The sequence below is a fragment of the Alosa pseudoharengus genome, unplaced genomic scaffold (assembly GCF_046254945.1).
Source record: "Alosa pseudoharengus isolate Yale_2024_CS ecotype anadromous, Long Island Sound unplaced genomic scaffold, YU_APseudo_1.1 YU_APseudo_1.1_scf_12, whole genome shotgun sequence".
In the NCBI taxonomy this organism is placed as follows: Eukaryota; Metazoa; Chordata; class Actinopteri; order Clupeiformes; family Clupeidae; genus Alosa; species Alosa pseudoharengus.
This window is the reverse complement of record NW_027468587.1, coordinates 2394767-2461326: the sequence shown is the minus strand read 5'-3', so window position 1 is coordinate 2461326 and position 66560 is coordinate 2394767. Positions and strand designations below refer to the sequence as shown.

General features: G+C 42.7%; 3 protein-coding genes across 4 annotated transcripts; 2 read left to right on the top strand and 1 right to left on the bottom strand.

Annotated features, from left to right (window-relative positions):
• The first annotated feature begins 18357 nt into the window (after positions 1–18357).
• On the top strand, positions 18358–19522 carry LOC143118255 (prostate-associated microseminoprotein-like). The gene is made up of 3 exons (XM_076279346.1): positions 18358–18470; positions 18777–18885; positions 19127–19522. Exons 1-3 carry the CDS (start codon positions 18407–18409, stop codon positions 19293–19295), a joined length of 342 nt encoding a protein of 113 aa, XP_076135461.1. The 5' UTR covers positions 18358–18406; the 3' UTR covers positions 19296–19522.
• A 635-nt stretch (positions 19523–20157) lies between these two features.
• LOC143118672 (C-Jun-amino-terminal kinase-interacting protein 4) lies at positions 20158–48365 on the top strand. 2 transcript variants are annotated; one of them, XM_076279724.1, is made up of 27 exons: positions 20158–20267; positions 21250–21638; positions 22190–22384; positions 24452–24572; positions 24885–24955; positions 25126–25193; positions 25372–25444; positions 25605–25780; positions 27770–28176; positions 29502–29559; positions 31332–31484; positions 33631–33673; positions 33955–34079; positions 35785–35841; positions 36460–36600; positions 38552–38678; positions 39106–39192; positions 40195–40242; positions 41586–41727; positions 42134–42176; positions 42632–42712; positions 42872–43088; positions 43387–43558; positions 43763–43876; positions 46399–46494; positions 46635–46727; positions 46869–48365. In XM_076279724.1, the coding sequence occupies exons 2-27, from the start codon at positions 21540–21542 to the stop codon at positions 46976–46978; spliced, it is 3117 nt and encodes a 1038-aa protein (XP_076135839.1). In that variant the 5' UTR covers positions 20158–20267; positions 21250–21539; the 3' UTR covers positions 46979–48365. The 2 variants fall into 2 exon arrangements, with proteins under 2 accessions (XP_076135839.1, XP_076135840.1); XM_076279725.1 differs by lacking the exon at positions 20158–20267 and adding an exon at positions 20565–20942.
• Positions 48366–48577: 212 nt separating this feature from the next.
• Positions 48578–50405, bottom strand: tmem238a (transmembrane protein 238a). Its single transcript, XM_076279726.1, has 2 exons — positions 50053–50405; positions 48578–49105 (listed from the first exon to the last, which is right to left on the bottom strand). The coding sequence occupies exons 1-2, from the start codon at positions 50164–50166 to the stop codon at positions 48776–48778; spliced, it is 444 nt and encodes a 147-aa protein (XP_076135841.1). The 5' UTR covers positions 50167–50405; the 3' UTR covers positions 48578–48775.
• Positions 50406–66560: the final 16155 nt, after the last annotated feature.

Here is a 66560-nt window from a genome sequence, read left to right as displayed (position 1 = left end):
TAACTCAAACACCTAAAGTAAAATAAAAGGCCCATTATTTACAGACCATTACTGTGTATTTTTAAACATTAATTTCTGAAGAAATGCTGTTTTACTTATAAATGGTGCACTGTCACTTTAAGAGCATTGATCTTTACGTTGTCATAATGCCCTTTTGCCAGCTCTTGTTTACAAGCCTTATTTGTTTGTTACATTGATAGCACAATATTAACTATAATATGCACAATGTTAAGTTGTTTTAAGCTACCTTCATTGCTTTGGAAATGGAAGTATGCAATGACATGTTGCTTCACATTTCGTTTTGCGAATACAAGTGAATTATGAGCCTGGTATCCACCTAGCTATCTGAATGGAATGCGTTTCAGTCGACTCAGCATATCATGTGCTTCATGTAGCCTAAATGCTTGGAAAACGAATGATTGAAGACCCACCAATTCTAGTACTACGTGGTGATTGAGAGAACCCAAAAGGTGTCAAACTTGCATGTAACATCGTATTAGTGCATTTTGACATTGTAAACGTTATTGATGAAGAGTGAAACGCAGTTTGCAGTAAAGCTACTATTCATTGGTTACATTTGGGTGCCCAACGCAAAGTGCGTGATGCGCGTGGTGGGAGCGGTGGCACTGCCAGGCTACACAATCTTTTTCTGCATTTCTATCCCTTTATTCTCTTCAATTTAAGTTCACAGCCCAAAGCTGACATGCACAACAGCATAGTTTGTGTTTTATCAAGAATCAAAAAGATTAGCATGACACTACTTTAGATGTTTCATTAATTTACTTGTGCTTTTTTGCGAGCTGAGAGATCTTTATAGCCTTGTCTCTGACAAGCTGAAAATAATGATCGTAGGCTTATGTCCATCCCGCAAATAGAGTCCGCCTGCGAGTCTGCTGCAGCCACAGTCATATTCAACCAGTATCAGGAGATAACGTTCTTCTATTTTGCGCGGATTTTTTCTCCTCTGTTGTTCTCGCTTGGTGTTTGCGAATATGTATCAAAACAAAAGAAGCGCTTAATTTTGGGTTAAACTGCATTGTAACGCGCGTTACTGAAGTTTGTACCGAGTAAATATTACCCAATTTTTTTTTTGTAATACCTTACATTACCGCGTTACCGCAAACAGCAATATATTACAGTAATTACATTACTTTTGTAACGCATTACTCCCAACACTGATTGCCACTCTCGGAAAACTTCCGGTTTCTGAACTGGTTGCAGTTCCTCCTGTGGTTCCACATGAGGGCGCTCGTCCACGAGTGATAGATAGATAGATAGATATACTTTATTGATCCCTAGGGGAAATTCAAGGTCACAGTAGCAGACAACACACACACATTCAATAACAACAGAAATAGTAATTAAAATTATTCCACTGCTTGGTTGAATTTCCCATTGTCCTACGTAATTTAGAACGACCATTAACGATATGTTATTTGCACACCTATGAAGAAGATCCATTTTGTTGGCCGTATCACACTTGTATATTAAGTGTGAGTGCAGAAGAGTGCAGAATGCATGGAGGTCTATGGAGCTGTACCCCTCAAAATCCACTTTATATATATAATTTTTAAAGTCATTTGAATATTGTATTCGAAAGGGGAGGCAAAGAAAATACACTTGGTTGAGTATTATATTTTTTAAAGTCATTTAATTGTTCTAAAAAGCCTTTCAAACGTGTCAATGACGTCACTCATTAGCACAATGCTAGCGTGTTATGGGCAACAACGACCCAACCTGTAAGAAAACAAAAGGACATAAGTACTCGTTCATTCAACTTTTGACCTATAACCCATGTTGAAGTTATACAAACTACAATCAAATCTGAGATTTGTCAACGATAATCAGGTGAAAGAGACAAATTTAGCCGTCTAGCTCCATTGACTCCCATTCATTCTGCACTCATGGCGATCGCCCCCAGTGGAAATCTGGTGGAACTGCAACCAAAATTCGGTACAATGGGACTTAATACGGAGTGGCCAGGCTCTTCGTAGACGGGCTCTGATGTAATTTGATTCTCTTTGGAACTGAAATATCAACAACCTTCAAGTTGCAACCACTTCACAATCAGCATCAATATCAGTAGGCCTAGCACATGATTCACTATTTTGTACGTAGGCTCAGAGGACTGTTAGGGGCAGGCTATATATTATCAAGTAGGCCTATAGCAGGGTTGTCAACTTTGGGTATTTGGCTGGAGTGAGATTTTGTGAAGTCATAGTGCGTGTGCGTTAAATTTTTCCCTAAACCTAATTTTAAAAATGTCTGTCTCCTGACTTTTTTGCTACAGTATAATCCCTGATTTATGTTTTAACCTAATAGAATGGAAAAGTTTCTTCAAAATGTACAATTAAATTATTGATTGCACTTGAAAACAAGACCAGTGTTTTAACCCCGTGGCATGAAAGGATTATGAGCCACTGGGCCCCTGGACACAGACATGAAAAGGGCCCCCCTGCCCACCTGAAAAAGGTAGTAGCTCAGTAGAAAAAAATGAAAAATAACCCCTTAAATGATGACTTCTGGTGAGTTTTGTGGAAAGAAATGGACAGATTGAGACTTATGAATGTGTGTATGAGTGTACGTATGTATCAGGGATGGAAATAGGCTAAAATATTTTTTTCCACCTACCATTGTGGCTGGTGGATTCCAAAGTCTACCAGCCACTAGAGATACAGTATGAACATTTGATGAAAAATCAGGACCAAAATGATCACGGTTATTGGTATTATTGCAACTTTTTTTCTAAACCTACCATCAATGACAGAACTCATAATTGGCCTTCCCTTCATGCCCCGTAGCAACAAATCTAAAGGCAGGGGTGTAGTGGGCTTTGGACACGGGGGAACACCGTCCCCCCACTTCTTGGAGCATTGTTTTGAGCATTTTAATAAGCATTTATTAATATATTGTTACCAGTGATGACAACGCATCACGCAAACGTCTCCAATTAGGCCTCTTTGTCATAAAATTCAAGAATGACCGTCATGCTGTAGCACTCCACCATGCGTAAAGACATTGGGAAAAACTTACGATTGGTGCAGCGTGCAGCTACTTCATCCAAACAAAAACTTTTCAAATGACTGGCACTTGCCTGCCCAATGTTCTTTCTGTTATTTGTTTTTGTTTTATTGACTGTTATTTAATCATTCGCAATGACATTCATATGACGCCCCCTCAAATTGAGCTACGCTGACCACACAGCGTGTTGAATGCGTGAATCCTGCTTGTGCTATTGTTATTGCTATGGTTTACGTGTGGCAATGAATGAAGCCATGAAGCCATGCCGCGGCATGGTATGCGTCAATGAGATTAGACTACACTAGATTACATAGGCTACTCTACATTATGGCTTGTCTGTTTATTTTATGATACAACAAAAGTAAAAGCTACAGACCATATTCATAGACTTTGGTGGAAAAGTGTAGTTTGGGTGAAGACATTATATGCTACATTTTGAAGCTAATCCATATAATTTAATTGTTTTTTTGAATTCGATTTCATGTTCACGAAAGCTGGTAATTTTGGCCTTGGCCTTACGCACCGATGTATGTGGAGGTGCGTGACAGTTTTTGCAATGATGTCATTAAAATAGCGTCCCCCCACTTTAAAAATCCCCACTACACCACTGTCTAAAGGTCAACAGCTCTATAGTGTCATAAAAGTCGTGTGGCTCCTTTAAAGCCTGTGTTGCAGGTTAAACACCACTGTTGATTAATGGGTACATAAAGCACTCAATATATGTATATCATTTTAAAAAATGTCTCCAAATGGTGTTAAATGCCAGTTTTTGTTGTTTTTAGCATTAGCGGGTTTTTTTGTACGCAATTCGGTGATGACGTCACTTTGGGGACTACTTGATCTGCGCTTCATTCATTTCAATGCATTTCAATGGACATCGCGGTTACACTTTCAACATAAAGTTTGTATATTTACACTTCGAATTTCGTCACAGCATTTATATCAGAGCTACCCTATGATCTACCAATGGTAATAACGGTGCCTGATATCAATTTAGTAATTTTTCTGAATTTCGGGAGGTCTCGTTTTGGAGGGTATGTTTTACATTCATTCCTATGGAAACGGTCGCGGTTACACTTTCAACATAAAGTTTGTATATTTACACTTCGAATTTCGTCACAGCATTTATATCACAGCTACCCTATGGTCTAACAAAGATAACAATGTCTTCCGATTTTAGTTTAATGCAATTTTCTGAATTTGAGAGGCCTCGTTATGAGGCTACATAATGCACCTATTCAGTTCAATGTATTATGCTTAGGGTTATTATGCGACACTTTTTTTGTTACTGTCAGTGAACAGCACCGAATGAAAGTCAACATTTTCTTTATATCTAGTGATAGTGATCATGTCGTTAGTTCAGATAAGTAGGCTACCGGGCAAACTTAGTCAGAAGATCAGAATATGAAGCATCATGATAGCTAGCTGGGCTAACTTTTTAGTCCCACCTGTGAGGCACCTGTGGGGCATGTTAGCTAACAAACACGGGCCACATACTACGCTCTCTCTGACTATAAACTCAAGGTAAAACATAATATTGTTAGGCTACTTTTCTCTTGCCCTCGGTGGGTTAAAGGAAAGACTTGCTGAGGTGAGGTTAACAAGTGTTTACTCGCAAATTCATGTTCCCGCAGCTGGCCGTTTTGAATTGCTTTGCGAACGAAAAAGACTCTTCACTGAGTGCGATTGTGAATTTAGCTCGGCTTAATAGGTTTAATATTGTCTTGGAAAGTTATTGGGTCATTCCACGCCAACTCAGCCACCCATGTACATGACACCTCTCAGATTTTGCTGAAAAGCAGTGAAAATATGCCTTATGTTACCAAACGAGGAAATCTGAAGTTTCAGGTCAATATCTGAAACGGTTTGCCCGTGGCGTCCATTTGAATTTCGGGTGCCACGGCTGTAATTGACACATTGAAATTTCACATTTCATCTTTTGCCATTTTTGGAAGCCCATAACGTCTGTTCTAATAGTGGTAGAAGGCTGGAAACTGGTGTGGTAGTTCATTGTAGCCTGTATTACACAATTCTGGAGGCAGAATCAACATTACTTACTGTTTGGGTGAGAGGTGGGTCACCAAAGTCACCAAACTGTCACGGATTAACCCCTTATCCCCCATGAAAGAGACCCGCCATCAAACTTTTAAAGAACTAAATAACAAGAATGTTACATAGTGTAAGAATGTTACATAGTGTAAGAATGTTAAATAGTGTAAGAACTAAATAATAAGAATGTTACGTAGTGTAAGAACTAAATAATAAGAATGTTAAATAGTGTAAGAACTAAATAATAAGAATGTTAAATAGTGTAAGAGCTAAATAATAAGAATGTTAAATAGTGTAAGAACTAAATAATAAGAATGTTAAATAGTGTAAGAACTAAATAATAAGAATGTTAAAAAGTGTAAGAGTTGTTCTTGCCGCTGTCACTCTCCAAATAAAATATAATTTAAAATTTAATTGAAAAGTGTCTTTAACTATTATCCAAGAAATTGTGGAAGCAGTGGCATAATTTTGTCATGGTCCTTTTGGTCAAGTTTGAATTGGCGAGCACTGCGTCCATAGATGTCTGGCACACTGACACAACAAATAATATGTTGGAATGGCACCCAACAGGGGATCTGTCTTTGGTCTGATGGCCATCGGGGGGCGTCTTTCGGAAATATGTCACCTTTGTCAGCCCTTCTGAGTTTGCAGGTATGGTAGGCCTAGGCTACTTTGCTCTATTATAAATTAGTTTGCTTTAGGCCTTATAGGCTGTATTGTAATTATGCTATAATGTTTGAAATATATGTATCAATACTTCCCAAAAAAATCATCAGATGTCATCATTTAAAGCAGTGTTTCCCAAAGTCTGGGTCGCGACCCACGGGTGGGTCGCAGGAGATTTTATTTGGGTCGCCAGCACAATTTATGTTGTGTTATAGGCCTAACTGATACCATTTGTCATTTGATACCAGGAAAGCTAAGAGTTTTCTATTAGGATGTAGTTTGTTAACTACCACAGTAACGGTTTTGTCATAAAAGCTCATGAAACAGGCGCATGGACATGGGGGACGAACGCATCGCAGAGGGGGAGCCAGAGCATGGATATCTACCTCTCAAAATAAAACCGTTCTGTGGGGCGCCTGCCATGTACCTCGCAGTTGCAAACTAGGGACATGAATCCGCCTATTTGCACGAACATTAACAGATACCAGCTCCTCAACTTTACTGATTAAAATCTAGTGACCGTGCTGTCAACTAAAGCAGACATTCATAGACCGGACATAAGGCCATTCAATTTGCATGTAGATAGTTTCGATTGTAGATGCAATCTTTAAAATTAATAGCAACTCCTCACATTCTTATTTCTGATTTAAAATGCACAACAGTGCATCCACACTATTCCTCTCGTTTTTTACCTCGCTAACTCCAAAGTAAAGGCGCATTCTTCCGGCTATATTGCGCAAAAGCCTCTTGTTCTGATATTACGACTATAGAATATAATATAATACAACAATACAATATAACGACTTGAGTTATTTGCTGTTTACATCGGAATTGACGTACACAGTGTTATGGACCCATTTGTCTGCAACGCAACGAAGCCTACAACATTTTTTTTTTTAGAAATACAGGAACAGCTTATATGCTGACGAATGACGACTGCGCAACATGCGAGAATTTCCCCAAATTCTCGGATGCGCATTAAAACGTATCTTTTCAGTAGTCATTTCCAACTTTTCACGCTGATGGTGCTCAAAATGCAACACAACCGTGTTCAAAGCAGGATCTATCTATATAGATCCTATAGCAATGTATGGTTGGGGAAGGCATAGAAAAGTTGGAGAACCTGTGGCCTAAAACAATATTGGTGGTTGCAGGGTAGATTTGAAGTGAAATGGGTCGCGATGGTCTGTCATTTTTAAAAAGTGGGTTCCCAGAAAAAAGGGTTTTTAAAGGGTTATTTTTCAAAATGTTCTTCCGTGGGGGGGGGGGGGGGGGATGCCGCCGGACCCCCCTTTAAGGCCCTTTAGTGCCACCCCTGCATAGGATTTGCTTCAATTTTATGAAGTGTAGGTGATGTAAATATATACGATAGCCAACACTATAGTACACTAGAGTACTCTAACCATGGGGGGAGGGGGGGTGCTACGGATATTTTCCTTTTTTTTACCTTTGCCAATCACACCCCTGATACATGTTTGTGTGTTTTATTGCATGGACGGATCTGAGCTATCTTGCTTGGAGCAATGCATTTTTCGTGAAGGTAACATCAGATATATATACCGGTATATTCTTTTCATTTTGTGACAAAGAAAATGGTTTTACTCAATGAGCCCTAATTTAAGTGCAGAGTCTAAAGTCTAACTAAAGCTTGCTTAATAACTATGCAAAATCTACTTGCAAATGTAATACCATGAGAAAGATCCTAAGCACAAACATTGGTGGGTTAGGACCTAAAAGCCGTTCACACCACATGATGAAGAACTTTGCTCATAGACTGACTTTGCCCTTTGCCCATCATTTGAATTAGGGCCCAATGTGTTCTGTCCATATTTGATTTCTTGTTCAGTAATAAGGTGAGGCGAGAACATGCCTATCGCAATCCATCCAGTCTTTTGTGACTTGATTATAAATATTATTAATATCATTACATTTTTCATGGCCAGTCAATTTGCTGTTGTTGTTATTGACCCTGTACTTGCCAGAGTCAGTTCAATCTTGGAGACTCTTCTGTTCTCTTTTTTAGGAGTTGCATTCTTAAAATTCCTAAATTTCTCCTTTCATAACTTGATGACCTTTAATTGGTGGTTAGAAAGCAGGGTTAGTCTGACTTTGAATTAGATTGTGTTGCTTCACATTGGCAGCTTCAGTACCAGCTGGTTGTCTCTCTCTCTCTTGCATACACACACGGCCGCTTGTATTGACAGATCATAGGCCCTGGCCTTCCCCGTCATTCCTCATCATCCTCACTCTGTTGCTTCGGTGACCGTTGTGTGATAGTCACAGCGACCCTGTGGTAGACCAATCAGGGTGCTATTCGAAGACAAAAGCAATTGGGTGCTGATTGCCAAGAAAAGAAGACTCCACCAGTCTCTTGTTTTGTTGAAACAACTGTTACATTTTTTGAAAATACTTTGCTCTCATTTTGAGAAAAATGGTTGATGCTACATACTATGTACAGAAACAACAACACTAAATCAAACATTTTGTACCAATTTCCTTACTAAACATGTTTTCACAACATCAATAAAAAAAGGTCCCATTCTTATTGTGACTGATTTAACCGATTCCATTGACATGACAAAAACATCTAATTTAGCACCACTTAATTTACTCATTTAGGCTCTAAACATGGAAATGAAGATGATGCTGATACACCTTCCAGCTTTTGAATTGACATCATTGAGTTTTGCTTGTACAATATCAGGAAAGCATGAGCCAGAATTGTAGACATTTTTAAAGGAATAAAATAGTATAGGCCTAGCCTTTACATTTTAAGAATTATCCAGTTAGCAGACAATTTCAACCAAAGTTCCCTGGAAGAGTGGATGATTTCTCCAAATATAAATGCTCACACTTTACTGTAAGTTCTGTATGTCATATTCTGTATAATATTCCAAGGGTTTTAACTAATGTATGTCCGTGAGACTGTGTGTGGTTGTGTGGTTGTGTGTATGTATGTGAGACTGTGTTTGTGTGAGAGAGAGATTGTGTGTGTGTGTGTGTTCTGCACCTCTGCTATCCTATCCTTGTCCCCCCCCCCCCCCCACTCCAATCCCCCATTTTGTTTCTCTCCCTGCTGATGACAACGCTACCCCCAGGCTGGCAATTAGGGACTAGATCAGAGGCTCTCTCTTCCGCCCCAGCTCACCCAGAAGGTCACCCATATCGAGAGGATTATGGGTTCAGGGCAGAGAGAGAGGGAGGGAGAATGAGGTAGGGGGTTAGGAACAGAAAGTAGTAGGGCACAGAAAGTTTAGCTCCACCGCTGTTTTGCTTTCGACTATGACGGTGCGGGCGTTTATATAATGCTCGAATGTATCTGATTATGATTTCAGATATGACTGAGAAGCGTATGACAATGATGAGTAATTCAAATAGATGTCCCTGAGGTAAGAAGTGATGCTTAAAACTTATTTTAAAGGACAGACGCTTATGTGAGTTCTGCCATATCAAAGTGAAGCCAAATCGCCACATTGGAACCTGTGGGAAGAGGAATCTGCTGCTCCGTGACCCAGAGAGACCCATCTGTAAACATTTCAGTTTAAAAAAGGACTAATATTTGGAAATATCTCAGTTTCAAACCCATCATCAGAAAACACAGATTCATATTAGACAAGTTTTTTTCCCTTCCAGGTCCTGAAAGCTGCATGTCTTACTTTATTGTGACAAATATTGTGTGACACAAGAATGATTCTCTAAACCATTATGGAATTTTTGGACTGAGAGAAATGACCTTCACAATGGCTGAGGCCTGTCACGTTTTATTTTTTATATACACTACCGGTCAAAAGTTTGGGGTCACATAGACATTTCCATTCCACTCCATTATAGACAGAATACAGCTGAAATCGGTTGCATTGTTTTTTTTTAATCAGGGCAGCAGTTTTCAGATTACATTATGTGCTTGCATAATTGCAAAAGGGTTCTTGACTGTTGTAGAAAGAAATGGCGGATCTTTATTGCAATATCTTTTGCCCATTATCAGCAACCATTCAATGTTCCAAAGGCACATTCTGTTTACTAATCTGATATGATTTTAAAAGGCTAACTGAGAAAACATTGGAGAATCTTCTGTCTATAATGGATTGGAATGGAAATGTCTAAGTGAGCCCAAACTTTAGACCGGTAGTGTATTATATATACCTATATGTAATATTACCTCTTTAGACCGGTAGTGTATTATATATACCTATATGTAATATTACCTCTTTAGACCGGTAGTGTATTGTACAATATATACCTATATGTGATATTACCTCTTTAGACCAGTGTATTATATATACCTATGTAATATTACCTCTTTAGACCGGACCGGTAGTGTATTATATTCCTATATGAAATGTCTAAGTGAGCCCAAACTTTAGACCGTAATATGTAATATTTAGATGTAATATTCCCTCTTTGCAGGCAGTCTTCTAAGCCTTGTGGCCGATACCTACCAGATGCGGTAACAAGAGACTATGTTTCTGTAAGAATACAGCTTGTAAGAAGCTGATAGAGCAGTGGTCCCCAAACTACGGCCCACGGGCCGAATACGGCCCGCCAACTCATTTTGGGTGGCCCCCCAAAACATGTCCGTGGTATATAGCATCTGGCCCACACGGGAGTACGACATCATCAAACTATAACCTCCGTAATTTCCCCATTCATTCTCTATGGCGAGTCTTAACAGTACACATGTAATACTCTTTTTGTCCACTGGTGGTTGTTTTGGCGCTGTTTTGCGTTTGCCATCGAAAACGGAATGAAATGTAGGCCTACCTGCAAACAATGTAAGAGGCCTATGCTGACTGCATCAGTGCTCAAAGTATTCTAAACGTTTATCAATTATTTGTTAATAACTAACTAACTTCTATTCAAGTCATATTTCTGGGACTTTCTGGGATAATTATTTCTATTTTTTATTCACACGTTCAAATGTTCATACAGAGTTCAAAGTTCTCATCAGGTGAGTGAAAGTTAGAATGGTGGTCATTTCAGATGTGTTTGCCAGCACTTCATACAACACTCATAGTTTGATAACTTTAAAGGAGAATTCCGGTGTGATTTTGACCTAAAGTGTTTTGAAACATGATACCGAGTGTGAACGTATGTTTCATAGCCCATCTCGGCTTGTCCCCTGCACTCCGAAATCTGTCGCTAGTTAGCCGATGCTACCAACAAGGCGGTCAATGGTGGTGCCTCGGCATCGGCATAGCCATGCAAATAAATCACTGTTTTACACCATTTACGAGGCTCAATGTATCTCCACACTTCATTGGTAGACTTCCAAGGGCCCTGACATTTAAAACAAGACATTGAGAAAAAGCACTGGTAGTTTACTTACAAGACGATTTATACAGACAGTATCTTCTCGAAGTTTAGCGTTTGCAGCCATCTTGAATTTAGTCACGATAAGTCGAGCGACGAGTAAGAATGAACAGGTATGATAAGGGATCAGATTCCAAAAATAATTCTGTGGAAATGCATGGATTCCAGTTGCTGCTACTGGAAGAAACTGGAATCCATGCATTTCCACAGAATTATATTTGGAATCTGCCTGCACTTCAAAATCACACCGGAATTCTCCTTTAAATTATTTGTAGGATATTGCTTGTTCACAACTTGAGCTATGTATGCAAAGAGTCTTTTTATTAGTATTATTTCATTTGAGCTACATTTTACACTGATATGGCATGGTGGCAACATAAACACAGCTAGCAATGGTATTAAATTGCAGTAGCCTATGATTAAATGTAATGGAATATTCAACTAAGGTAGACAGCACTAAGCTATTTATGGTTGATATACTCCGAGTCTCTGGCCCTCTCTTAGAGCCAAGCATAGTGAGCTGGCCCTCGGAAGAAAAAGTTTGGGGACCACTGTGATAGAGCATGCACCCACACCTTCCTGGAATCAGTTGAATCAATAGTTTGAACTGGATGCATGGGGGGGGGGGGGGGTAGCAGCACGGGCATTCTGACTTTTGTGTGTCTGTGTGTGTGTGTGCTCAACGAGATTGCCCTTTTACCCCAAATGGGAGCTGGACCAGATGTAACTTTAAGGGTCACCTTGAGAGTTAGGAATGTGTGTGTGTTTACATGTATGTGTGTTTATGTGTGTCTGTGTGTGTCCATGTGATTGTATATGTGTGTGTGTTGGGGAATAACATGACAAAAGTACTATAACAACTATTTGTAGTTATGCAAGATATGTTGAGCATAAAAAAATAAATATTGAAGCAATATTGAAAGAAAAAGTGTGGCTGAAGCTTCAGCTTACTATACCTACCCTTATAAAAACCAATTTCATTAAGCAATCCTGTCAGAACTTTTTTTTGTATTTGCAAAGTGAAATAGACATTCCTACTTACAAACAATCCCCTTCTGTTCCTCCTTTAACCACTACATATCTCATATTTGTCCATACCCTTATGCTTTTTTAACATTCCTGTTAGACATAGGCTCTCTCTTATTTCAAACAACCTCTGTAAGAGGTTTGCAAGTACTTTTTTGTGTGCTGTATGTAGTTTTTAAATTTTAAAATTCATAGAAACTTAAAGGCGAGGCATTTAGAAACATAAAGCATTTAAATTTGCATAACATAGAGATAGATACATTATTGATCCCCAAGGGGAAATTCATAGCCGCCTCGTGCATTTTCATTGCTCAAAATGCATGTACTTGCTTTAAATACTGCTTTAATAATTAGTTGTGAATATGAACATGCAGGTGAATAGGCTGTAGGAGGACTGACCAATCACAGATTGATAAAGAAGTAACTATAAAGAAGTAATAGTTCCTAATAGTAATGAGAATAGATGAAAAGAAAAAAAATATGCTTGAAATAACTTCTGTTCAAACCAAATAAATGTGCGAGACCTCTAGCAGTGGTGCCACAGTATAGCGTTGATATGACATGGCAGTGCGTGGACTCTGACATCGATAGACGAGTTTGGTGAGTGACCGACCCTACAGTGTCCCTCAGAGGATGGCGAGTGTGAAATCAGTGCTATTGATCTGCCTAATGCGAGAGGAAGGGCTCCGGGCACCCTGATCAATACTTTCTTAATTAGCCCATAAGCGAATGCGAGCGTATGTATCTGAGTGTGTGGTATGAGCGAGCCAGTGACAGGGGTGTATATATACTCCAGCCCCAGATCAACCTCTTCACACACTTGCATTCTCAGACTCCACACATACTGACACACCATGGCACATTTACACACACACACATATACACACACATACACTCACTTACACAGACACTCTGCATACATACAAACATACATACATACAACATACAAATTCTTACAGTGTAGAGAACACAGCCTGGAGTTGTCTTACTGACTGGCGGTGTCAGGCTCTGCATATTTCATTATCACATCATCTGATTTCTAACGCAACTCTAAAGCAAGGGTGATTGAATCATGGTCACATGGAAACCCTGGAGTCAACTGTATGGAGGCCTGAACAAGCTGTAAGTATTTGCTTTACCATGTCTACATTTGCTGATTTGTGTGTCGTACCTCAACATGAGGTTGGGCTGTAGTGCTTTTCTGTTGGACTGCTGAGGAAAGTCACATCCTGGATCTTCCAAGTCCGCCAAGGTCTTCACTAATAGTTTCCTCTTCTCTCCAGCAAGTTATTATGCAATTCTCGATGGAGAGGAACAGTCCATAAGTACCATACCATGACATTACCTCTCCATATCGAGTTGTGTGAATGCTTCCTGTCTTTTCTCATGACACCTGATTCCACATTTGTTCTGATGGTCTTCCTCTTGTCTTCCAGGTCCAGAAATATACGTCTGTGTGTTGTGGTCCATCAGACTAGCTGGGTGCTGTCTGATATGTTTGATATTCGGTTGTTCTCCTACATATCAAGTCAACTAAATATCAAACATATTCCTACAGAGCCCAGTATCTATCTACAAATCGGACCAGTAAGAGTGGGGCTGAGAGAGACCAGGAGAATTTGGACTGTTAAATCCGCCAGTGAGTTCTATAGACATCTGTGAAAGTTGTTCTCTGCTGTAGAAATATGAACAGTAATCTAACCTCATGTTGAGGTCTTTTGTCTTTGTGCATATCGCTGGAAGAAGTTCACATTTATTTGATGGTCACTAAATGTACAGGAAGGGTAGTGGAGAAAGGCAAGACATCACATGATTAATTCAGCCGTCTTCAGAGGTCTGGCGAGCCAAGCAGCCTCTCCCTCTTTCACTTAATGTTTCACTGAGAGTGGCATTTTATTTAGCCATTTAGCCAAGTCATTTTGTGCACAGCTTTCATTTAGAAGGTAACCTTGTAATGTTTCAGTGGTGTACAAAAAATAATTATTTGAATTTGTTTAATGTGTAAATAAACATTAGAAACAAATTACATGTGTGGATATTTTTTATTTCTAAATAAGCAAAGATCATAGATTAAAATGAATTGTCTGAAATATTCTACTTCAATACAGCAACATACAGGTTTGCAGCATGTATTCCAATGGCTGTGTTGTATTTAGAAAAGACACAGAGACACACATACACATAGCCTGGGTTTCCCCATGCTGCCGTACACGTGCGATTTTATTCATGCTGCTAGGCAGCCTGGATTCCATGGACCAAATTTTCACCTCAACGAAGGAACCAAGAACGGAGGGGGGACAGCAAGACGATGACGACACACCAAAACGGTTATGAGCTACGTACAGACGCATTTGATAGACATTCGTAGCACCCAATAAACGGCTCTGGGCATTCGTAAACCACGTTTCAAATACGAGAAAATTAATGTGTAGTTCCCAGACCCAGAGATGAGGTCTGGCGTTAGCTAGGCTAACATACACATACACACAAACACACACGCAAACGCATGCAGACACACACACACACTTACCTTGATGCCACTTGTTTTATTCCCAAGAGGTGGAAGGTCTGATGAGGTCCTGGTAAAAGAAATAAACCGGTCTTATAAGGATTATCTGAAGTTCAATGACAATACATACTGGTATATGTCTATAGAATAGTAAACATATGAATTGCAAATGTACCATATTTATTTAGACTACATTATGCCTTTGATCTACATACAGTAATGGATTATTACGCAACACATACAGCATGACATCAGCAATGTGACCCACAGTGTCCCAGTGCTATAAATAGTAACAGCACATAGACGTTTCTAAACTAATAATAAAAAAGCCTAGATGACCTTGCTGGCCCTATCTCTCATTCTTCCCTTTGCCTCTTCTTTTGCTTTTCAGCCGTCAGGGAAAAGATTTACTCTGATTGGCTGTTTAGTTTGGCCACTTGTTGCTAAGAAGCACAGTGTGTTCACCATAATGAGATGCAATCCTAATGGTTAGCTTTTTGTCTCTGGATGACTAGATATAATAACACAGTTTTACCTGTTTCATTAGAGTTTTTTCCTCTTGCTATCTTCCACAACAACAAGAACAACAACAAGAACACAGGACTGACAATAGTGTCATTTGCAACTTATTATCAAACATTTTTTTATTAAAAGTTGCATTCTGTCTTTAATGAGCAAGAGTGAAAATGCTAAGCTTTTTTACATTTTGTTTGTCTGCACCCACCTCTACAGTATACTAGCAGCAGAATGTAGCTATACATGCTAGATGGTGGGCAGTTGTTGCATTGTGCGCAGTGAAATGTTTTTGTTTTTTGCCATTCAAAGGCAATACAAGGCGACTAAGTGGTCAATCAGTTTTGTAGGTGCGTCCAAGTTTGCCCAGTGTGCATCTTCCATATACCTAAAGGATAGGGGATATATGTACACATTTAATGTGTTTATTTTGATCTTAACACAGGGGAAGAATTTAGAGATTTATACAGGTCTGATCAAACACAGAATGCATTGGGCTATTTTAATTCTTTCTGCACTAGTCATTATGAGTATAAATTGGCATTGTCATCTCCAGATGGATACACTACCTATTGTTGCAGAGGTGGAACAGTACACACACACACACACACACACACACACACGGCCCTTTGCCTTCAGTTCTCTTCCACAAGCTTCCTCTTCCTCTAAAACAGACAAATATGCCACTGCTACATTAGTACAATGTTCATTATACCCGCATAAAAAAGCTCAAGGCAGTAAATGCTCTTTTCCTGTCTTTCCGCTCATCTTTGTCTCAGTGCACATATGATTCAGCTCTGCTGTATGCTCTGAGCTGGGACGTGACTGTGTAACAGCTGCATGCGTAACTGTTGCATAAAGGCGGAGGCACTTCATTTAGATGATTATGATGAGTGCAGTCAAGTATACAAAGTGGATTAGTTTGTGTGTGTATGTGTGTGTGTGTGTGTGTGTGTATGTGTGTGTGTGTGTGTGATGATTGAAGTTATCATATTATGCTTAAGTGGTGTCTCAATTAATGGCTGCGCTGCCTACAAAGGACTGTACATCGCGCGCCACGACCGTCAGTTAAGGAGCTCCGCAACAATGACAACTTTAATGCAATTCATCACAACGAAAATATCAAGACAGACTGGTTCTCCCCCCAACACGAACAGTGTGCTACATTGGAAACTGCCATACATAACTTTCCAAATACACCCGACATAGTTGTGATTAGTAAACACACCAAAGCCGTTACAATAATAGAAACTGGTTGCTCTTTCTATGCGCACATGGACATCTGCTATGCTTCGAAACTGTTGAAATATCAACCATGGTACCATGTTTTCAATAACTCTGGCTACTCCTGTAAAATCATTGCCCTCATTTATGGTAGTTTACTGTAGGCCATGTGCACAAGTGTGCACGAGGCCTGCAGATCTGTGGACTACGTAAGAACAAGGCCAAGAAACTGACAAGATATTGCTCTGTATCAGCAGTAATTGGCAGCCTCTACATATGGAGGCGTAGGTGCCACCTTTACCCCTAATGTGCATAATGGACTGGATATTGGCTGCTGTTGTACACCTTTCTATCAAAATTGGATTATGCCATGATATATGCTTATCTCCTATTCCAAATAAAGAATTTAAATGTGTGTGTGTATACGTATATATGTAAGTATATATACTATATATACACAGATATATACTATATATATGTGTGTGTGTGGGATGATTAAAGTTTTCATATTATGCTTAAGTGGTGTCTTAATTGGGCAAACGCCTAATCAAACATTTGGGGAATCTACACTGGGAGCTCATTCTGCAGTTAGTCACCAGTGGGCGCTATACTGTAACAGATGCAAGGATTTGAGCACTCTCAGGCTCGTAACACTAGCCAATAGGCAGTTTACATGAAATTGACAGGAAACGACACACACAAACATACACATACAAATTCTACTCTGCACGGCAGTACAAACACACAGCTGATTGGAAGATAAACTTTTGCTTTCATGTGAACAGATACACACACACACTCAAACACCACCTGTGACAATGAACACATTAGAGCACACACTCTGCAGATAGTCTGATAAGCACTGATTACGCACATTCCACATGGATAAGCTCCTGTCCAATAGATATACAGACATAAACACACACACACACACACACACACACACACACACACACACACACACACACACGCACACAAACACACACAAGCACACGCTAATGGAATACAAGTGCTTTAGTGTTAGCAGATTGGAAGATGCAATTATTACTCTGATTTTGTATTACTAATATTTCATGCACATGATGTTAGTTTCTAAAGCATTGGTTAAAAAGAAACAAATTTAAGTCACACAAATCGTTTGGTTCTCTCTGATTTTGTGGATACTTTTCACACCACAGAAAACAAGAGATTTTACATTCACATGCACACACACACGCACATGCACACACACACACACACAGAGAGAGAGAGAGAGAGAGAGAGGGGAATAAGCAGGTGCAGTAAGGCCATTCATCCATTCAATCCATTCAGCTAATAAGGCCCACATTATCACTCCCAAACACACTGTGTACACACACACACACACACAGACAAGACACCCACACACACTGTAGCTGGAGTAGTAGTCTGTGTGTCTGTGTGTGTGTGTGTGTGTGTGTGTGTGTGTCGAAGAGAGGGAGGGAGACAGAGACAGAGGGGTATAAATATGGAAGATCCTGGAGGAATTCATCACATCCCAGCACGAGAAGGGGAAAAGTAGGAGGGTGCGAGGGAAACAGACGAAGGAAAAGAGTGACCTTTTGAAGGACGGGAGAAGAAGAGTGACCTTTTGAAGGACAAGAGAAGAAGAGTGACCTTTTGAAGGACGGGAGAAGGATAAAGAGAAGAAGACGACGGCCGAAGAGAAAGACGCAAAAGAAGCAGAGGGGAAAACACAGGACAGGGGACAAAGGGGAAGAAATCACACTAAAATCATATCAATCTTCAGGTGAGACGTGCTATTTACACCTAACTTTCAGGTGAGCTGAAATTACATAAAATAACTGCATGCAAAGGGAAAAAAATCAAATCAATTAAAAAATGTGCCTCAATTTATTGCACATCCAAAAATACTCTCAGTGTAAACTCTTAATTTTTTGAGACTACGGCATTTTCTTGTCAGTCTCTCTCTCTAACCCAGAAAAACCTGACATTTCCTCTCTCTTTGTGTTGACAAGCATCCTGCATTCTGCTTTGTTGCGGTAGGTCATCATGTTTGGAGCTCACATCCATGCGGCAGAAAGGGCTCTCCTACTTGGTGCTTTTCTCATGAGTCTTCTCACTCCATGCCTCTCTGTCTACAGAGGAGGGGAGTGCTACTTCAACACCAAAGGTGCAAACCCTCACACACACTCACAGACAAGCGTGTACACATGCATCCATGCACACACAAACACATACACACACACACACACAATGCATGACTCATGTGGCTCTGCAGTACCAACTACCCTTTCTGTTGAATTCTTAGTGATGATCTTATCTAAATCAGAAGCATCTGCTTTCCTGTGTGTGTGTGTGTGTGTGTGTGTGTGTGTGTGTGTGTGTGTGTGTGTGTGTGTGTGTGTGAGAGAGAGAGAGAGAGAGAAAGAAAGATTTTACAACAGAACGGTGAATGTTATTGTATTTTTTTCTGCAGGATTGTGTGAGTACCAAGGACAGGCGTATGGTATCGGAGAGAGCTGGGTAACTAAGGACTGCTACCAGTGTGTGTGCATGGAACCATTTGGAGTTGGCTGCTGTGAAGAGTGAGTCCTCGTCTTATTTGGGCGCACAACACACACACTAAATAACCCAAGCATATCATCTTATGAATGTGTAGGCTATTTCATTTGATTGATATAGCCTAGAGAATTAAGAACAATTGCAAAATGTCAAGAGTCAATTTAAAATATGTCCATTGTTCAAAATATTGACTAAGGCAAATATGTCTACTTCATGTCTACTTCAGTTCTCTATCAGAAGTGTGAGAGTGTCTTCTTCCCACAGCGCGTCGCAGCCTGTTGATTACCCCGACTGGTGCGAGGTCATTAAGAAGCCAGACTCCTGCATCAGTGTGGCGGTCATGAGGGCCAATCGCAAACTGCCCTGCCTCTATGGAAAGTGGGGAAGGCTGCGAACCGAGACCTGGAAGTCGGACAACGACCCTATGTTCTGATCTACTGACACCTGACAGCCTGTGACGCAGCCAATACAGCCAAGATTTGTGCAGGAAGTGACAAACGCACAACAAAACTCCACAATCTGTTTAAAAACATTTGCACACAACAACTGCAGCTATTTGTAGAATATTTGACTGGTTGTCATATTTTAAGTTTAACATACATCACTATGAAATCCCATGTGTCTGAACTACTGATTGGTGAAATAAAAAGCTGTTTAACTACTGAGGAAATTGTTGTTCATTAACTTCTTGACTTTGCTTATTTTGTAATGAAATCTAAAGGTCCACGTTGGGGCTTTTAATCTGACAAAGTTGACAGGGCTTTGGCCTGATAATTGAAACTGTGTCCTAAGTGTGTTGTAATGTTACAAAGTAACTCTGGTACCCGCTACATTTACCTAAATGTTGCTTCCAACAAAACCACAAATTACATTGAGTGTTTATTTAGACCTAACCTGTTTTATAAAGCAGTGTTTAGTCGTAATTATAGCCTATTAATGGAAAGTTGCGGAAAATGTGCCTAGTGAAGGCTTACTTACGCTACCTCATTCAACAGGCCGGTGTTACAACAATAAACACCTGTCTGCATTTGGCTCGAGAATGAATAGACCGACATCATCAGGCAAAGCAGTAATGAATCTAAACAGGTAGATTAGCGTTGTGCTAACTGGTCACATGAACTATCTCATGTCACGTGTTAATATTCAGGTTTCAGGAAAGTTTTTTTTTCACGGGGAAAGAAAAGAACTGCCCCCTTCCCGCCTTCGTTTGGCTATCATTGGAGGCTGCTAAGAAAATGTGCATTTGGATAGGACTTACTCTTTGTCACTCTCTTTTCTTACCATGTTGCCACACCTCCTTCTTTAACCTGGTTTAGAGTAATTGGTAGCTTCTGTGAAGTGGACCTTGCTAAGGGACATTTCTAAACTCAACAAAGCGAACTTTACTAAACATACGTGATCAAAGGTGAGTTGACACGTCAAACTAGTCAAGCTAGTTATAGCCTCGAGGAAGCCCCTAAGTAAGGCTTTCTCGCAAGAATACTGAGCTCAAGTTGTAAACGTAACTGCTGTACAGTCTGTGGCTCAGGTGTCTGTTAACGTCAGTCAACTGTAGTTATTTTGGTCTCTCTATTTCACTTTTATGTCTGTTTGCGGGTTGGCTGTTGTTGTTATTGTGCAGACAGCGAGGGCCACGCCACTCTGTCAAAGCTTGTGTTTGAAGGAGTGTGTACGCTTCGTTGCCCGAGGCAGTGTCACAGAGGAGGAATTGCTAACACACCATATGAATTTAACCTGCAACATGATACGATCAGCAATTGCATTATTTACTAAATGGGAAACGTACATGGTGTTCAGTTGGTCTTTTCCTTGTGGTAGGTTAGTTTGCAACCACAGCTTTGTACATTTCGGTTGCCTAAACCGGTTTTGCACGGAGTTGTTCAACTTCGGCCATAACATGCCTACTAGCCTACTAACACTGCAATTTCCGAGACGAAACCTCAACACTGTCAAAGTCTACAGAGGTGTTAGGTAGATGTTGCACGTGTCGAGCGGGAGCACCTGACCAGTGTTCTGTTGCCGTGAGTTCTGTGCCTCACGAAGAACGGATTAAGCGGAGGCCACATCTGTTGAGCTGTGTGTGAGTTGATTCTGTGTTGAAAAGAAGCTTGTTGGAGGGATTGGGGGAGGTGGTTATTCCTGAGTGAAGAATTATGTCACGTCAGCCAGTACACATAGGATCGCTGTTGTATGGGTCGTTTTGATAGACTGAAACTGTGTCCATGAAAATGTGCATAAGTCCAGGACTTGGCTTAATGAAGGGTTATCTGGTGGGCTACACCGGATATCTGATCCAACAAGCTATTTCAGATAGATCATTCAAAACTGTAATAATAACACCCCTGTGTAATACGTTTTAAAGGCTTTATATCTGATTTGTCTTTCAGAATGGACAAAACACCCCCAGACATCAGCTAGATGTCACTGACATTTTTCTTTTATTATTATTATTATTTTGCCTGAAGTTGGATGGCTTTGATTCAGTCATGTGAAACACAAAAATGGACGAGTTAGGCAGCCAAGTGAGCGAGGTTGTAGTGCTGCCTGGGTAATCATCAAGAAGTTGAGGCATATTTACAAATACCCCCCTACACACACACAACAGAGATACACACACTATACACACTGAACAGCTGCAGCAGTTTTGAGGTAGTGGACTCAAGGAAGGTGAGGAAAGATGGAGTGTGGAGAAAGTGTTTTCTGCGGAGGGGGTGAATTGGAACTGGACCCTGACATCGTAAGCGAAGAGGCGGGCAAACTCTACTCGGAGCTCCAGGTAACCAATCATGACACTTGCCCATGGTGATTGACATAGCTTTACCAGCCTGTTCCTGTGAACTTGCTTTGTTGCCGCTCAACTTCCTCATTTTTATAAATAATTGTATCTCATTTCCTCATTCCTCACCAGTGTATCTGTCTTGTAATTTGGCCAAATGCTAGAAGGCTTTCACTGCTCTGGTGGTCTTTGTAACAAACACTTAATTTGATAGAACTTTCCAATATGTATTCCAGGCCACTGAAGCAAAACTATTCTCTAGGTATAAAAGGTCGGCTAATGGCTATAAAGATTTAATTGCTTGTATTTGTGTCATACACATTGGCTTTTTTCTTACAGGTTAATATCCCCATCTCGTCGTTTCCTACGATCTCACACCCTTTACCTGCACTTGCTTCTCTAATCCAATCTGCTGTTGAATTTGTTCCGCTATCTCTTGTTTCTCCTGTCCCTGACCATCCTGTCTCCTCCACACCCCCACCCCCAACCCAGTCTCACCCCCATCTCGTGTACCTCTCACCCGCTCTTTTGCCCTCTCCCGCTCCCGGCAGGCTGTGGTGGAGACCCATGGGTCCGCCGTGGTGGAGTCCCTGGTGCCGGTGATGGTGTGGGTGCTGGAAGGCCTGGCCAGTAGCCGGGCCCAGCTGCGTGGGCGGGAGGAGGAGGCCGAGCGCGAGAAGGTGGACAGAGAGGAGCTGATGGAGAGGTACCAGAGCGAAAGAACTCTCAGGAGGGAGAGCCAAGAGGTGAGAGGTCGTCACCACGGTGATGTTCACTAATAATCAGGCCTTGAAATTGGAAGTTGGAATTCATGTGTGGCCTGGGCTGTTCAAGATTTGAAAAAAGATCATTAAAACGGCTTTGTTTTAATCTGATCACTGCAGACACAGAAAATGTCCTTGCTTAGTGCCCTACTGAATTTAATAGAAAAATGTCTTCTCATTTATGACAATTGGACCACAACCCATAGTAATAAATGCCATGTTTCTGTATGTATTTTTGTTTGTTATGGTTAATGTGTTACGGAGCCCCTAAGGGGACATGAGCAAAAAAAAATCTAAAGTTTAGTTTCATGTGCTCACATGAAAGTTTCACGTGCGCACATGAAAGTTTCACGTGAAAAGGTTTTGCGTGCGCACACGAAACTTTCATGGAAGTTTCACGTGAGCACATGGAAGTTTCAGGTGAGCACATGGAAGTTTCACGTGAGCACATGGAAGTTTCACGTGAGCACATGGAAGTTTCACGTGAGCACATGGAAGTTTCACGTGAGCACATGGAAGTTTCAGGTGAGCACATGGAAGGTTCAGGTGAGCACATGGAAGGTTCAGGTGAGCACATGGAAGTTTCAGGTGAGCACATGGAAGTTTCAGGTGAGCACATGGAACTAAACTTTAGATTTTTATTTGCTCATGTCCCCTTAGGGGCTCCGTAATGTGTAGACTTGACACATTCTTTTAATAAAACATTTTGATACTTTAATCAGCATGAACAAATGGAGTGTCTTTAAAACCCTGGATCAAGTAATCTGACGCCATACTCGCCCAAGGACACAAAAAGAAAAGATAGGTAGATTATTGTGTTATAGCGTGTATATTACAATAGGCAAGGCAAGTTTATTTATAGCACATTACATACACAGGAGTAATTCAATGTGCTTTACATAAACAAAGGCAAAGAATACTACACAACACTAGGTGTTTAGGTGTTTAAAAAAAAAAATAATAATAATAATAATAATAAAAAATAAATAAAAGCAGGTTTTGTTCTATTTGAGCATATAGTGAATATGCTGAATATTGTTGTGAATATTCTATCAGCACATTAGCTAAGATACAGTACTGGCTTATTAACACAATAATCCTCCTGCCAGTCTGTGTGGGTGTGTGGGGCTCTTAGAAGATAGCCAGTGACAGTATTCTTTTACCCCTTATTTGGGCATTTATTTTCACACCATGGATACAGTAGTCTAATACTCTTATAATACAGTGCAAGAGTCTGGTTGACATATGTACCAAATACTGGAAAAATTGTGTAATTTTGTCGTATCATATCAGCTTGGATTCGAGTTAGATAAAATGCATCCTTGACTTGTTTATAGTTTCTGGTTAGACACAAACTGCATTTCGTTGTCTCTGTACTTGTACTCTGTACAATGACAATAAAGTTGAATCTAATCTAATACTGGGAAAAATGAGACAATCTGAAACTTTACGAGAATGATCCTCTCGATTTTTCAGCTTTAAGATTAATGAATTTTATTTACAAGAAGTTTGTAGTCATGGTGTCACCTTGTGTTAGTCGTGCATTGTGTATGCAAATTAGCAGTGTGCAAACGGGCAAATGACCACATATACTCGTCCTATGCTGAGACCTATGCACTTGTGTGAACGTCATTGTATAATTTACTGTAATTATAGACCTAGCTACCTCCATATTCCCCAGGGAGATAGCTAGGTCTTTAAGTAATACATAAAGTATTAGATATAAAGATCATTCTATATAAACATTTTACACTCTATAAGCAGTTGTCTCTACATTCTAGAAAAGGCTAGAGGCCATTTGTTGCTCAGCTGAATCTGTAATTGAGGGGTGGCCTTGAGTTAGTTACTTCCTGACTCAAATGGTGGCACGTTTGGCCTGGAATATTTACAGCTGTAATATGTTTCAAAGCAGAAGATTGAAGTGTTTGTGAGTGTAATCCTCCTCCTCCTCCTCCTCTCCTCCTCTCTCTCCTCCTCTCTCTCCTCCTCTCCTCTCCTCCTCCCTCTCCTCTCCTCTTCTCTCTCCTCCTCGCCCGCCCTCCCTCTCAGAAATACCTGGAGCTGGATGACCAGTTTGAGCAGGAGCGCCGGGCCATGAGAGGAAGAGAGAAAGAGAGGGAGCGGAGAGAAAGAGAGCTGGAGAGGAAAGCAAGGGAACAAGCTGACCAATGTGAGACTTCCTCCACAGCCGCGGCCTCTTACTGCTGTCCTTAACCCACCTTCAGCCCCGTTTAAACTCAAACATAACACGACACAGATAGAGTGTGTGTGTGCGCGTGGGCGTGTGCGTGCGTGTGCTTGCGTGTGCATGTGTGTGTGTGTGTGTGTGTGAGAGAGAGACTCAGAGAGAGTGTGTGTTTATGTGTGTTCTTATGTGTGTGTACTTTTTCCCATCTACATGTTGCTGAAGAGGTTTTGAAGTGTGTGTGTGAGTGTGTGTTTTGTAATCCAATACTCATTGTGTGTGTCTTATTTGATACAGTGCTAGCCCTGGACGAGCAGAGGACCGGTCTGTCACGGGAGCTGAACACGCTGAAACATACGCACAACAAGGTCAGCCAAAATATGTTGGCTAATATGTATCGGGAAAACCCTAGCACTGAAGAGAGAGAGAGAGAGAGAAAGAATATATAACAGAGAGAGACAGAGAGAGAAAGAGAGAGAATATATAACACAGAGAGAGAGAGAGAGAGAATAACCCAGTGACCCCTCTTCTGTTTCAGTTGATGCTGACGTATCGGGAGCTGCTGGAGAAGAGAAAAGACTCAGAGAGAGAGGGGTCTCCTTTTAGGTGACTTATCCCTCATATTGTGTTCTCATGACTTCTCAGGGTCAAAGTGTTTAAACCCAACACAGGAAAAACATGCAGTAAATGTACTATCATATCAAACTATACTGTATTCTGACTGTTTTACTCTGCATTTGGATAGTTTTAAGAACGCTAATGTATTCTGTGTTTCGCTGTTCAGGAATCACATTCGCTTAAAGAGTATGGAGGTCCAGCCTGCTCACGGCCATGTAGAACCCAGACTTAGTGAACAGGTAGGACCCCATTATGTACAAATGAATTACTCTCATCAGAGACAACTCACCTGAACACACACACACACTCAAACACACACACACACACACACACACACTCAAACACACACACACACTCACACACAGACATACACTTAACGTTCTTTCTCTCACATGACAGAATGAATTGAAGTCCGATGTGCCTTCCATTCCCATCCTGCTGGAGCCACCAGTGACCAAGAACGACCAGGCGGTCAACGACGGCAAGAGGAAGTCCATCAGCGACCCTTCCTTCATCAGCGACATCATTAGTTCCACCCCAGAGTTGAGCCAGCTGGCTCATTACATGGAGGCGAGGTGAAGTTCTCTTCCACTGCAGTTCCCTCTGCTCATATGCATCCTTTTAGAACTCACTCAGTCAGTTCCAGCAGTGTTTCTGAACCGGTGGGTCGGAACCCAAAAGTGGGTTGCGGAACCGTTCTGGGTGGGTCGCGGAGCTTGTGGGTATAAAAAAAATAAATCAATTTAAAATGCTACCTTATCAGATCTAATATTGGACCTTTATTTTAACAGACTTTATTCGTAGCCAATGTCAGTCATTACCATGGACATAGACAATGTTGATGTGACCGGTCATGTCATTACCATGGACATAGACAATGTTGATGTGACCGGTCATGTCATTACCATGGACATAGACAATGTTGATGTGACCGGTCATGTCATTACCATGGACATAGACAATGTTGATGTGACCGGTCATGTCAGACATACTGTAATTTAAGCGGTAAACACAAGTAGACTGCGACCCTGAGTATTTGAAGTAGGATATGGATTCACTTAAATTGAGGATAAAATAGGACAGAAACCCCAGTGTGTGTATTTGAAGTAGGATATGGATTCACTTAAACTGAGGATAAAATAGGACAGAAACCCCAGTGTGTGGTGTGCAGTGAATTGCTGGCTTGTGAGAGCGTGAAACCATCAAAAATAAAACGCCACATGGAAACGAGGCACCCCTGTCAAAGTCAAACCTGTCGAGTACTTTGAAAGATGACATCAGGAGTTGAAGACTTCAGTAATGCCAAACATCTGCATTTTCCAAACAACAGTAATTCCACACAGCTGTGCAGAGGTGATATGTAAACAATGCTATGTAATGTACAGGGACGGTAGTCGCACACACACACACACACACACACACACACACACACATACATATGTCCAAGTATTTTCTTCACACCAGTCTACCAAGTGTGACTTAAGTGATAGGCATGCACAGTGTGTGTGGTGATTTCAAACAGGGCGTGCAAATACCATCAAGGGACATGTTTGGGCAGAACTATCAATCATGATGAACAGACATTAAATTGTTTTCCATGTCACAACCTAAAACCCCAGTATTAAGCAGTTATCTGTGTCTGTGTGCATGTCTGTGTGTGTGTGTGTGTGTGTGTGTGTGTGTGTGTGTCTGTCTGTGTGCATGTGTCTGTGTGTTTGTGTGTGTGTGTGTGTGTGCATGTGTGTGTGTGTATGTGTCTGTGTGCATGTGTGTGTGTGTATGTGTCTGTGTGCATGTGTGTCTGTGTGCATGTGTCTGTGTGTTTGTGTGTGTGTGTGTGTGTGTCTGTCTGTGTGCATGTGTGTGTGTGTGCGTGTGTGTGTGTGTGTGTGTGTGTCTGTCTATCTGTGTGCATGTATGTGTGTGTGTCTGTCTGTGTGCATGTGCATGTGTCTGTGTGTGCGTGTGTGTGTGTGTGTGTGTGTGTGTATGTGTCTGTGTGCATGTGTGTGTGTGTGTATGTGTGTGTCTGTGTGCATGTGTCTGTGTGTTTATGTGTGTGTGTGTGTGTGTGTCTGTCTGTGTGCATGTGTGTGTGTGTGTGCGTGTGTGTGTGTGTGTGTGTGTGTGTGTGTGTCTGTCTATCTGTGTGCATGTATGTGTGTGTGTCTGTCTGTGTGCATGTGCATGTGTCTGTGTGTGCGTGTGTGTGTGTGTGTGTGTGTGTATGTGTCTGTGTGCATGTGTGTGTGTGTGTATGTGTGTGTCTGTGTGCATGTGTCTGTGTGTTTATGTGTGTGTGTGTGTGTGTGTCTGTCTGTGTGCATGTGTGTGTGTGTGCGTGTGTGTGTGTGTGTGTGTGTGTCTGTCTATCTGTGTGCATGTATGTGTGTGTGTCTGTCTGTGTGCATGTGCATGTGTCTGTGTGTGCGTGTGTGTGTGTGTGTGTGTGTGTGTCTGTCTGTGTTCGTGTGTGTGTGTGTGTGCATGTGTGTGTGTGTGTGTGCATTTGTCTGTGTGTGCATGTGTGTGTGTGTGTGTGTCTTGTGTATCTGTGTGTGCAGTACACCAATCCGCAGCGCTACATATGGCAGCGCGGAGAAGAGCAGCCTGCAGGATGAGATGAAGGAGGCCTCGGAGGACGGGGAGAAAAGAGAGGAAGATGGAGAGAACAGGGAAGAGAAGAACAAAGAGGACGCTGTTGAAAAAGAAGATGCAGAACGAAGAGAAGAGGCAAAGGAGGAGAAGGGGGTGATGGAAGAGGAAGTGGCGGAGGAGGAGAAGGGGGTGATGGAAGAGGAAGTGGCGGAGGAGGAGAAGGGGGTGATGGAAGAGGAAGTGGCGGAGGAGGACGAGGAGGATTTGGAGAGTCTGGAGTGGGAGCTAAGGAACACAGACTCCGTCTTCTCAGAGCTGTCTGAGCTCAGCAGAGAATACCTGGAGAGTGTGGACCAGGGGGCCAGCGTTAGAGGTGAGGAGCACCAGGACAGGGAGGAGAGGTGCGGGAGAGGGAGGTAGTAGAGGTGAGAGAGGGGAGGGAGAGGGAGGTGAGGGAGAGGGAGGTGAGAGAGGAGAGGAGAGGTGAGAGAGGTGAGGGGAGGGAGAGGTGAGGGAGAGGAGAGGTGAGAGAGGAGAGGAGAGGGAGAGGAGAGGGGAGGGAGAGGTGAGGGGAGGGAGAGGTGAGAGAGGAGAGGGGAGGGAGGAGAGGGGAGGGAGAGGGAGAGGAGAGGTGAGAGAGGTGAGGGGAGGGAGAGGAGAGGAGAGGGGAGGGAGAGGTGAGAGAGGAGAGGGGAGGGAGGAGAGGGGAGGGAGAGGGAGGTGAGGGAGAGGAGAGGTGAGAGAGGAGAGGGGAGGGAGAGGTGAGGGAGAGGAGAGGTGAGGGAGAGGGAGGTGAGAGAGGAGAGGAGAGGTGAGAGAGGAGAGGGGAGAGAGGAGAGGAGAGGTGAGGGAGAGGGAGGTGAGAGGAGAGGTGAGAGAGGAGAGGGGAGGGAGGAGAGGTGAGGGAGAGGAGAGGTGAGGGAGAGGAGAGGTGAGGGAGAGGGAGGTGAGAGAGGAGAGGGGAGAGAGGAGAGGAGAGGTGAGGGAGAGGGAGGTGAGAGGAGAGGAGAGGTGAGAGAGGAGAGGGGAGGGAGGAGAGGTGAGGGAGAGGAGAGGTGAGGGAGAGGAGAGGTGAGAGAGGAGAGGAGAGGGAGGTGAGGGTGAGGGAGGCGAGGGAGAGGAGAGGAGAGGTGAGGGAGAGGGAGGTGAGAGAGGAGAGGAGAGGTAGGTGAGGGAGAGGAGAGGTGAGGGAGAGGAGAGGTGAGGTGAGAGAGGAGAGGAGAGGGAGGTGAGGGAGAGGAGAGGTGAGGGAGAGGAGAGGAGAGGTGAGGGAGAGGGAGGTGAGGGAGAGGAGAGGTGAGGGAGAGGGAGGGAGGAAAAGGCTGACTGAAAGTAAGAATAGTGGCGAACTAGTGTTTCTGATTATAGGGAAGATGAAAAAGACGTGATAAGAATTTAGAGGCATTACAGAGTTAATGTCTTAAACTAGTGAGCTGACTAGCTAACAGGCTGTAGACTTGCCTTGCAGAGACTCCAGACAGAAGTGATACAAGCTAGCCAGCAACATAGTGGTTTGTGTGATACATGATCATGTATAGCAGTAAAACACAGAAGCACAAAACTAATAACAGTGGACAGCAAGTTGGCTCACATGCGTCACTCTGGCATGAGATATCAGGTTTTGTTGGTTTGTGTATATTTGTTGATCTCATGTCTCTCACCGTGGCTGTGTGTTTTTTTTTTTTTTCTTCATTGCAGGCAGCACTGACCAGTTTGATGAGATTGTTTCTCAGTATGAGGAACTAAAACGAACCCAGTAAGTTTCCACTGTTGAAACTGATTTCTAATACCTTAACAAATAGTGTTGTGACTCCCGCATCTCTATGGGGCTGCGTAGATTGGTGGTTAACTATCTGCATCATATCGGCCCCATGTTCATAGCTTTTTGTGTGTCACAGGCTGTGTTCAGGACTCTTTTCTGTCTATGATTGTCTCTCATTTCAGTCTTAGGGCCCACACACACGGCCGTCGACGCGACCGCTATTTATGGCAGGCGACCGGCAAAATTGAATAGAATCTATTGAAGTGAATGGGGCAACGCATACGCCAAGAGGAACGACGGCCGTCGCATCGAATCGGCCCCTTTCTGTTTTTCAGGGCGATTTCGATACGTCATAATAAAAAAACAGATGTCTGGTCAGTGTGTCTCCACTGAATCGATAGGTGATCGCGTCGCCAGTAGTGTGTGTAGTAAAGCGATTAACAGAATTCCACTGTCGCCTCGCCGGACGTGTGTGGTGGGCTTCCACACATCCATCCATCCTTTACGTGTACACAATCCTATCCACACATCCATCCATCCTTTACGTGTACACAATCCTATCCACACATCCTTTACGTGTACACAATCCTATCCACACATCCATCCATCCTTTACGTGTACACAATCCTATCCACACATCCTTTACGTGTACACAATCCTATCCACACATCCATCCATCCTTTACGTGTACACAATCCTATCCACACATCCTTTACGTGTACACAATCCTATCCACACATCCATCCATCCTTTACGTGTACACAATCCTATCCACACATCCATCCATCCTTTACGTGTACACAATCCTATCCACACATCCACACATCCTTTACGTGTACACAATCCTATCCACACATCCACCCATCCTTTACGTGTACACAATCCTATCCACACATCCATCCATCCTTTACGTGTACACAATCCTATCCACACATCCACACATCCTTTACGTGTACACAATCCTATCCACACATCCATCCATCCTTTACGTGTACACAATCCTATCCACACATCCATCCATCCTTTACGTGTACACAATCCTATCCACACATCCTTTACGTGTACACAATCCTATCCACACATCCATCCATCCTTTACGTGTACACAATCCTATCCACACAATCCTTTACGTGTACACAATCCTATCCACACATCCATCCATCCTTTACGTGTACACAATCCTATCCACACATCCATCCATCCTTTACGTGTACACAATCCTATCCACACATCCACACATCCTTTACGTGTACACAATCCTATCCACACATCCATCCATCCTTTACGTGTACACAATCCTATCCACACATCCACCCATCCTTTACGTGTACACAATCCTATCCACACATCCATCCATCCTTTACGTGTACACAATCCTATCCACACATCCATCCATCCTTTACGTGTACACAATCCTATCCACACATCCATCCATCCATCCTTTACGTGTACACAATCCTATCCACACATCCATCCATCCTTTACGTGTACACAATCCTATCCACACATCCATCCATCCTTTACGTGTACACAATCCTATCCACACATCCATCCATCCTTTACGTGTACACAATCCTATCCATCCATCCTTTACGTGTACACAATCCTATCCATCCATCCTTTACGTGTACACAATCCTATCCACACATCCATCCATCCTTTACGTGTGCACAATCCTATCCACACATCCATCCATTCTTTATGTGTACACAATCCTATCCATCCATCCTTTACGTGTACACAATCCTTTTTTTTTTCCCTCTCAGCGAAATGGTGGACGCAGCCAGGAAGGCCCTGATCTGTCGCGTCGAGGAGCTGACCAATGAGAGGTCAGCTCTTAACCTGGAGGTCAGCTCCTCTCAGGAAACCGTCGCACGATTGGAGGGCAGAATGAGGGAGATGGAGGAGGAGACGAAACGGTAAGAGCAGGAAGCCAGGTTTGCAGGAAGCAGGAAGGAAGTGGCATTTGCCAGTGTGCTGACAGAAGGAGATTCTTTTCACTATCTGCCACATGTTTTGTTTGTGCTGTGGACAGTTGGTGAAGGACTGAATGAACTGTTTTGCAGAGTTTTTGTCAGTGATACTGGTCTGCACTGGTACTGGTCTGCAGCGGTCTGGGCTGCAGTGATACTGGTCTGCAGTGGTCTGGTCTGCAGTGGTCTGGTCTGTCCCAGATGATCAGTTAAAGAAACACAGCCACAACAAAACGATCAGAAGATACAGGCGTACAGAGGAGTGATAGCTAGCTCTCTTTTGTAGACCTGATCAGAAGATACAGGCGTACAGAGGAGCGATGGCTAGCTCTCTTTTGTAGACCTGATCAGAAGATACAGGCGTACAGAGGAGTGATAGCTAGCTCTCTTTTGTAGACCTGATCAGAAGATACAGGCGTACAGAGGAGCGATGGCTAGCTCTCTTTTGTAATAATAATAATACGTTTATTTTATATAGCGCCTTTCTCAAACCCAAAGTCGCTTTACATAGTAGGAAGGCAGGGAAATACAATAACAAACAAACAAAACAATACAACAAAGACAAGTTATCTGTAGGAACTATGTGTTGGGTGTGGAGGAGAAGTGATCATTAAACAGAAAGGTCTTGAGATGTGCTTTGAAGAAAGAAAGGAAGAGAAGGACAGGCACGAAGGGGTTGGGGGAGGGAGTTGCAGAGTTTGGGGGCCAAGGCACTGAAGGACCTGCCACCCAGGGTGGAGAGTCTGGAGCGGGGGACAGCCAAGAGGTTTTGGTCAGAGGATCTGAGTGAGCGGAAGGAGTGTAAGGGGTCAGAAGGTCGCAGATGTAGGGGGGAGCAAGGTTGTGGAGGGCTTTGAAGGTGAGTAGTAGTACTTTGTATTTAATCCGGGACGGAACTGGTAGCCAGGGGAGTTGATGGAGAATGGGGGTGATGTGTGCTGATCGTCTAGTATGGATGAGGAGCCTAGCTGCAGAGTTTTGTGGGGAGACCAAGGAAAAGTGAGTTGCAGTAATCTAAACGGGACATAATGAAAGAGTGAACCAAAGTCTGTGCATCACTAGCAGAGAGGAAGGGTCGGAGGCGTGCAATGTTACGGAGGTGAAAAAAAGCAATCTTAGTGAGTGATTTGATATGAGGATCAAAGCTAAGGGTGGAGTCAAGCTGAATGCCAAGGTTTTTAACAACAGGGCTAGAGTGGACAGATGAGCCATCAATGTTGAGAGTGAGACGGGGAGATTTGGTGAGGATGCTTTTATGGCCAATCAGCAGAATTTCGGTTTTGTCTGTTGAGCTTGAGAAAATTGTTTTGCATCCATAATTTTAAGTCAGAGAGGCATTCAGTGAGGGAGCGTGGTGGGGGGTCATCTGCATAGCAGTGGGAGTTGAGACCGTGGCTGCGAATAATCTGGCCAAGAGGGAGGATGTATATGAGAAAGAGGAGGGGCCCAAGTACAGAACCCTGGGGGACACCACGAGTGACAGGGGACTTGGGGGACTGATGTGGACCAAGTGTTACAAACTGCTTTCTGTTGGTGAGGTATGACTGAAACCAATTGAGGGCTGTGCCAGAAACACCAATAGCAGACAGACGGGAGATTAGAACATTGTGGTTGATGGTATCGAAAGCAGCACTAAGGTCAAGGAGGATGAGAATGTTAAGTGAACCAGAGTCAGCAGACAGGAGGAGGTCGTTAACTATGCGTAGAAGGGCAGTCTCTGTACTGTGACATGAGCGGAAGCCAGATTGAAAGGGCTCATACAGGTCGCGGTGGTTAAGAAAGATGTGTAGTTGTGAGGCCACCACTCTTTCCAGTACTTTGACCAGGAAGGGGAATTGTAGACCTGATCAGAAGATACAGGCATGCAGAGGAGCGATGGCTAGCTCTCTTTTGTAGACCCGTCAGGTTCACTGTATGTCACATAGATGTCTCATACAACTCCGTGGTCCCCAGTGGCCTAAAGATGTTCTCATTATCTCTTTCTTGATTTCACGTCATGCGTCATGCGCCCATTTCACGTGTTGTCGTTCATGGTCTCCATGGCAACCTCTTGTCCTTTTCATGTCCTCCCTATTTCCTCTCTGCCCCGCAGACTTCGCAACGAGCTAGAAGCCATTCAGTCAGATGACCCTGATGTAAGTGTGCGTGTGAGTGTGCGTGTATGTATGTGTGTGTGTGTGTGTGTGTTTCTATCCATTCTGAGTGATAACAATAAATCATAGGTCATTCATGAGTCATGTTATTATATAAAATAGCTAAATATTCTATAGATACCTCTTTGATGTTCACTATTCTATAGATACCTCTTTGATGTCCACTATTCTATAGATACCTCTTTGATGTCCACTATTCTATAGATACCTCTTTGATGTCCATCTCTCTTCTGTCTCTATCTCTCCGTCTCCATGGTGCCCAGGCTGTGCCCATGTCCCTGCGGAGGTTCTCGCGGTCAGAGATGGCGCGGGTGGTCATGGAGAAGAACCAATATAAGGAGCGTCTGTTTGAGCTGCAGGAGGCTGTGAGGCGTGCACAGACTCTCAGGTGACCTAGCCGGACACTTCTCTATCTCTACCTTGCCCCTTGCCTCCTGAACTAAGCTCAGTATGTACTACACACAGCCGTGTGTTTGGGGCAGCCGTGGCCTACTGGTTAGCGCTTCGGACTTGTAACCGGAGGGTTGCCGGTTTGAGCCCCGACCAGTAGGCACGACTGAAGTGCCCTTGAGCAAGGCACCTAACCCCTCACTGCTCCCTGAGCGCCGCTGTTGTTGCAGGCAGCTCACTGTGCCGGGATTAGTGTGTGCTTCACCTCACTGTGTGTTCACTGTGTGCTGTGTGTGTTTCACTAATTCACGGATTGGGATAAATGCAGAGACCAAATTTCCCTCACGGGATCAAAAGAGTATATATACTTATACTTATACACCCATGTTAGTAGTACAAGTGGCGATGGTGGGAGGAGGCCATGTTACAGTAATGTCCTGTGTATTAGCCACATTGTGTATAAACTGCAAGACAGTGTTTTAGGCAAGTTAAAAAAACAAAACCATATTAATTCCATATTAACTGCCCCCGTGTATTAACATCTTAGCTGAAGACATTTTGCAAAATCAATGTATAAACCTCGGCTTATAGTTGGGAAATTACGGTAGTATAGTGGATAAGGAGCCAGGTTTGTATGCAGTAGCCTGAAAAAATGTGAGTCTGGTCCTGAAATTAATTGCCATCTGTAGGTCACTTTGGATAAAAACAACAGCCAAAGAAATAGACAAGTGGTCACTTGTGGATGGATTCCTCTTCTTGATGATTTATCTATTTATGCCTTCTTACAAATGTTAAGGGCTATTTTCTCCCTGTATCAGGGTCATGTCTTGCATGTATGTGATTGTTGTCTTGCATGTATGTGATTGTTGTCTTGCATGTTTGTGATTGTTGTCTTGCATGTATGTGATTGTTGTCTTGCATGTTTGTGATTGTTGTTCACAGTGAATGCACTTTACAGCTCAATACAAATTTTGTTCCTTGAGGGACAATAAAGGTTATCTTATCTTATCTTATCTCTAGCTCAGTGGTCCAAATGGGTGGCAAGGCATTACAGCAAGGGGTGTGACACTGCGTTTTTTTTTTTTTTTTTTTTTTCATTCGCGCACAATGTGGTAACTCACACACTACACATTTCAATAATACTGTACGTTAAACAGTACGTACTCACACAGCAAGACAAATAGCAAAAAAATCTGTCATGCCAGAAATCCATTCGGATCGAATCGGAGCTGGAACATTGATTGCGACGTCTTTTAATCAGACATTGTGAACTTGTTCAAAGTACACAACATATCCAATAGGAATTCAGGCTGATTAAAAAGGTAGTCAGAACTGATTCAGGGCTAAAATTGTGTCAAAATCGCACAGTGTCTACTTGGCACTTCAGCACAGTAATAAATCATGTAGGGTTGAGCGTTGCCATAGACGTGACAAAAAGATTTCTGAAGAGAATTTAGGTTTTAGTGACTGAGGACGAATTGAAGTGAAGCCATGAACTTTTCAGCAGCATGTCACTCAGAAGTGAAACAGATAAATCACCAAACGGGTTACTTCACAGCAGACTCAGCCTTTGAGCTTTGGGCGGTCAGACACAAATTGCATTTACTAAATACCTGTTCTGTACACAATGGCAAATAAGCTGAATCTGATCTAATCATGGTCTCTGGTGCTGTAACAATGCCCTGTTTTCTGTCCACCTTTAGAGTCACCAAAGATGAGAGACCTCCTGTTGAGGACCAGAAGAGCAGTGTCTGGACAAAGTGACAAGACTTGTTTTTAATTTTCATTAAAGACTGACATTATGCAGTCTGTATCTACTGTATATCTGCAGTTGAAACCAGAAGTTTACATACCCTGTACATACACATGCTAAAGTTGACTAAAAAGAGGAATAAAAAACATCTTTTGGGTTTGATCGTAATGCCTTAATTAAAAAATGAGGAAAAATCCAACCTTTAAGGACACCAATTTTCTTTGTGAAAGAATAATGTATCGTAAATAAATAAATGTTCTTCCTTAAAATACAGGGGCTCATAAGTATACACGATTGGCATCGGGTACTTTACATAAGATTGTCTCTCGATGCAAATCAAACCAGCTATTAGGCTAACTGAAATAAAACCATGCCAATATCTTGGTATGGTGAAGGGTATGTGATGATGTGGGACTATTTTAATTCCAAAGGCAAAGGGGAATTTATCAGGATGCATTGTATCCTGGATCCATGAAATATCTGGCCTTTAAAAATAATAATCTGCCTGCCTTTATGGGAATTTAACATAAGGGGTATGTATACTTATGAGCCCCTTTATTTTAAGGTCAAAGGTCTAGGTGTCATACTGATTGCTGATGTCCCTCACCATATCCTGCTGTTTCAGGTTTAACCGTCTCTTTGGCCTGGCTAAGCCCCCGATGGCTCCGCTTGCTTCTTTAGCTATCAATGTGCCCACGGTGACGCCAACCTACCGGTCGCCCACCACGTCTCCACAGCGACTGTCCATCAACAACACCCAGACAGAGTGAGTGACTGACACACACACAGAAACACATTAAAGACTTTGACCCTGGGCTGACCAGCCGAGGCTGGAGTTTTCGGATATTAAATTAGCATAGTATAGCATAGCATATATATAGTTAGACTATAGATTTTGTCTTTCATTTGAATTAGGGCCTGTTAAGTTCAGGCTTACAGACACACATACACAGATCCCATAAACAGCTGTTTACAGCATGTTGAAGCTCACAGACAAGCGATCATACAGCATGTTGAGGCTCACAGACAAGCGATCATACAGCATTTTGATGGTTCAGATTTATGAAGACAGACCTGGCTTATTTACAGTGTTCGTACCCCATGTCTCCTTTTAACTCCGATGAATGTACAGAACAAAATGCCAAAAGACAGCATCACAAGTGCATATGAAGACCTGCACGCCTTGACAGGATTTTGGCAGGTGCACTTATTGAAAAAGCAACGTGTAGATTGTTAATTCAGATAAGATGGTAAAGATTGACAGGAACAGAGTTGGAGAGAGATGTGGGAGTAGGATTGGAAAAAGACCACAGGTCAGAAATGGAACCCAGGTCGCTGTGGACACTTGGACCCAAAAGTGGTAAGAACACTACAGCTTGTGCTACAGCTCCCCTGATGAGGGGCATTTTTAAGAGCATTATAGAATACTATTGATACCTGGTTTTGTAAAATTGCATTTGCCATAGATCACTTACGCACACAAGATATGGCGATTTGCCATTAGACCACTTAAGCACACAATTTATGGCGTTCCCATGGTCTCTAGGAAGTCTCGGCCTACCTTTGGCCTGCTTAGTACTGGTGCCCTTTTCAGACCGAGACACTTGAAATCGGAGCTGCAAAAGGGCCTCAAAATACATCACGCAAGTTCAGATAGGTGACTAACAACTGGACGTGATGACATTTCTGCAGGCTATTATGCCCTTTCGTTACATAATGTATCATAGAGTATGCACAATGGACTATGCATCATGTAGGATTATGATATAACTTGGAGGGTAGTCCTCATCATACACCATGAAAAATGATGTGTGTGTGTATATATATATATATATATAATATATATATATATATATATATATATATATATATATATATATATATATATATAGATATAGATATAGATATATATTAAAAAGGTATATCTGCTGGTAATGTGTATATATAGTAAAACGTATATCTGCTGGTAATGTGTATATATAGTAAAAGGTATATCTGCTGGTAATGTATATTTATTAAAAAGGTATATCTGCTGGTAATGTATATATAGTAAAAGGTATATCTGCTGGTATATCTGCTGGTAATGTATATATAGTAAAAGTTATATCTGCTGGGATATCTGCTGGTAATACAAGGATACAAGGAAGTTTATTGTCACATGCATATAGTTACTGGAAGTAAGAAAGATAAGGTAATGTATATACAGTAAAAGGTATATCTGCTGGTAATGTGTATATATATTAAAAGGTATATCTGCTGGTAATGTGTATATATAGTAATGTATATATAGTAAAAGGTATATCTGCTTGTAATGTATATATAGTAAAAGGTATATCTGCTGGTAATGTGTATATATATTAAAAGGTATATCTGCTGGTAATGTGTGTGTATATATAGTAAAAGGTATATCTGCTGGTAATGTGCACACTAACCCCTTTCCCCCATGAACTGCTGCATAGTGAATATGAATCATGGCAACTACTTGTCACCTTTTACTATTACTATTATGCTTAAAGTATGCTTTTTCAACTTTATTTAAAATTATTATTTTAACTAATGTAGTGTTCATACACTATAAGTTCCTTTGGTCAGATGCCATGACCATAGCCTTAGCTTTGGACAGATGCCATGACCATAGCCTTAGCTTTGCATATGTAGATGGACTAAGTATCTACACTTGTCACTCCGCCCCCCCCCCCCCTCTCTCTCTGGTCCAGGGGCTCTTTCTCCCCACGTGTGAGGAGGCGGGAGCTGTACAGGGAGATCCGCTCCCACGTGTGGGGGACGCTGGGGAAACGCCAAGTCCATGGGTGGAGCATGCCTCTGTCCCACACCAATGTACAGGTGTGCGCGCGCACACACACACACACACACACACACAGTCACTCATTGACTTATACAATTCATGCATACACTCATACCATAAGTTGGCTCTCATTTCTTCCAAATGATTTCTGAAACACACATAGAAACACGCATGCATTGAACGGTCAAGTGTCTTTCTTTGCACACAGAAAATATGGGATTTATAATAATTGTGTAAATAAATATGTATGTATGTATGTATGTATGCACTGTACACACATACATGTACCAAATGTAGACCTCAGAGGTCCCCCTTGTTGAATTAAGTGTGTGTGTGTGTGTGCGCACCCAGGACTCTTCTCTGCTCACCCCTGAGCCCAAAGACGTGTCTGTGCTGTGTGTGCGCACCCAGGACTCTTCTCTGCTCACCCTGTGTGTGTGTGTGTGTGTGTGTGTGCGCACCCAGGACTCTTCTCTGCTCACCCCTGAGCCCAAAGACGTGCCTGTGCTGGTGCAGCTGAGACTGCTTGACCAAAGAGACGCCACAGCCAAGGTAACCATGGAAACTGGTCATCTTTACCTCTTATGCACAGAGGCTGATGAATGCACACAAACGGGTGTGTCAAGTCAAGTCAACTTTATTTATATAGCGCATTTCATACACATTCAATGTATTTTACATAAACAAAAGCAAACAGGAATAGTGTGTGTGTGTGTGTGTGTAACTCAGTTAAGACTTTTGTGAGGTTGAGTAAGTGTTTTCTTTGTGTTTCAGAGAGAGTGGGTGAAAAGAATGACTGTTATTCATGTGTCATGTCTTGTTATGTTTCATTTTCTGTACTAACTAGAGCTGTCAAAATAACGCAATCATTTAGATTAAGTCATCACAGAAAAAGTTAAACGCGTTAAAAAAAATAACTGATTAATTGCATTCCGTAATGACCTTTGACCCAGCGTAGTTCTAGCCACAGTGACTGTGACATGAAGGAGGCAGACGAGAAAGTGCCGCTTGGCACAGTGAATGTAACCTTAAAAAATGGAGCTGTCGACAGGAGCATCGTTCACTGCCATTTCTGCTATAAGGAATTTTCGTACCATAGGAGTTTGTCAAGTCTGAAATATCATCTCAACGCAAAGCATTTAGTAGCTAACCCAGAGGTACGAGCTAGCACACCCCTTATAAATAAAGCTAGCCTTTTAAAACCACACTTGTCCAGGTGTTTAGACGCAAACTTAGCAAGTTTACCTATGACCTAATATCTAACTCCCTTGCTAAATGGACTGCATTATCTCGGTGTTGCTGCACACATCATTGGCAGTGAGTGGAAACTTCAGTCATTTGCATTAACCAACACCAAAAAATTGATGCATGTAATGAATTTAGATTAATTGATCACAGAGTATGTAATTAATTAGATTTTTTTATTATTGCTTGACAGCCCTAGTACTAATACAAATATTATTTATTGATGGTCTCCTTCTGTTTTTAAAGACAGAGATTAGATCCGTATTTCTCAAAAATCTCTCACACACAAACTCCTCTCTTTCTCTGTAGCTGACGTGTGCTGTTGCTGTCACCCCTGAGGTCTCCAAAGAGCAGATGGTAAGATCATCTACCCAACAATGCCATTCGCCTGCATCTCTCAAGATCATTCCTGTGTGCCATAAAGTGCCTAGTGCCTGTCATGGCAATAGGTCATGACCACAGACTGTATAGAACTGTGGCTTCAATTCTATAGAGTGGTGAAGTCCCGCCCCTTCCGTTTGCCTCCATGGGACCTATCTTTCAAAAAAATTTGAACGGCAGTCTATGGCGAAAAAGAAATTATTTTCTGGCCCCGGTTGACTTGTGCCTTGAATTACCCACATGATGTTTGTCAATTTTAAAGACAATTTTTCATGTAAAGACATTTGCAGTTTGTTTCGTAACTATTGAATTACAACATTGTGAAAGATCGTAATAGACCTCTGAAGTTCGCCTACAAAAAAGCAGCCATGTTTGACATCCGGTATCTGGCGATTTTTCCTATGGGAAAATAACATGGGGATTTTGAATTATCGCATCTTTTAAAACTCTCGCAGGGATGAAAAAGTCTAAAATGCAGACGTTTTCCTGAACACACTTTTGTCCTCTACCTTCGAGTGGATACTGTGATCTCCGTTACGTGAAGGCGGCACACTTAGATTTTTGCTACCCCAGAGCTAACTTGCAATGCAACTTGCCATAGGTAGTTAGCTTCAATTAACAACCGGATCTCCTTATATGGGCAAAGATGGCTGTTTTGGTTCTTTTTTGTAGGCGAACTTCAGAGGTCTATTCCAACGACTACAACCCCATCAGTCGCGCTAGTGACGTTAGCTCATTCACAGCCACACTAGATTGTACAAGCATACCAGCAACAGGTCTTAATTGGGCTTTCCTTGCCGAAGAAAATACCATGAGTCAGAGGATTAAACACATCAGGTAAGTTGTATTCGTCCATAGACTGTACATTACATACTGTTAAGTGACATAGAAGGCAGCAAGATGCAACCGTTAACTAGCATAACAGCTCTTATCGTTTAATTACGTTGGATGGTGACGTACATCGTTCGAGACGAGAGATGTAGTCCACTGAGTGGATTCGCACAAAACCAACATAACTTTTGAAGTCTATCGAACAACAGTACTTTCTTGACATGAAAAATTATCTTTTAAATTCACACACATCATATGTGAAATTTGTGGCACAATTCAAACTGGACCAAAAAATAATTGTTATCTCTCCATTAACTCCCGTTCATAATTTTTTGAAAGATAGGTCCCATGGACCGGAAGTAGAAGGGGCGGGACTTCACCACTCTATAGAACACAACTGAGTGGAGTCACGCTGTCCATCATTGGTCATGAGGGCTGTGGTCATGACCTGTCTGTCACTAACGCAAACATTCCACTCCTGCATCCAGAGTTCCGTCTGGGCGCTCTCTGGTCCTGCGTCCAGTAGTGACGTCACCATCATTGACCCGACTCGGTCCAATACCATCCTTGATCAGTTCAGCCTCCCGCCCACCTCTCCGGCTCTGTGCATCTGTGTGGTGCCCCCTACAGGTGGGTGCAGGCAGCACAAGTGTGTGTTCTCCAAATGAGAACCATGAACTGCAGTATCTCAAAATCAGGATTTTCCACATGACAGGGAATGTGCGGCATGAACTGCAGTATCTCAAAATCAGGATTTTCCACATGACAGGGAATGTGCGGTATGAACTGCAGTCACTCAAAATCAGGATTTTCCACATGACTGTTAATGCTGGACATTTACCAACCCGTTTAGAACTCGTACTTCATAAAAAAGTTGTATGGAGAAAGGGATGAAATGATATAGGTGGATTTCGGTGTCATTTTGTCATATAACTGTGTCACATATTTTCACCCATTATGTTTTTCACACACTCATCTGTTGGTCACTTGAAGTAGGATGTTTTCAGCACTGACCCTTCTGCTCCCTCCTCTTCAGGAGAGACTTCTGGAACGATATGGATAGGCACTCAGGACGGGGGGTGAGTGGCTACATTGAAATAAACGACAAATGCTCATAGATACCTAACATGCTAACATGCTCATAGATACCTAACAAACCTAACATGCTAACATGCTAACATGCACTTCCCTCTCTTGCCTCCTCTACCTCCTTCTTCTACCACTTTCTCCTTCTACTACACTTTGATTAGTACTTATAATGTCTGCATGCTCATCCTCTACTACACTTTGATTAGTACTTATAATGTCTGCATGCTCATCCTCTACTACACTTTGATTAGTACTTATAATGTCTGCATGCTCATCCTCTAGTAATAGTATTGAGTGATGCCGTATTAATTCCTATCTAAAGTCTCATTTTGTAAGTCGCTTTGGATAAAAGCGTCTGCTAAATGTAAAAAATGTAAATGTACATGTAAGCTACATGCCTACTGTCATTAACAATTGTGTGTTTGCACTCCTCCCTCCCCACCAGTCTCTTGGTTCATCCAGCCTCCACCTCTAGACGGAGGTGTCTTCAGTCCGTCACCCTTGCAGAGGGGGTGCACTCTCTAACGTAAGCTTTTCTACTATTTTCTGAAATACAATAATTGTTCTGTTACTCCATAGTTGATTTTTGTCCTCAGCTGTGCATCTGACATCATTTGACCACATAAACTTAAACGTGTGTGTGTGTGTGTGTGTGTGTGTGTGTGTGTGTCCTTTCTCTAATCAGGTATTCACAGGGTAAAGTGATAGCTGGGTTAGCCAATGGCACTCTGGCTTTCTTCAGCCACAGCATAAGTGGCTGGGATCTCCAATCGAAAGAGGAGATGTCTCTAGGTGCACCCCCTGTACAGCCCATTCGCTGTTGCCTAGCAAAAGGGGAGGGATTATGGGTCGGTTACTGGAACAAGATCCACATGATCGATGTAACAAGTCGAACAGTAGAGGTGAGAGTTGAAAAGCAAACACATGCCAAGTTCACATTTACAGTCAGGCGTCTGTGCTTCTTTACAGTCAAGCGTCTGTGCTTCTTTACAGTCAAGCGTCTGTGCTTCTTGTTGCAGTTCACATTTACAGTCAAGCGTCTGTGCTTCTTTACAGTCAAGCGTCTGTGCTTCTTTACAGTCAAGCGTCTGTGCTTCTTGTTGCAGTTTTGTTTTGTTCTTCTGCTTACTCAATTATGTCCTTTCTTTCTTTCTTTCTTTCTTTTATTTCTCTCTCTCTCCCCCTCTCCCTCTCTCCCAGAAATCGTTTACAGTGTCAGAGCGCAGTGAGCAGCAGGTGCGCTTCCTGTGTGCAGCAGGAAGTGGCGTCTGGGCTTCCTGTCGGCTGGACCCCACTCTCAGGCTGTTCGACTGGGCCACCGGCCGGCCTCTGCAGGAAGTGGATTTGTCACCTATGGTGACCAAAGCACTAGGTTAGGATCAAAAGCCAACGGTGTTTCCCCTTCAATGACAGTATGTTGCATAGAAATAACCTGAGTATTGCTGAGGTCATTGTTCTCTGTTCTCTCATATTCTCTCCCTCTCTCTCTCTATCTATTTCTATCTATCTCTATCTATCTCTATCTCTCTCTCTCACACACATTTTCTCTCTCTCTCTCTCTCTCTCTCTGGTTCAGGTGCTGGTTTCCTGTCTCTGTCTCCCCTCCAGGTGTCTGCGCTGGCTGTGATCTGTGGGCGTCTGTGGGTGGGCTGCGCCAGCGGAGCCATTTTCTCTGTCCCTCTCAATCTCAGTGAGTCCAAGCTTTTGGCTTAAAGGTTGTACAAGGATTAAAGTTCTCTGTCGTAGGATGGATTTCCGTCAATTTGATTTTAGAAATGCCATATTTGAGATCGATGCAGATCTGATGAGAAAAAAATATGAGGGGGGGGGGGGGACTATCACCTTTTCTTTTCCTTTTTTAAGGCAACTACAAATATTAGGTCCGATGAATTAATGTGTGTGATGGTAAATGTTTAAAGACCTAATAGTGTCTCAATCAGTGACCGCTCAAGAAGATACATCAGCCATGAGTTTCGCTTTGTTTAGATGTTGTAGCTACACGCTTGTCTCATTGGCCTGGGGCGTTTGCTTAAAAAAGAACACGTCTGGATGACTAACGGTCTAAAAGTTGGATTATAGTGACACAATCGAGACCTTTCGCGAATTCGGAGAAGAGGCGTAGGCTGTGTTCTTTCCGTGCATCAATGTAGACAGTTTCTTGCAAACTCTTGTCAGGGGAGGTCATTCATTTTGGGTGTCGCTATGACTTGAACAGACAGCCTGCTATGCCACCCGATGTAACCTATTATTGTTACAGTTTTTAAACAATGCAACTAATAATATGTGTAAAGCGAGCGACGCAATATAAACCGTAGCCTATGCCATTTATTATCCCGTCTGTTATGACATGTACAACAATGTTTTTCACAATTTGCGGTAGGTTTTGCGGAAGGGTTTGACTGAGCGTGTTAACATAAAATAATAATACTGTCATCATCGCGAACTGTTGAGTAAGGGGGTCAGTCGTGTTTGTGACGCACAGACAGCCTTGTAGCCTATTTTGCTTAGGCCTTCACATTTAACGACAGTAGGTTGTGAGTGTATGTTGACAAAAAATAACCATGCAATTAAAATAGTCAACTTTAAACTTTGCTATAAAATATTATTAATTTGTAGCACAAAACCATGACCAGTAGGCCAACCAGAACCTTGCATATTAGCGTCATGATTTGTGTGCGTCTATTTGGCAAGGCCACTAGCTGTCATGGATGCATTGTTGCTAAAGGAAGGCACAGGTGTCATAAGTTAAAAAATAAATGGAGATGGGTGGCTGTTGGAAACGGGGGAGAACTACAAACTACGTTTATCTATGGCTGACAGTTTTTGCGCTCAGAAAGTAGGCTACGCATGTTCTTTCATAGCGCAACACGACCTGTCCCTCACCATATCGCAACCTCTTGTCAACCTTATACAATCTGAGGATAAAATGATAAAATCTCCCCTTTAAACACTTTTGGCCTGAAGTAATTAAATAAGAGTGTAAGTTAAAGCCCTTACAATATTGCTGCAGTAGAAAAGAACGGCAATGGCTTGTCAGCAATGGTCAGGGATGGTACTGAAATATTGTTTTGTTCATCAGGAAAACTCAATCTCAATCAAAAACACTCTCAATTCGCCTTATTCACATGGCGGCCATTGGCTGCTAAAACAAAGCTACAGGGTACACAAACCATAGGATTGTTATGTTCTATGCATTCACCTGTAGGTGGCATTAATTATATAGTAAGTGTACCCTGTAGCCTCGTTTTGGTTTAAACAATGGCCGCCGTGTGAATAAGGTGAATACTCCCTTTACTTTGCTGTTTGCATCTTTTTGTACATTAAAAGTCAATAGGTCGCGATCGCAAAAGGGATGCTATCTCTATAGATAGATATGAACAACGTATGACTTATGGCCTTAAAAAAATTCAGTCAAACGATTTTTTTTCACTTTAATCCCTGGGTTGTATAATCGATTTCGGGCCCAAAAGAGGCCCAAACATAAATGATCACATTCATCTAATCTTTCCTAACGATCCGCTAGCTGCCCGCCCCATAAGCAGGCCGTCAAAAAAAACGCGTCTCTGTAGGCAGCCTAGGCTCCGAGAACTGTACACAAAAAACAATTGCTACCAACAGGGGTTGGCAACCACTCAAAGGCAAAATAAAGTGTTTCAACTAATAACTGACGAGATGCGCTGTTTAGGAGAGTTTTAATTGCACAGGAGGGAGGGGGAGGGAGTAGCGAGCTAGCTCTCTGTTTTGTTTGAACATCAACAGAAGTGACGTCCCCGCTATCGCTGATACAACCTTTAATCTGTGCATAAGTAGAAAGGAGGAAACGGCCCTCAGAGGCTGATGCCTCAATAGTATTGTATTAGAAATGAGCTGAAACAGTGTACAAGGACAAAGACTGGGATGCAAACATTTATATCTTCTCAGTCTCATTTTTACATACGTCTCAGAGAAATGCTGAAATACACACATGAATGGACAGAGGTACACACTAATAAATAACACCGTATGAATCCTTTTCTAGAAAGCCTGACCCAGTTTCTAGGGTTTAAAAGTATTTCTGATCTAATGTTTTATATGATAATGATAATTCATGTGGATAAGCCCAGTTGTCTCAAGTATGTAGGTGGGATACTAGTGAAGACCATGGAGAGCTGTGTAGAGTCAGGTAAATAAAGCACGACCTCTGACCTCCCTTCATTCTGACCTCCATGTTAGGCTCTGAGTCATCCATCCCATACTGCACTCTGGCCTTAGCGCAGCTATGTTACCATGGCCACCGTCAAGCAGTAAAGTTCATCATCTCTGCACCTGGTGAGTAATGTCATCTCAGCTGAAAGCCAATGTTGGACAGACAGCAAATGTGCTGTAATACCTTTCTCTTGACTCTGGTTTGTAACCTACCCACAATTCCCTGTGACCCCCTCACTGTCACCCCCTGCTTTTTCCATCAGGCTGTCATACCTTATCCTCAACTGCAGAGGGCGCTGATTCAACTTCTCAGCTTATTTTGAGTGGAGGAGAGGGCTATATTAATTTCCGTATTGGTAAGTCACCACCAAATGGATGCTGCAGCCTCTTTTACTAGTCATCACCTGCTCTGTCACTTAGGTCTTCATAGTTATAAAGATATATGGTAATACGTTTTGATGAATAAATGACAAGACATTTCTTTTTATTTTCCACAGGAGATGATGCGAGCGATGGAACAAACGAGAATGCTCCTCAGCGTTCCGAACGCAGTCACATGATCATCTGGCAGAGTGCTAGCCCTTCAGTGCCCAACCCTGCCCTCTGACCTTCTCTTTGGCCTTTGGGTGTGGGGGATGGAGGAGGGTTAAAACACCTCAGCCTTAATATCGTTTTGCCTTGAGAGGATGGTAGGGAGCTTTCTGACCACCTACCTGCATAGAGTGCAGTGTAACAACCTTTGTCTGTAACAGGCCTCTCCAAAGACATATACTGGCATGGATACGCAGTTTACCTTTATGCCATGGATTCATATCTGAGAGATGGAATCATTTTGCTTTAAGAAGCAACATACCTAGGAGGATCCCTATTCTTGTGAATGTGTACTATCTATGCTGGTCTTAATCTGTCACCAAGTTTATACTTCCAAGACAACCACGGCCCCAGGCCTCAGGATGGTGGTCGGCATTGGCCTTAACATTGGTTGTCCCATTGTGTGCCTTTCTTTTGTTGTGAACCAAATTGCTGTGAATTGGTCAGTATTTAATTTTTCTGTTTTTAATCCAAACTCTGACAACATGTCCTCGTGTGGCCTACTGCAAGATAATCAGTGCAATTCTCTCATGTGAGAGTCTGGCGTTTGTGACTGGCAGAAGTTTATCCCTGCATGCATCATCGACAGTCCTGTCATATTTATTCATACCTGCATTTTGTTAGTTAATGCAAGTTCATCTTTAGCCATTTAGAGATCAGATCAGTTAACAGTGACCAGGGCTCCGTCCAAAGTGACCAGGGCTCCGTCCAAAGTATGCTCCACCAATTCTTCCCACTCTCCACCGTTTGTACCTCATAAATCAATGAGCCTCTGCTAGTTGCAAGAAGATTGAATAGAGGGACTCTACTGAGCTGCTCTGGAGGGGTGTGTGTGTGTGTGTCTGTGTGTGTGTGTGTGTTTGTGTGTGTGTCTGAGATAGAAGCTGATGAAGACAATATTGTTGTTGTTCACTGGATGTCTATGCAAATGTCAACGAAAACCCGCCATCTCTGCACTTTGCATGCAGATCTGCTGGATAAAGGCACTTTATTCTCCTCGTGTGTTATGTGACCATCTGTGCTTTGCAGTGTACAACTTATCTTGTCAAACAATGCCTATCAGTTCTATACAAAGAGGCCCAGCACTTGTCACTGTTCTGTTTAAGAGCCTTAGTGTAGTCATATACTCATTTACACACACGAAACCGATAATCAATGTATTTAATGTGTCTGCCCCGATTTGTGTTCTGCATTGAAAATGAGATTTGCAGAGGTAAACGTCTAGTTATTGCAGTATTTTCCAGTCTATGTTGAGAGTGAGGCAGGATGTCGTGTAAGGGTGAGTCTGACTTTTATGATTATAATTTATCAAACTATGAATTACTGTACGGAAACTATGAAATAGGTTATGGATGAAATATTTGTTTCTGTGTATAAGTTCCAATTAAAACCATTTGTCTTAAGATGAGTGGTACAGAGTGGTACGGTTAAACAGAATCAAAAAGCTGTGCAACACAATGGCTTTTTCCTTTATTAAACACACAATATTTAAATCTGCATCTTGTCACGTTTACACATTCATAGAGTCAGAAATACAATACTTATGCACAGCATTGCAATCTAGGTATGGCAATGCCAAAAAAGAAATATTTCATTTTTAATTGTATTTCAGTGCAATAATTAATGGCACGGTGAAATCAAAGGTGGGCTACACATTTCTAATGAAGTCAGAAGTCACTCAGTCCTGGTTCGCTAATGTCCTCCAGCTCTCCCCTCTCCACCCAAAGCTTCATGTAGACTTCCACCTCCCCGTAGGCCTAGACGTACTCATGTTGCCATAAGTTGTCTGTTAGGGAGAAGTCCCAAGCCCCACTTATGGCTCAGTATGGCTCTGGTGCGGCCTGCGTATGCGACGGCTGAGTGAGTGGGCGAGGCGATCCACCGCGCTTCGTTTGTAGGTGAGCTCTTTGCCAACAGTCAGACCCTCGATGTTTCCACTGTACCACATCACCCAGCCTCCCATGGAGAGCAGGATCAGCAGAGCCCCTGAGTACACCAACAAGTCACCAAAGTCGCTGCCTTCGATCTCCAGAGGGGCAAAGACACCAGTCAGTAGAGCTGCAACACCGAGTAGGTCCATCAGCACAGCAAAGACCAGGACAAACTTGCAGTGGGTCAGCCCACTATCATCCAAGGATGTATCCTGTGAAATGGCAAACACATAAATAGACAAATTCTGGCATGGTACAGACAGGCAACTTAACGACAGGATGGAGATAACGGGGGCCAGCACAGAGGACTTTAGGTAGGCAGGCCTACCCTATTCTAACCTGTTACAGACCATTCTCAGGATGTTTGTGAACAACACGGCTTTTGACATTACCGGGTAGGCTACTTCATTCGAGAGACAGACAGCTGCGCCTCTGGGCGTGGAGCAGGGTTGTGTTGTGCGCTTATGACCGATAGCCGTTGGGCTGCGTGCGTGTGTAGGCTACCATTGACTGTATACACAATAGACCTCTTTACATTTTTGTTATGATAAAAAAAAAACGTAAATAGCATATCAAATGCTATTGTTTCTGGGACTTGTCTTCTGCGCTTGTTGATTTCCCTTGGCCTGTTTGAGGTTTTGTTAAATCTATCTTTTGCCTAACGGAGTCGGGACAAATAAGCCTAAGCAAATAACTACGTAAAATTCGCAGACTACACAACGATCAAAAGATACAGGCGCAGCAGTTCATGTTAACTCAGGCATTTGTCAACAAAAATATAAACACATGGCCCATATTAGGCTACCGACTTTCTGTTTGATTGCTTGTTTGCTTTTAAGTATTGTTGCCTGAAGAAAACCGCGCTTCAGTCCTGAAAGACTGGTTCTGGGTCTTGTGTAAATAGCCTAGGTTATTGCCTATTATGACACTTTCACGTTCACTTTGCAAAGTGAATTGACCACGAAATATTGTGGTTAAATAGGTGTTTAATTAACACGCCATAAACCAGCTGTAGTAAGTTAACGAAATTCACACTTTTCAAATGTCACCTGTCCTGCGTTGCACCTGCGCACGCACATTGGGTTAGTCGAGGCTAGGCTACTCTTTGTTCTTTCGAACTTAATGCAACAACGAGAACATGTTCAAAATGTTTCCTTACCTTGTCCCTGTTTCCAAATTTACCCATACCGACAGGGCTGTAGGCTACATCCGGCTTACATCCATTTAAACACACACTGCCAGTGTTTTCCGGGTTCACGTTTTTCAGGTGCATCGACGCACCTCATCCCTGACACTCCTGCTCCTCCCCAATGCTACTGACAGGGTATTGTCCAATGCTGCGTATTTGGGCAGGGCTCTCGGAAGATCTTGTCCTCCAAAAATCTTAATGTATGCCCTTGTTTTAGTGTTACCATTTACTTTGAGAAGGTCACCAGGGGCCTGTAGGCCTACTACGAAGGGAGCTTAACCTACCCAGGGGCCTGTACTACGAAGCGGGGTAGGCCTACTGGCTTATCTGGGTAACTTCGAGACGAGAGTAACTTGATCACGTGTGTCGTAACTTCCCGATTAACCCGTACTACGAAAGGTGGATAGGTCTTAACCGAGGTATGCTGCCATGGCAATTTACGCTGCATCTCAAACCTGCTCCGAGCAGGTTATGTTCTTGGTTAACCCGAGGTTTCCGTTAACCACACCCGTTATAAGTAGGCTACCACCCCTCTAACAATTTCTCCCGAGAATGTCGGCGTATATGGATGATCCATACGACATTGGAGCGCAAATCGTGAGGGGCTCTATTCGCAGGGCGAGATCCTCTTACTTTACGGACGAGGAATGCACAATTATTGTGACAAGTTACGAGGAATTAAAACTCACTCTACGACAATAATCAAATATACGTTGGCAGCTAACAAAGCAAAGGCTGTTGGCAACGTATTGCAGATCGGGTAGCCTAAATGCCTAAAAGTACAGTTTTATTTCCACATGTTCTTCAAATATGTGTTACGGATTATTAGGAAATTGCCTATTTTGAGTTCATAAAAAGGCAAGAATGCAACACAATTCAGAAGTGGGCATATAGATTACAGTAATAAGGATAATTGAACGTTTAAGTAGCCCCCATTGACTGATTTAGTGTATGCCTAATCCTGTGAACATTTCAGATGCAACACCATTGCCAAACGCACATGGCAGCAGGTGAAAATGAAACACAAAAACATTCAGAATATAGGTTTATATAGTTATAGCTTATTAATATTTCTTAATTATGAAAACATGTAGCCTAGGCTAGGCCTAGTATGCTTATAGCCTTCACTTGGCCTCTGTTTTACAGCTAACAAGAAAAAGGTGTCTTTGAACACTATAAGGCACCAGAGTGTTTTACAGTAGCAGAGGAGTTGGCCATCGCAAATAATAGTGGAAGGCCGATTATGGAGGGGGTTAAGGGAGGCATTCGGTCGGATTCTGGTGCTGTGGAAATGTGTAGCCTTTATGTGCAGGGTACAGTAATATGACATTCAATTCAACAAGTTTGTTAAAATGGTGATTTTAATTTATTAGGCCTACTGTAGGCTATGTCTGATTTATTTTAGGCTATTCTTGCTCAGATGTTCAGCATACTGTAGGCCTAGCCTATGTCCGATTTATTTTCGGATATAGGCCTTCTAGCTCAGATGTTCAGCATCACCGATGGAATACATGAATGTCCACGTAAGGGCTATGTATTGAATTGCGGGTGACATTAGAGACGTCTGCCTAGATCATCTGACAAAGATAACGAATTCCCTCGGCTGACAATCTATATCTTCATAGAGGTATATATATTTTCTGGCGGTCTCTATAAAACCCCTTGCCCTGCGAAGAGAGTCCCTCACGATTTGCGCTCCAATGTCGTATGCAGGGGCGCAGGAGGCACGGGGGACGTGGGGGATATGTCCCACGCAGTTCTGAAGAGACGGCCGTCGTCCCCCTCACTTTTGATAAGGAAAAAAAGCCCTATAGGTACGCTAAATAAATAATAACCTATAGGATTTGCGCTAACTATGTAAAACTCCCCATTAACAGCATCACATCACTAACCACAGCCATCTACAGCACTGTAAGACTGCACAATCTCATATTCACTCTGTTGGATATCTGAAGCCAGTTTGTCTACTAACAATCATAAAATAATCCAGGCTACTTGCTTAGCATAAATCATTTATCATAATCTTTATTTGAGGCAGGCTGGTATTCGAGGCAGGCTTTTTTAAATATGTCTAACCTGCATTTAGACATGCATTTCGTTTGGAGCGGCATGCATACCGGTAGGCTATCAAAAGCATTTTCGGTTTGGTTTGGGATTTAATTTACTTTTGGACTGTTTGATTATATTGCTAAATGTTGGGACTGATGGGCACTGAAATCTGGGAGATATTTGATGGTTCACTGTTAAGTTTCATGCAGTTGAAAAAGTGTCGGGATTTCCACTGCTGTTTATTGCGAGACAAGGCAGCCCTTCATTGAATAGGGGTTGTGCTGTAATGGAAACCTTTTTGCGTAGACAAGTAGCCTAAATTGAGTTATTGTTTAATTATGCATGATTTAGTAATTTTTTTAAATAAAATTCGTAGGCTGGAATGCCTTGAGTCAAAGTCAAAGTCAAAGTCAAAGTCAGCTTTATTGTCAATTTCTTCACATGTTCCAGACATACAAAGAGATCGAAATTACGTTTCTCTCTATCCCACGGTGGAGACAAGACATATTTTACCAATTTTTAGTCCACAGACAAACATAACATTCAAGTAAACAAAAAAGTAAGTAGATAAGTAAATAAGAGGGCACATATAATGAAAAAATAAGAGCAGCAAAATTTGGTTGAAATTGTGCATAGACAGTCAATAAAATAAAATACTAGTGCAAAGTCAGGCCAATAAGAGGCTGAGGTAGTTCTGTTTGACCTAAGTAAGAAATAAAGTGGCATAGTGGTGCAAGTTATGTAAGAGCAGCAGAAGTGTTGTGTTTACAGGACAACAGCAACAAGTTGCAAAGTGTACAAGTGTGCAAGTGGAGTGGTGCAGGCGGCCATTGTGGGTCCAATGTCCAGGATGTTATGTAGCTGAGGGTGGAGGGGGGAGAGGAGGGAGAGAGTTCAGCATCCTAACAGCTTGGTGTATGAAGCTGTTGGTGAGTCTGGTAGTGCGGGAGCGCAGGCTTCTGTACCTCTTCCCAGAGGGCAGTAGATCAAACAGATTGTGAGCGGGGTGACTTGCATCACTCACAATTTTGGTCGCCTTGCGGGTGAGGTGGGTGGTGTAAATGTCCTTCAGGGAGGGGAGTGAAGCACCAATAATCCTTCCAGCTGTGTTCACTATGCGCTGCAGGGCTTTCCTGTTGTATTCAGTGCAGCTTCCGCCCCGTCGCAACAATTGTGTTTAATAGGCTTCAGCCTCTGGCAGCTCGAAAGGGGCGGCAAGAGAATGAGCTTGAGAACGTGTGTTGGAGACCCATGGTAGGAAAACGACTTTTCTTTGCCAACCGTAGGCTATTAATCCAACCAACATAATACAATACAATACAACATATAATAAAATATTAAGAAGAGGTTATTTAATTGACTTAAATCGAACAATGTCTTCTAGTGGACTAATGGCAATTGTTGGTATGTAGGCAATTTTTACCCCGTCTTGTATGGGAACCTGCCTTTATTTGTCCTGCTATAAACAGAATCAATCCCGGGCATGAGGATTTATGGTAGCCTAGTGCTCAACTTCTCCTGCTCAACATGACGTTAGCTGTTATGTTTATGATAACAAACTCAACTAGCCTATACTTATCAACTCGTTTTCACTAGCCTAAAATACAAGTCTATCAACGTTTTTGTTCTAAGACATTTATTTCAAACATAATTTCAAGACACAAATTGGATACTTCAGTTACCTTGGTGCATAAATCCCAGAGAGTAGGCTACCACACCCCAGAGTGATAGGCCTAGCGTTCTTATACGTTCAGTGTGGGGTATAAACAAGCTGAGAATTTAGCGGTGTCATGTCTGCCCGTCACAGACGTGGGGAGCTCTTTGAAGCATGGGATAATGTGATACAGTCACTACAGTACCAGTATTTTATTTATACAGTAGTATATTATATGTATTTTTTTTTCCAATTTTATAAATTCTTTGTTTAAATGCTGTTGGTACAAATAGTTGATTATAAAGGCAACTTTCTGTTGCAATTTTCTGTGTGTTCTGGACTGGTAAACCAACACTTGTTAAGTTCTAACATTGCATAAATATTAACTGCAAACACACAGTGGAGAGTTGATTTGGTTTATACCAGACAATTTAAGTAGGCCTAACTAGGCTATTTGATCATGTAGTCTATGTTTGGATCATAGGCATGATGATCTGGAAATCTGATCTCACTATGGGTTTGTGTTCACAATTTGGTCCCCCTCACTTTCAAAATATCTCCTGCGCCCCTGGTCGTATGGATCATCCTACGCCGACATCGTCTCGGGAGAAATTGTTAGTGGAGGGGTGGTACTTATAAAGGGTGTGGTTAACCGAAACCTCGGGTTAACCAAGAACATAACCTGCTCGGAACAGGTTTGAGATGCAGCGTAAATTGCCATGGCAGCATACTTCGGTTAAAACCTATCCACCTTTCGTAGTACGGGTTAATCGGGAATTTACGCCACACGTGATCAAGTTACTCTCGAAGTTACCCAGATAAGCCAGTAACCCCGATTCGTAGTACAGGCCCCAGGTCCCATTGTGTGAAAAACACCCAAAACTATACGTGTACATTCTCCACTGTGGGTATGGTGTTTTGGTGGTTGAAATGTTCACCCCATCCTAAAATTGACCATAGGTCATGGATGCTGATCATGGACAGGGCAGCGTTTGTGCATTGGGCAAAGGGCTGCTGCCCCGGGCCCCGGCCACTAGGGGGCCCCGGCGCGGGACATTTAAAAAAGAAAACAAATGTCTTATCGTCACCTGTCTTTCCCCTTATCAATGCATGCTATCCCAGACAACAATGGCTTCGCATGAGACAATTAGGAAATATGAAAGCGGAGCTCGAAAAAAGAAAGAGCGGCAGCCAGACGTTCTCAGTAAGGCGCGCCAAAACCACGGCCGTATTAGCACTGTGCGTATCATCAGGCTCCTCGAGAGAGAATTGCCCCTGCGTGTGTGTTCACACCAAATAGGCCTAGGCTACCATAACTTCCAAACTCTGCACAGTATTCTATTAACTGCATGACAGTAGGCTATTTACAATTTTCTGTAAAGTAAGTTTGTAAACACGTTATCAAAATCAACTTAATGCAGATGCACGCGCGCACCTTTTCTTTGAGCAGGAGAGCCTACATACGCATGCTACAGAAGTTGTCGGCTAGCTTGTTGTTTTTTATTACTATCTATGCTGGTTATCAGCACACAATGCTATAAGCTAATTCATTAACTCGAGACTCATCATGGATATAACACGTTTTTTAAACAACGAAAACAGAAAGGATGGAGACAGCAAAGCGAGAGGAGTTATTTCAAATGGGCAAGCCACAAGCACAAGGTAGGCAAGATTATTGTGCTTGTCAAAATGGCTAGCATTACCGCTGATTAAAGCCATACGTGAACGTAGCCTTCGCTAGAACAAAACTAAAGCCTTTATAGGGCTATACAAAGTTGTCCAAATAAATAGGTCGTTGTTAGGCGTTGTTGTTGTAAAGATATTGCATGTGGATGTCATTAGCGTACTATGTAGACTACTTTTTAACTGACCAATGCAGGAACCTAACCGGGACAAATATAATCAAAGCGTTGAAAGTTAGGTGGGTGTGTGCGTACCATCGCATTCATTCCTGCAGGCGCCTTGTCCACTTTTTTCAAAACGAGGATCAAAATAGTGATAAGTCCACGTCCACCCCTGTCCCTGACAACGTTACCGTTATCGGCTGCAACACCCCCCTTGTTTGTATTTGATGTGGCTGGGCTGTGTGTGTGCGCTAGACTGCGTGTTTCAATGTATTTGACGTCGTGGCTGGCTACTAGGGCTGTGTGTTAACCATGTATCATGATGTGGCTGTGTGCATGCGCGCCAAACTCTAGGCTACAATGTTTCATGAGTTCAGAGTTCGGGAGTTGCACATTTTAGGCTGACCTGGGCATAGACATAATATGCTATAGACGCTGCATCGACCGCTACTCCCTACTAGCGCTGACGAGACGTGGAGCCGCCATCTTGGACCGGTCATCCACTCCACTCAGTGTAATCTGTTTGGCTGGTGCGATGAGCTGTCAGCGCACTTAATTAATCATATCTCACTGAATACCGAACAGATTTTCACGCGGTTTTTTTTGCTGCAAAGGTCATAGATGTAGCTATGATACAGGCCACATTGTTCGAAAATACAAAATACAACCAATAGTACGGTAATGTTAAATCTTACTTGTGAAAAGTAAATCCCCCGAGTATGGTCCGCCGATTTGAGCAGGAACATGCTGCACAGTGCTGTCATCTTGTGTTTTCTGCTGCAACGCAACGAGGAGTATACCGGTCCAAGATGGCGGCCGCATTTCTTGTTTCCAGCAGCCAATGCAGCGTCTATGTATATTATGTCTATGGACCTGGGTACCACTGGCAGTTTTTTTCAAGCCTTAGTTTAAGTAATTCATTGGTGCTAATAATATAATATTTCATGGTTGATTTTTTTTGTGCATTGCCTAGGGTTGCCACCTGTGCAGGATTTTCCTGATTGTCCAGGATTTTCATGGTCTGTCCAGGAAAATAAAAATAAAAATCCTGGACACTGAATGTCCCGGATTTTTGTACATGATGCGCAAAATGTGTATTTCACAGTGTATTTGAAGTGTATGTGTATTTGAAGCGTGCCTACATCCATAAACGTATGCACAGCCTTATTGGCTCTACAAAAATGACGTAGCATAACATGGGTGGTGGTGGTGGGGGCACGCACCGTGGAGGTTCATTAGAAATGGTAAGGTGGAGATGGAGAGTGTGTGGGACAAGGAGAGACAGAGAAAGGAAAGTTTATTCCACAAAAAAGCAGAACCTAATTATGTATTCCCCCTTTTTTCTCAATACTGCCCCCAGGTGTCCACAACTAAAAACTGTTGAAAATATAACAAAATAATAAAGGTCTGCTATTAAATAAAGCAATTAACTAAACAAATAACTAGAAATTGTCATTCTTACTAATTTTAGCTAATTGTCGCTTAGAATGACGGTTTTTATCTTGGGTTAGATGCAGGGGCGGAGCTACGTGGTGGCCAGGGGGGGCCACGGCCACCACTGGTCAAAGCTTGGCCACCCTGCTGGCCCCCCCAGCTCCGTTCAGTGAAAAGTAAAAAAAAAAGATTGCTGCCGTTTTCAACGGTACTTTGAAAGGAAGTGTAGCCTACGGTTCTAATCAAATCGTGAGTAGGCCTAGTGCAGCAGCAGCAGGGGACAATTCAAGTCATCTGTTAAAAACACTTGACAGTAGACTACTACTTACTTAACCTCAGTGACAACAGGTGAGTTGATGATGACTTGGAACATTAATGTTAATAAAATGTGACACGAATCATAGCAAAGTGAGCTGCGTTGGGCTGTTCTTGTTAGGTAGGCTCTGACATTGACGTGTGAGGCTGATCAAAAATAAGCGGATGCCCGCGGTAACGCTGTTACAAACATATTTTGATAATATTCGGGTGAAATGCAAGCATATTAGGCACATATCTCCGGATGGCTCCAATAAAAGTAGGCTAATAGTGTCTAGCCTAGGCTACTTTATAAAAACATAATTTGCTGACTGCGTGTTCTTGCCATAGCTGGTCAGGCAGAGCAGGCTGCTGCGTTGCCTGAGTTCTTTGTTAGCCTACATTGCTCCGGTAATTGCAACGAGATGAAACCTTAACTGCGTGACAGAGCAGAAGTGGGGCTTTCCAACGAGACTAAACACTTGTCTGTGCGATCAAGTATGAAAATACAAAAAATCATGAAATTAAATCAAATTGCATCATATTTAGTTCACCTGCGCACCCACACTCTCGTTTGAATTAGGCTACTCGCGAACCCGTGATCGCATAGATATGGCATATCAGAAGAAAGAGGAGGCACAGGGCTATCCATTGGTACCAAGTATATCAATCCTTCTGGGCTTTAAAAACAGACAACGTGACTGAAAAATAACATCATGTACAAAAACCAACGCTGCACAGCCATTACTCTCTTGAATTAGGCCCTCACGAACCCGTGATCGGATAGATATGCCACGCATGTCAGATGAAAGAGGAGACACAGAGCTATCATTTGATACCAAGTACATCCTTCTGGGTTATAAAACAGACGAAGTGACATCAAAATAATAACTTCATATAGCTCGACTTACTTACCCCACGTTTTTGTGTGTTGTTGTGGTGGCAAAGCATGTTAATAATCCAACGCTATAATGTGTTTCTCTATGGCATAGCATGTTCATAATCCGGTTTTGAGATCCTAGCAAATTCCTACATGGCATCCAATTCAAGACTCACATTGCATCCCAATTTATTCGACAAAGAAACACCTTTTTCCCTTCACTTTGTTCATGGCTCATTGTTCTTGTTTGTGTATGGCACTTACAATGACCAGGATAAATGCTTCTAACTAAAGGTAGTGAAAAAGCCCTTAAAACAGTCTAGGGTTCTAAGGGTTAATGTCTTAATTCAGAGCCATGTTACTTACAGCCAAGTACTTGGAGTAAAAGAAATATAGTTTTGCCATCAGTATAAGATTAAATATCTGCATACCATATTTGTAGTATTTGGGGGCCTAGCAGCGAAGCTGCGAAGGCACCCATTGTTTTAGTAGTTTTTCCTATTATTGGGGGCCAAGCAGCGAAGCTGCGAAGGCACCCATTGAGTTAGTAGTTTTTCCTATTATTGGGGGCCTAGCAGCGAAGCTGCGAAGGCACCCATTGAGTTAGTAGTTTTTCCTATTATTGGGGGCCAAGCAGCGAAGCTGCGAAGGCACCCATTGAGTTACTAGCTTTTCCTATTATTACACTTCTGCCATTGGAGTCTATGGCAGCCCATAGAACGCCTGGCTAAAAAGTGCAGATTTTTGGCAGAAAGTTTCGGGACACTCCACTGACCATTCACACTCATTTACGGACCTCTAAACCCAGCCATCTAGCGCCACCAACAGGTCAAAATCTGGCCGAAAATTGAACCGCTGGGTCTAAAGTTATGAAATTTGGCACACTGATTCAGCACTGTCCCATGATCACTCTCAACAATTTCCAGAACTCTATGCCCAACACTCTAGCGCCACCAATGGGTCGAACCTGGATTGCATTCACGCATGTGACCATTGAATGGTGCGTCCGATTTTCACATATCAGGCACCGTTGGAATCCCTGGACCGACTTAAGTTCAATGACCCCTATTACGTCACTTTCTGCCATATTGGACCTCCGCCATATTGGATTTAGTCCAAACTCTACGAAAAGTTTCAGCGGTCAGAAATTTCATCCGATTTTCATGGAACTTGGCGGAGATGATCTTCTCCCCGAGCCGCACAAACGATACTTGTCAGATTTTTCAATTTCATTTTTGTTTGCCCGTGACAGCCAATCAAATATGGTGATGAAGCCGCCAAACAGGAAGTGGACAAACATCTAGGTGACACTTTGAGTTAACACAGCAAAACTTGATAACATTAGTCAGGACACTTTCTCAATCACTCACAGCAATTTTTATGTATATACATTGAACGCTATAGCGCCACCACCAGTTCAATGTTGGACATGCAATCATGCGTGTGATCCTTGACTCTTTTGTCTGATTTTCACAATTGAGGTAGCATCTGAATCCTTGGACCATCCCGAGTTCATCGACCCCTATCCCATCACTTTCCGCCATATTGGACCTCCGCCATATTGGATTTAATACAAACTCTATGAAAATATTCAGCGGTTACAAATTTCATCCGATTTTCAAGGAACTTGGCGGAGATGATTTTCTGACCGAGCCACACAAACGATACTTGCCAGATTTTTCAATTTCAAGTTTGTTTGCCCGTGACAGCCAATCAAATATGGTGACGAAGCCGCCAAACAGGAAGTGGACTAACATATCGAAGACGCTTTGAGTTAATATAACAAAACTCGATACTATTAGTCAGGACACTGTCCCAATCACTCACAGCAATTCTTATGCATATACATTGAACGCTCTAGCGCCACCTGCAGTTCAATGTTGGACATGCGTTCATGCGCGTGATTCTTGACTCTTTTGTCTGATTTTCACAATTGAGGTAGCGTCTGAATCCTTGGACGATCCCGAGTTCATCGACCCCTATCCCGTCACTTTCCATCATATTGGACCTCCGCCATATTGGATTTAGTCCAAACTCTACGAAAAGTTTCAGCGGTTACAAATTTCATCTGATTTTCACGGAACTTGGCGGAGATGATCTTCAGACCGAGCCGCACAAACCATACTTGTCAGATTTTTCAAATTCCACTTTATTGGCCCATGACAGCCAATCAAATATGGCGATAAAGCCGCAAAACAGGAAGTGGGCTAACATCTCGGAGACGCTTTCATGTATGAAGTCCAAACTTGGTACAGGGACTTTGTATCTGATTGTGAGGACACGGGAAGAAATTGGCATCATTTGGCCTCCATAGGGGGCGCTGTAATACAGGAAGTGAGCTTGTATCTCAGCAACACTTCGGTGTATGAAGTCCAAACTTGGTACAGGGACATATTAGCTGATTGTGAGGACATGAAGGAAAGTGGTCTCATTTGGCCTCTAGGGGTGCTGTAATAAAGAAAGTGAGCTCACATCTCAGCAACACTTTGGTGTATGAAGTCCAAACTTGGTAGAGGGACATGGTAGCTGATTGTGAGAATGCACAAGGACATTGGTGTAATTTGGCTTCTTGCTGTGAGTGCTTGCTCATGCCATGGCAACGCCATTCCTGCTATAGCGCACTGCTTGGCCCCCACATTGCTGCTTGCAGCTATATTTGGGGGCCAAGCAGCGAAGCTGCGAAGGCACCCATTGAGTTAGTAGTTTTTCCTATTATTATTATTGGGGGCCTAGCAGCGAAGCTGCGAAGGCACCCATTGAGTTAGTAGTTTTTCCTATTATTATTGGGGGCCTAGCAGCGAAGCTGCGAAGGCACCCATTGTTTTAGTAGTTTTTCCTATTATTATTGGGGGCCTAGCAGCGAAGCTGCGAAGGCACCCATTGAGTTAGTAGTTTTTCCTATTATTATTATTATTATTATTACACTTCTGCCATTGGAGTCTATGGCAGCCCATAGAATGCCTGGCTAAAAAGTTCAGATTTTTTGCCAGAAAGTTTCGGGACACTCCACTGACCACTAACGCTAATTTACAGATCTCTAAACCCAGCCATCTAGCGCCACCAACAGGTCAAAGTTTGGCCGAAAGTTGAAAAGCTGGGTTGAAAGGTATTCACAAGTCATTATTATTATGAAATTTAGCGCCCTGATTCAGGACCGTCCCATGATCACTCTCACCAATTTACAGAACTCTATGCCGAACACTCTAGCGCCACCAATAGGTTGAATCTGGACTCACATTTACGCATGTAACAATTGAACGGTGTGTTCGATTTTCACAAATTAAGCACCGTTGGAATCCCTGGACTGACTTGAGTTGATTGACCCCTATTACGTCACTTTCGGCCATACTGGACCTCCGCCATATTGGATTTAGTCCAAACTCTACGAAAAGTTTCAGCAGTTACAAATTTCCTCCGATTTTCACGAAACTTGTTAGAGATGATCTTCTGTCCGGGCCGCACAAACGATACTGGTCAGATTTTTCAATTTCATTTTTATTTGCCCGTGACAGCCAATCAAATATTGTGACGAAGCCGCCAAACAGGGAGTGGACAAACATCTAGGTGACGCTTTGAGTTAATATAACAAAACTCGAGACCATTAGTCAGGACACTGTCCCAATCACTCACACCAATTTTCGTGCATATACATTGAACACACTAGCGCCACCACCAGTTCAATGCTGGACATGCGTTCATGCGCGTGATCCTTGACTCTTTTGTCTGATTTTCACAATTGAGGTAGTGTCTGAATCCTTGGACCATACAGAGTTCATCGACCCCTAACCTATCACTTTCCGCCATATTGGACCTCCGCCATATTGGATTTAGTCCAAACTCAACGAAAAGTTTCAGCGGTTACAAATTTCATCCGATTTTCACAGAACTTGTCGGAGATGATCTTCAGACCGAGCCGCACAAACGATACTTGTCAGATTTTTTAATTTCATTTTTGTTTGCCCGTGACAGCCAATCAAATATGGCGATGAAGCCACCAAACAGGAAGTGGGCTAACATCTCGGCTATGCTTTAATGTATGAAGTCCAAACTTGGTACAGGGACTTGGTATCTGATAGTGAGGACGCACTAGGAAATTGGCATCATGTGCCCTCTATAGGGGGCGCTGTAATACAGGAAGTGAGCTTGTATCTCAGCAACGCTTTGGTGTACAAAGTCCAAACTTGGTATAAGGACCTGTTACCTGATTATGATGACACACTAGGAAATTGGCATCATTTAGCCTCTATAGGGGGCGCTGTAATACAGGAAATGAGCTCGTATCTCAGCAACACTTCGGTGTATGAAGTCCAAATTTGGTACAGGGACATATTAGCTGATTGTGAGGACATGAAGGTAAGTGGTCTTATTTGGCCTCTAGGGGGGCTGTAATAAAGAAAGTGAGCTCACATCTCAGCAACACTTTGGTGTATGAAGTCCAAACTTGGTAGAGGGACATGGTAGCTGATTGTGAGAACGCACAAAGACGTTGGTGTAATTTGTCCTCTTGCTGCTGAGTGCTTGCTCTGCGCTCTGCTCTATAGCGCTCTGCTAGGCCCCCGCATTGCTGCTTGCAGCTATATTTATTATTGGGGGCCTAGCAGCGAAGCTGCGAAGGCACCCATTGTTTTAGTAGTTTTTCCTATTATTATTGGGGGCCAAGCAGCGAAGCTGCGAAGGCACCCATTGAGTTACTAGCTTTTCCTATTATACTTCTGCCATTGGAATCTATGGCAGCCCATAGAACGCCTGGCTAAAAAGTGCTGAAATTTGGCAGAAAGTTTCGGGACACTCCACTGACCACTCACACTCATTTACGGATCTCTAAACCCAGCCGTCTAGCGCCACCAACAGGTCAAAATTTGGCCGAAAATTGAACCGCTGGGTCTAAAGTTATGAAATTTGGTACACTGATTCAGCATTGTCCCATGATCACTCTCACCAATTTACAGAACTCTATGCCCAACACTCTAGCGCCACCAATGGGTCGAACCTGGATTGCATTCACGCATGTGACAATTGAACGGTGCGTCCGATTTTCACATATCAGGCACCGTTGGAATCCCTGGACCGACCTAAGTTCAATGACCCCTATTACGTCACTTTCTGCCATATTGGACCTCCGCCATATTGGATTTAGTCCAAACTCTACGAAAAGTTTCAGCGGTCAGAAATTTCATCCGATTTTCACGAAACTTGGCGGAGATGATCTTCTGCCCGAGCCGCACAAAAGATACTAGTCAGATTTTTCAATTTCATTTTTGTTTGCCCGTGACAGCTAATCAAATATGGCGATGAAGCCGCCAAACAGGAAGTGGACTAACATCTCCGTGGTTCTTTGAGTTAACATAACAAAACTCGATACCATTAGTCAGGACACTGTCCCAATCACTCACAGCAATTTTTATGCATATACATTGAACACTCTAGCGCCACCACCAGTTCAATGCTGGACATGCGTTCATGCGCGTGATCCTTGACTCTTTTGTCTGATTTTTACAATAGAGGTAGCGTCTGAATCCTTGGACCATCCCGAGTTCATCGACTCCTATCCAGTCACTTTCCGCCATATTGGACCTCCGCCATATTGGATTTAGTCCAAACTCTACGAAAAATTTCAGCGGTTACAAATTTCATCTGATTTTCACGGAACTTGGCGGAGATGATCTTCTGCCCGAGCCGCACAAAAGATACTTGCCAGATTTTTCAATTTCAATTTTGTTTGCCCGTGACAGCCAATCAAATACGGTGACGAAGCCGCCAAACAGGAAGTGGGCTAACATCTCGGCTATGCTTTAATGTATGAAGTCCAAACTTGGTATGGGGACTTGCTATCTGATTGTGAGGACACACTACGAAATTGGTATCATGTGGCCTCTATAGGGGGCGCTGTAATACAGGAAGTGAGCTTGTATCTCAGCAACGCTTCGGTGTAAAAAGTCCAAACTTGGTATAAGGACCTGTTACCTGATTATGATGACGCACTAGGAAATTGGAATAATTTGGCCTCTATAGGGGGCGCTGCAATACAGGAAGTGAGCTCCTATCTTAGCAACGCTTTGATGTATGAAGTCCAAACTTGGTACAGGGACTTGGTACCTCATTGTGAGGACACAGTAGGAAATTGGCATCATTTGGCCTCTATAGGGGGCGCTATAATACAAGAAGTGGGCTCATATCTCAGCAACGCTTCGTTGTATGAAGTCCAAACTTGATACATGGACATATTAGCTGATTGTGAGGACATGCAAGGAAAGTGGTCTCATTTGACCTCTAGGGGTGCTGTAATAAAGAAAGTGAGCTCACATCTCAGCAACACTTTGGTGTATGAAGTCCAAACTTGGTAGAGGGACATGGTAGCTGATTGTGAGAACGCACAAGGACATTGGTGAAATTTGGCCTCTAGGGGCGCTGTAACAAAGTAAATGAGCTTATTTCTCAGCCATTCTTTATCCAATTGCAATCAATTGCTGTGAGTGCTTGCTCATAGCATGACAATGCCATTCCTGCTATTGCGCACTGCTTGGCCCCCGCATTGCTGCTTGCAGCTATATTTGGGGGCCAAGCAGCGAAGCTGCGAAGGCACCCATTGAGTTACTAGCTTTTCCTATTATACTTCTGCCATTGGAATCTATGGCAGCCCATAGAACGCCTGGCTAAAAAGTGCTGAAATTTGGCAGAAAGTTTCGGGACACTCCACTGACCACTCACACTCATTTACGGATCTCTAAACCCAGCCGTCTAGCGCCACCAACAGGTCAAAATTTGGCCGAAAATTGAACCGCTGGGTCTAAAGTTATGAAATTTGGTACACTGATTCAGCATTGTCCCATGATCACTCTCACCAATTTACAGAACTCTATGCCCAACACTCTAGCGCCACCAATGGGTCGAACCTGGATTGCATTCACGCATGTGACAATTGAACGGTGCGTCCGATTTTCACATATCAGGCACCGTTGGAATCCCTGGACCGACCTAAGTTCAATGACCCCTATTACGTCACTTTCTGCCATATTGGACCTCCGCCATATTGGATTTAGTCCAAACTCTACGAAAAGTTTCAGCGGTCAGAAATTCCATCCGATTTTCACGAAACTTGGCGGAGATGATCTTCTGCCCGAGCCGCACAAAAGATACTAGTCAGATTTTTCAATTTCATTTTTGTTTGCCCGTGACAGCTAATCAAATATGGCGATGAAGCCGCCAAACAGGAAGTGGACTAACATCTCCGTGGTTCTTTGAGTTAACATAACAAAACTCGATACCATTAGTCAGGACACTGTCCCAATCACTCACAGCAATTTTTATGCATATACATTGAACACTCTAGCGCCACCACCAGTTCAATGCTGGACATGCGTTCATGCGCGTGATCCTTGACTCTTTTGTCTGATTTTTACAATAGAGGTAGCGTCTGAATCCTTGGACCATCCCGAGTTCATCGACTCCTATCCAGTCACTTTCCGCCATATTGGACCTCCGCCATATTGGATTTAGTCCAAACTCTACGAAAAATTTCAGCGGTTACAAATTTCATCTGATTTTCACGGAACTTGGCGGAGATGATCTTCTGCCCGAGCCGCACAAAAGATACTTGCCAGATTTTTCAATTTCAATTTTGTTTGCCCGTGACAGCCAATCAAATACGGTGACGAAGCCGCCAAACAGGAAGTGGGCTAACATCTCGGCTATGCTTTAATGTATGAAGTCCAAACTTGGTACAGGGACTTGGTACCTCATTGTGAGGACACAGTAGGAAATTGGCATCATTTGGCCTCTATAGGGGGCGCTATAATACAAGAAGTGGGCTCATATCTCAGCAACGCTTCGTTGTATGAAGTCCAAACTTGATACATGGACATATTAGCTGATTGTGAGGACATGCAAGGAAAGTGGTCTCATTTGACCTCTAGGGGTGCTGTAATAAAGAAAGTGAGCTCACATCTCAGCAACACTTTGGTGTATGAAGTCCAAACTTGGTAGAGGGACATGGTAGCTGATTGTGAGAACGCACAAGGACATTGGTGAAATTTGGCCTCTAGGGGCGCTGTAACAAAGTAAATGAGCTTATTTCTCAGCCATTCTTTATCCAATTGCAATCAATTGCTGTGAGTGCTTGCTCATAGCATGACAATGCCATTCCTGCTATTGCGCACTGCTTGGCCCCCGCATTGCTGCTTGCAGCTATATTTATTATTATTATTACACTTCTGCCATTGGAGTCTATGGCAGCCCATAGAACGCCTGGCTAAAAAGTTCAGATTTTTTCGTCGAAAGTTTCGGGACACTCCACTGACCACTCACACTCATTTACGGACCTCTA

Bases quoted from the DNA above. Each gene is read 5' to 3' on its own strand.
- LOC143118255 (XM_076279346.1), top strand. From the start codon at position 18,407: ATGAGTCTTCTCACTCCATGCCTCTCTGTCTACAGAGGAGGGGAGTGC. The intron at 18,471-18,776 runs GTGCAAACCCTC...TTTTTTCTGCAG, and splicing joins GTGCTACTTCAACACCAAAG to GATTGTGTGAGTACCAAGGA. The intron at 18,886-19,126 runs GTGAGTCCTCGT...TTCTTCCCACAG, and splicing joins GGAGTTGGCTGCTGTGAAGA to CGCGTCGCAGCCTGTTGATT.
- tmem238a (XM_076279726.1), bottom strand. From the start codon at position 50,166: ATGCACCTGAAAAACGTGAACCCGGAAAACACTGGCAGTGTGTGTTTA. The intron at 49,106-50,052 runs GTAAGGAAACAT...GCCATTTCACAG, and splicing joins AATTTGGAAACAGGGACAAG to GATACATCCTTGGATGATAG.
- LOC143118672 (XM_076279724.1), top strand. From the start codon at position 21,540: ATGGAGTGTGGAGAAAGTGTTTTCTGCGGAGGGGGTGAATTGGAACTG. The intron at 21,639-22,189 runs GTAACCAATCAT...CGCTCCCGGCAG, and splicing joins AACTCTACTCGGAGCTCCAG to GCTGTGGTGGAGACCCATGG. The intron at 22,385-24,451 runs GTGAGAGGTCGT...CCTCCCTCTCAG, and splicing joins TCAGGAGGGAGAGCCAAGAG to AAATACCTGGAGCTGGATGA.